Source organism: Oryctolagus cuniculus, chromosome 4, assembly GCF_964237555.1.
Source record: "Oryctolagus cuniculus chromosome 4, mOryCun1.1, whole genome shotgun sequence".
NCBI lineage: Eukaryota > Metazoa > Chordata > Mammalia > Lagomorpha > Leporidae > Oryctolagus > Oryctolagus cuniculus.
In genome coordinates, this window is record NC_091435.1 from 53,389,227 (window position 1) to 53,461,315 (window position 72,089).

Genomic DNA, 72,089 nt, shown 5'->3' on the forward strand with positions numbered 1-72,089 from the left:
CTCTTTTGAAAAATGTCTATTGAGATCCTTGGCCCATCTCTTAAGTGGGTTGTTTGTTTTGATGTTGTGGAGTTTCTTGATTTCTTTGTAGATTCTGGTTATTAATCCTTTATCTGTTGCATAGTTTGCAAATATATTTTCCCATTCTGTCGGCTGACTCTTCACTTTCCTGACTGTTTCTTTTGACGTAGAGAAACTTCTCAATTTGATGCAATCCCAAATGTTAATTTTGGCTTTGACTGCCTGTGCTTCTGGGGTGTTTTCCAAAAAGTCATTGCTGGTACCTATATCTTGCAGGGTTTTTCCAATGCTCTCTAATAATTTGATGGTGTCAGGTCGTAGATTTAAATCTTTAATCCATATTGAGTGAATTTTTGTGTAAGGTGAAAGGTAGGGGTCTTGCTTCATGCTTCTGCACGTGGAAATCCAATTTTCCCAGCACCATTTATTGAATAGACAAATGAATAGCTTCATTTGTCTATTTTTGCTTTTATTACCTGTGCTTCTGAAGTCTTTTCCAAGAAGTCTTTGCCTAGGCCAAGGTCTTCTGGTGTTTACACTCTGTTTTCCTCTAGCAATTTGATAGTTTCAGGTGATAGGTTTTGATCCTTGATCCATTGTGAATTGATTTTTTTTTGTATATGGTGTAAAGTACGGTTGGTGTTTCATACTTCTGCATGCAAAGATTGAATTTCCCCAACACTATTTGTTGACTAAACTGTCCTTTCTCCAAGGAATGATTTTACCTCATTTGTCAATATTTAGTTGGTTGTAACTGCCTGGATTAATTTCTGGAGTTTATATTCTCTTCCTTTAGTCCATATGTCTACTCTTGTGCCAGTAGCAAGCTGTTTTGATTATAACAGCCATGTAGTATGTCTTGAAATCTGGTATTGTGATGCTTCCATCCTCATTTTTATTGTTTAAGATTCATTTGGGTATTTGGGTATTTAGGGTCTTGTGTTTACCTATGAATTTTAGGATTTTTTTCCAGATCTGAGAAGAATGCCCTCAGTATTTTGATTGTGATCCCATTGAATCTGTAAATCACTTCGGGCAGTTTGGACATTTTGATGATATTAATTCTTACAATCCATGAACTTCGAAGATTTTTTCTTTCTTTGTTTTCTTCTATTTCTTTCTTTACTGTTTTGTCATTTTCATTGTAGATAACTTTTACACCCTTGGTTAAATTTACCCCTATTTATTTAGATTTTTTTATATCTATTGTGAAGGGTATTGATCTTATAAGTGTTTCTCAGCCATAGCATTGTTAGTGTAAACAGATGCTATTGATTTTTTTTAAAAGATTTTACTTATTTGAGAGGTAGAGTTACAGACAGTGAGAGGGAGAGACAGAGAGAAAGGTCTTCCATCTGCTGGTTCAGTCCCCAAATGGCCACAATAGTTGGAGATGGGCGGATCCAAAGTCAGGATCCAAGAGATTTTTCTGGGTCTCCCACAGGGGTGCAGGGGCCCAGGGACTTGGGTCATCCTCCATTGCTTTACCAGGCATGGTAGCAGGGAGCTGGATCAGAAGTGGAGAAGCCAGGACTTGAACTGGCACCCATATGGGATGCTGGTGCTGCAGATCAGAGGTATAACATATTGTGCCACAGTGTTGGCCTCTGAGTTTATGCTCTGTAACTTCTCCAAATTCTCTTATGAACTTCAATAGTCTTTCAGTGGAGTCTTTTGGTTATTCTACATCAAAGGATCATGTCATCTACAAAAAGAAAATTTGACTTCCTCCTTTCCAATTTATATCTATATGATTTAATTTTCTTTCTTAATGGCTCTGGATAAAACAAAATGAATAGTAATAGTGAGAATGGACATCCTTGTCTGGTTCCAGATCTTAGTGGAAATGCTTCCAGCCTTTTTCCATTCAATATGTTGCTGGCTGTGGGTTTGCTATATATTGCCTTGATTATGTTGAGATTTATTTCTGCTATGCCTAAGTTCTTTTTAAGGTTCTTATTATGAAAGGATGTTGCATTTTATTAAATGCTTTCTCTGTATCTATTGATAAAATCATATGGTTTTTATTCTTTATTTTTCTTAATATGGCATCATGTTTATTGATTTGTGTATGTTGTACTATTTGTGATTTTAGATGCTATGTTAAAAGCTTACAAGACAATGTAATAATATCAGCAAATTTCTTTATTCCAACCATATAAATACTGAACTTTGGCCACTGTTGAGGAATCTGTTAGGTAGTATTGGTTAGCCTAGGAAATTGATTGCCTTCCCTTTTCTTGCTGTGTGATTTTGACAAAATCAATGAATGGTTATCTACTGCTTTCCTCATCCCTGAAATGCTTAAGTCATGCAGATATTATAGGTTTGAAATTCAATGATGATGACATACATAAATTCAAATGTTTGCAATTGGAATTTACAACTTTCTCCAAATATAATTCTGCTTTCCACTCCCAGCTTCATTACCACAAGATTCCTGAACATATCCTCCTCCTCAGCAAAATGAAATAACATTTGACTTGGGAGGCTCTTGTTCAGCTTTCTTTTCTATTTCTATCCAGGACATTTTTGTAATCTCCTATTTATGCAAAACAATGAACAAGAAATCAAAGCATCTCTTCTTACTTGTTTCCTTGATTAGTCTGGCTCAAGAAGAGGTACTGCCTGCCTGTTTTTTTTTTTTTTTTTTTTCTGGAGCATTTTGTTTCAACCAAAATTCAACAGGAATCTTCCCCATAATTTGGATATATCAGAGAGATGAAGCTCTAGTAGGCTATCTTGCTTTATAGTTAGCAACTCATTTGGGGGGTTTCTGTGCTCATATTAGTACTGTATCAGAAAAAAATAGAACAAAATTTAAAAATATACAATGATTTGCAATTTTAAAAAATTATTGAGGAAACTAATGGGATATTCTCTACCAGAATTCTCAGGGCCATACCGCTCTGTTTTTGTATTTATTCTTCTATTTTTCTTATATGTCTGAAGTAGTAATGATTTTTTCAGAATATGCCTGTATCATTTTGTTTAATTGTTAATAAATGTCTAACTAACAACAAAGGTAAATAATACAGAGAATCACAATCAAGTGTCAGGGATTTTAAATGTTATCAGTATTGCTAGCCTTATTATAAATAGGTAATCAAAGTTCAGAAAGGTTAAGTAAATTAACCAGTTCTAACCATTAATATTTTTTCCCTTCAGGATTCAAATTCAGCTCTTCCTTACTCTAAAATGGAAATTCTGTAATATCCTGAGACAAATTTCAAATTATAACTATAAAATGCTACTTGCCAGGGTAAGAGGCAAACTTTCTTATCTTAAACTTACTTGTTCCAAATGAGGCCATGAGGGCAGGTAGTTGGTGTAGTAGTTAACATGCCACTGGGGTCGCAGCCTCTCATATTGGAGTCCCTGCCTTCAAGTCTCAGATCTGCTTCTGATTCCAGCACCCTGGGAAGCAGCAGGTGATGACTCAAGTCCTTAGGTCCCTGCCATCAAGACCTGGATTGAGTTCCAAGCTCTTGGCTTCAGCCTGGCCATGCTCTGTTTATGTGGACATTTGGGGATGAACCAGTGGATGGGGGATCTCTATCTTATCAAGTAAACAAAAAGTCAATAAATTTTAAAATTAAAATTGAGGGGATATTTTTTCTCCTGGGCTAGGCACATACTAGGTGCTCAATATACAAATATAGCAGGAGTGGGTCACAGTATGGGCTCCAGAACTCTACGGGGGAGTGCATTGGAGCGCATGCTCAGGTGTGGCTACTCCTGAACTTCAGTGGCTGCTCATGACCCTTCTGGGGGAGAGAGAGAAGTTTCCTGGAGGAAGAAGTCTGGGCAATACAGCCACAGAGATTTGTTGACATATTTGCTAGAGAAGACTTCTGCTAGACAAGACATTTAGGAAGATATTTCATGACTGTCAGTAAGATAGCTCCCAGCTGCATTACTGCTGCCCACTGCCATCTCTTCTGCTGTCAGACTTCCTGGTCTGCGGCAAGGCCATTATTCCCTGACCACCAACCACTAACCCTGATCTCTGAATTGCTCGACTGTAGTAATGAGCAGAGGAAATAAGTAATAGCTTCAAATCAATGTCTGGAAGGCACAGCCGAGGAGTAATTCTTTGATTCTTTAGTGTCATTGGTATGTAAGATTATCTCAGTACTCTCAGGAATAACTGTCCTACTGTTTGCAGAACTAAACATAGACAGGGTGGGTGTTTGGTGCAGTGGTTAAGGCGCCACATCTGAGTGCCTAGGTGCAAGTCCTTGCTTTGCTTCTTATTCCAATTTCTTGATATTGCACACCCTAAGAGGCAGCAGGTAATGGCTCAAGTAATTAGGTCCCTGCCACCATGCGAGAGACCCAGATTTTGAATTCCTGGTTCCTGGCTTTGGCCTGATCCAACCCCAGCTATTGATGGCATTTTGGGAATGAACCAACATATCATAAGTCTCTATTTCTCTCTGTCTTTATTTTTTCTTTATTAAAAATTATTTATGTATTTATTTCAAAGGCAGTCACAGAGAGAGGGGAGGAGAAACCATGTGCGTGACAGGGGTCCAAGTAGTTGGGCCACCTTCTGTTGCTTTCCTAGGCATATTAGCAGGGAGCTGGATCAGAAGCAGAGCAGGCAGGACACAAACCGGTGCCCATAAGGGAGGCAGGTGCTATAGATTGTAGCTTAACCCACTGTGCCACAGTGCTGGCCCTATTCTCTGCTTTTCAAACAAATTAATAAATACATTTTTAAAAATAATTAACACATGGAAGCTAAAATACTCTTCAATAAAGTAATATATTTTCTTTTCTAAACTGTTTCTTATTTTCTGATATATAAAATATAGGTACTAGAGAATAATTTTTTAAAGATTTATTTATTTATTTGAAAGGCAGAGTTACAGAAAAGCAGAGGCAGACAGAGTGAGAGAGTTTTCCATCTGCTTGTTCACTCCCCAATAGGCCACAACAGCCACAGCTGGGCCAATCCAGAACCAGGGGTCGGGAGCTTCTTCCAGGTCTCCCAGGTGGGTGCAGAGGCCCAAGCACTTGGGCTGTCTTCCACTACTTTCCCAGGCCCATTAGTAGAGAGCTGGATCAGAAGTGGAGCAGCCGGGACTTGAACAGGTGTTCATGTGGGATGCTGGCACTGCAGGCAGTGGCTTTACCTGCTATGCCACAGTACTGGCCCCCAAGAGAATGTTATTACATAGAGAAAAGTTGAAAGAAGAGAAAAAATATCCTTCATAATTCTACGACAGTAGATAAGAGAATTATTGCTAACATTTTGGTGGAATGTTTTGCTAATCTTGGCATTCTCTAGAAGTTGATATATATATATATATTATACATATGGTTTGTGAATACTTTAATAAGTTGTTAAAATGCAAATATCTTCTAATACATCTTGTATTAGATGTTATATTTTCTTTTAAAGATTTATTCATTTATTTGAAAGTCAGAGTTACACAGATAGAGAAGGAGAAGTAGAGAGAGAGGTAGAGGTCTTTGATTTACTTGTTTACTTCCCAGTTGGCCACAATGGCTGGAGCTTCGCCAATCCAAAGCCAGGAGCCAGGAGCTTCTTCCAGGTCTCCCACACAGGTGTAGGGGCCCAAGGACTTGGGCCATCTTCTACTGCTTTCCCAGGCCTCAATGTAGAGCTGGATCGGAAGTGGAGCAGCTGGGACTTGAACTGGCGCCCATATGGGATGCCGGCACTGCAGGCAACCGCTTTACCCATTATGCCACAACACCGAACCCTGTATTTTCAATATTATAAAGTCTCCTAAATATAAATGCATAATTGTTATATACTGTTCACATAGATAAGCTATAACTGCCCAAGTTAATATACTTGGCTATCCACAGAACTAGGTCTAGAAACAATTTTCTAATATTCAACGATGGGCATGATGCAAGCACATTTTGTTTTTGTTTATAATCTTTCCTGGTGAAGGGTCGTATTAGAAATAGAATGGGGATTTTGATGAAAGCTGAAATTATCCACTGTTAAGGAGCCTCACATTTTGTGTGCTTAGTCGTTTCTCATGGTTCCCATATGACCACACTGTTTAGAAGCAGTTGGATACTGCAAAAGAACAAGGCCAATCGTACACTCTGACGGGATCCATTTTGCCTTCAAAGACTACATCACCTTTGTGTCTGTATCAGATGGAAGAAAGGCAACTTTATTTCAGTCTCTACAGTAGGCTTTAGGGTGGGATTATGCTGTGGTTTATTTATAGTAATTTGATCTATAGTTTGATTAAGAACATTGAGATTCCATGTTCCAAACTTTCCTTGTCATTTTTTGCGGATGAAGAAATAGGAATGTGGACGTCCAATCATCTGTCTGAGGTCACGGAGGGAGATGATTGCACAACTGGAATGTAAGCCTCACTATTTGTCTGAATCCTTGGCTTTGTCCTTGGGCCCTGCTAGAGGGATAAAGCTTTTCTCTTCCCAAGCAATGACTTTGAGTGCCAGCTTTCTGAGATTTATTTGACACTGAATCTAAGCTTTGTGACCAGTAGTTAGCAGGAGCAGAAGGGGAGGAATTACTTATCCTTTGGCATACATTTACATGCAAATAAACCTTTTCTATGCATTGTGGAAGGGTCTGAAATTGTCACATACAAAATATATCTTGTATCAAATGTTGCTTTGAAGAATTCACATTAGAGGCCTTCCCCAAACAGCTACAGTGCTTCTTTTTCTTAGTCCCAGAACTACTATCTACTGTAATTTTAATGAAAAGATACTGAATTAATTACATTATTCATAATTTCTTTTCTATTATTTTCCCCTAATGTTTTTGAATGGCTTACATTGTATATTATGTATACAATGAAGCTTTAGGTTTAAATAGAAAATTATAATCATAGAAAAAGAATATCATAATAACCCAGGCAAGTTCAATCCACATGGTTATGTGACAGAGTTTTCCTTTAGCCCTGAGGCGTTTGCATGGAATCTCATTTAACTGATAGAAAATGAATCTCATTTGATTAACACAAACAATGTAATTTCAAGTGTGATATGCTTTTCTGTACTAATATTTTATAAAATTTATTTCAAGTGATCACTTCAGAATGGAGCAGGAGCATTGTTCAAAGACAACAGTTACTGTAGTTTGAAGGCTACAGAAAGATTCAGTGGTGCCAGATGTTTATTGGCTGAGATAATCAGCTGACAGTACTGACTGATCTGCTGTATACTGTAGACTATAACATTTAAGAATGTTGACGCAACACGCTAAGTAATGAAGAGGACCAAGAAGCAAGGGTGCAATCTAAATTTCAGAACCTTTTACCAGTGGTAAATTAATTTGGAATGTTAAAAACTGCTACAGCTTTTATGTTTCTCTTGGTAGCTGTGCATTTTTGCTGATTTGCCAGAGCTCTTTTTTATATAGTGATAGCAATCTTTCTGATATTAACCAAATAATATCAGAAACAAGTTTTTCTAAGCTTGTTTATTTACAATTTCTGAATCTGTATCAAAGAAGAAAGTGAGACTGAGGCAGTAATTCTTTTTTTTTTTTTTTTTAAACAGGCAGAGTTAGGCAGTGAGAGAGAGAGAGAGAGAGAGAGAAAGGTCTTCCTTCCGTTGGTTCACCCCCCAAATGGCCGCTATGGCCAGCGCTGCGCTGAACTGAAGCCAGGAACCAGGTGCTTCTTCCTGGTCTCCCATGTGGGTGAAAGGCCCAAGCACTTGGGCCATCCTCCACTGCCTTCCTGGGCCACAGCAGAGAGCTGGACTGGAAGAGGAGCAACCAGGACAGAATCCGGTGCCCTGACCGGGACAAGGACCCGGTGTGCCGGCGCTGCAGGCAGAGGTTTAGCCAAGTGAGCCGCGGCGCCGGCCTAGGCAGTAATTCTTAATCAGAGGTGATTTTGTACTGCTAAAAATATTTGGCAATGTCTGGAGATGCTTTTGGTTGTCACAACTGGAGTGTACTATGGGCATTTTTGTGGTTCTAGGACAGGAGTGCTGCTAAACACCGTGTCATGAACAAGGTGCTCTCCTCAACAGAGAATTATGCAATTCCAAATGTCAGTAGTGCTGAAGTTGAAAATCCTTGGTCTACACAATCATGTCCCAGTGTATTTTTTTTTCCAAATACCTCCACTATTTATTCCAAGATTTTCCAAGTTCCTGTTTATCTCCTAATCTTTTAACACTTACTTTCTAAGTACACATATATTAGTTGAGGAAAAACAGATGAAACCATTCTGATGTTTCTCTGATTGATCAAGGTCATCATTATATTTTTGGAGGCCTTGCAGAGAAAACTTGTCAAAATGTAAGATTGGGCTTTACATTAAAACACCCAAACTAGTAATAGTATCCACTCTAACTTATAAGAATATCATGTAGCATAGTAACAAGTTTTATCTCTTTGCTGGCTTTATTGTCAGTACCTTGAAGTCTTTGTTTCTCTGTGACCTTGCCCTGTGACATGAGTTGAATTACAATTATTTCTTTATCCATGTCTCATTTTATAAAGTTAATGATTTTATTCAGATTCAACTGACATGTAATAAAGTACACAAACAAAGTATAAAATTTGCTAAGTTTTTATATATGTCTGCTCTTAACAAGCCTTCACCATGATGGAGATAATGAACACACTCATCAGTTGCAAGTTTCAAGTGTTTCTCTGTAATCCCTCCCATCCACCACTCCTGGCTGCCACCCTTGGTCTTCAGGCAACAACTAGTTTCCCTTCTGCCACTACAGATTAGCTTGCATTTTCTATTTTTTTTATAACTGGAAGAGTCATATAGAATGTCTTCTTTTTAGGTCTGTTTTTCCTTACTGAGCATGATTGTTTTGAGGCCTATGTATGTTGTTGAATGAATCAATAATTAAGTCCTTTTTATGCTGAGCAGCATTCTGTTGTATGGGTAAACTAAATTGTTTATTGTTGACATTAGCATACAATAACTTTTGAACTTTTTTCTCTAATAAAACTTTCCACTATATGCTTACACTTATTTCTTTAAGTATTTGAAAATGAATTTAAAATTTATAAATTCAAAGGTTCATTTGGACCCAGATGGTAAACTATACCTATTTTTTCTGGTATACTGAGGCATATCCAAGGAAAATCTGGAAACCTAATTTCTACTTACAAAAATATGTTTGTAATATAACTAACCTTTAAAAAATTTGATATCTCATTTTGAACATAATGTTATCAGATATAAGTATATTGGACACACATTAACAACCACCACCAGCACTAAAGAAACAATAAAGCAGATGGCAGAAATAATTGTAACACTAACTGCCAACATCATCAGATGTTTTTCTCACACCTTTTAAAGCAGTTGTTCTGAGATTGCCAGCTAAAGGGAATGTAGTTCCATTGCACGTGGAGAGGAGGAAGCAGTAGGTAAGATGAGAATCACTCAGGGAGAAGAACAGACTTGTCTCATAAAATTGGGTAACTGCCCAGCTCACAATTAGAATAATGAACTGCCTTTCTTACCTGGATGAAATATTTCTCACACTTTAGATTGCAGCATGATAGCATCCTTTTGGAAGCCTTCCATCTCTTCAACCTGTTTCTAGCAAAATACACCAAAAAATCTGCTTCCCACAGGCTATTTGATTTCAGATATTGATTAACAATTGCTAGCCAGGAGATGGTAGAGATCTTTTTTGATATGAATAGTCCCCCTTCTTAACTTGATTTTAAGAGATTGCAGTCAGGCCTGGCACTGTGGTGTGGAAGGTTAAGCCTCCACTCTGTGCTGGCATCCCATATGAGCACCAGTTTGAGCTCAGCTGCTTCTCTTTTAATCCAGCTCCCTCCTGATGGCCTGGGAAAGCAGTGAAGGTGGCCCAAGTGCTTGGGCCTCAGCACCCACATGGGAGACCCGGAAGAAGTTCCTGGCTCTGGCTACTGGAGCCATTTGAGGAGTAAACCAGTGGATAGAATACCCCTCTGTCTTTCCCTCTCTCTGTCTGTAATTCTGCCTCTCAAATAAATAAATCTTTTTTTTTTTAAAGAGAGATTTTAGTCATGGTGCCCATGTGTATGACATCAAAGGATACATGTCAAAACTCCTAAAATATTAAGAAATTTCTGGTTACTGGTGAGTTGTTCAACAGAAAAAAGTCAGCATCCCTGGAAGCTTTCAGTCTGTGAACTCTTCAGTGGAAGCAAGCAGGACAGGGAACAAATATACAACAGGCAACTTCAGCCATTGATCTTTGCACAATCCTAGACATGCGTGAATATATAACTTGGGCCTTTATTGCTATCAATGGATTAGCATAAAATGCAGCTGAAAAGCATGTCATCTTTTTTTCCCTACAAATTAGGCAATTCATCTATCCATTGGTGGATTTAATTGATTTGATTCGGTAGAAGACATTCTTACAGGAGATTGATTACAACGAGAATTTCTGTTCTATTATCTCTTTATGGAAAATTAGTACAGGCATTTTTAAAAGGCTCAATTCATATCTTTTATTATTGGAAAAAGAAAAACATATTTTTCTGGTATTATTGAGAAATGCCAAAGAACCCACCCAATCCCTAGGCTACTGACTGTTCTTTGCCCTAATTGCTTTTATGTCATGCCCTAGTCTGAGCATTTGCACTTAACACTTGATTGATAAACTCTGCCAGGCTGAAGGATGCTTGTCTGTTTCACATTCCTCAGACTGTGAAGGATTTCTTTTCTGCTTCACATGCCTAAAGGGGCAAAGGTCAACCCTCCTCAGCTGCAGATGAAGTCATGCTTGCTGATCATCTGCAGCTGATCACAATAAAAACAGGGTCTCCCATGTGACCAGTCCTCCCCATTTAGGAGCAGTGATGTCATCTCTGGTGAGACTGGATGAGACATGAAACATTTTAAATTGAACTATATACATTTTTCTTCTGACTTCTCTGCAAGCTTTTATTTATGTTAGCAGAAGGACAAGTTTGGTCATCATTTCAAACTAAAGAAGAATAAATGAAGCAGAGGAAGCTTACATCTTATGAGTAGTTATTCATATCTATTAAGTTGAGCCATATGAAATTGCCTTTTTTTCTAGGTCAAAATGATTAAATTTTGGCAATCTCAAATGGTTTGTCCTAATACCTCCAGAAAACCTTACGTCCAAGAGTATTAAATGTTCTTTCATTAGTTCTAGAGTCAGGCACACCTTAGTTTGAATTCCAACTCTGCCATTTACTAGCTGGGTAACCTTAAAAATTTACAGCTAACTTTTTCAAAACTTACCTTCTAGATTTTTTTAAAATGAAGAAAGTAGTATGTTCCTATCAGGATTATGTGTAGCATGTGAAATGTCCTTAGAAGAGCATTTGCCTAAGGGAGGCATTCAGCATATGGTGTTGGTAGCAATAGCTGTAATATTTGTAGTATCACAGTACAGGTGCTTTATCCCAAATCTTTAGGATCAGATATGTTTCACAACCTGTAAATGCTGATTTTATATTTTTAAAAGATTTTTTAAATTTATGTGAAAGAGTTACAGAAATAGAGAAGGAGAGAGAGAGCATTCACCTGTTCATTCACTCCTTAGATGGCTACAACAGCCAAGGCTGGGCCAGGCTGAAGCCTGGAGCCAAGAGTATCTTCTGGGTCTCCCATGTTGGTGGGAGGGTCCGAAACTCTTGGCCCATCTTCCACTTCTTTCCCAAGTCATTAACAGGGAGCTGGAGCAGAAGGGACAGGAACCAGTGCCCATATGAGATGCTAGTATCACAGGCAGTAGCCTTACCTGATACACCCCAAAACCAGACCCTACATTCTGATTTTGGAAAGGCACTACAGTGCTTATACTCAGGACTAGCTACATAACCTGTAGTGCCTTGTGTAAAAATGAAAAACCATGTACAAAGTGAAAAATATAAGCTCTCTTCAAAATTTTTTAAGAATTTAAAATGTGCATAGTACTGAAAGCAATTTACAGATAATATGTGATACCAATCAAAATACCAACAATATTCTCAGATGTAGAAAAAATGATGCTAAAATTAATGTGGAAACATGAAAGACCCTGAATAGCTAAAGCAATCTTAAACAACAAAAACAAAGCTGGAGGCATCACAATAACAGATTTCAAGAATACAACAGGGCAGTTATAATCAAAACAGTCTGGTACTGGCCAAAAAAAAACCAGACATGAAATAGACCAATGGGACAGAACAGAAACTCCAGAAATAAATCCATGCATCTACAACCAACTCATTTTTGACAAAGGAGATAAAATCATCCCTGGAGCATGGACAATCTCTTCAACAAATGGTGCTAGAAAAACTGGATTTCTACATGCAGAAGTATGAAGCAAGATCCCTATCTTACACCTTATGCAAAAATTCACTCAAAATGGATCAAAGACCTAAATCTACAACCTGATCCTGTAAAATTATTAGAACATTGGGGAAACTCTGCAAGCCATTGGCATAGGGAAAGACTTCTTGGAAAAGACTTTTGAAGCACAGGCAATCAAAGCCAAAATTGACAAATGGGATTGCACCAAGCTGAGAAGCTTCTGCACTGGGAAAGAAACATTCTTCGAAGTGAAGAGGCAACTGACAGAATGGAGAAATTATCTGCAAACTATGCAATTGATAAAGGTTAATATCCAGAATCTATAAAGAGCTCAGGAATCTCAACAACAAAACAAACAATCCAGTTAAGAGATGGGCAAAGGACTTAAAAAGGCAGTTTTCAAGAGAGGAAATTCAGAAGACCAACAACTTGAAAAAATGCTCGGGATCACTAGCCATCAATGAATTGTAAATCAAAACCACAATGAGGTTTCACCTAATTCTAGTTAGAATGGCTCTCATACAGAAATCAACAAATAATGAATGCTGGTGAGGATGTGGGGAAAAAGGTACCTTAATTCACCATTGGTGGGAATGTAAACTGGTGCAGCCACTGTGGAAGACATTACAGAGATACTTCAGAAATCTGAATATAGACCTACCATATAACCCAGCCATCCCACTCCTGGGAATTTACCCAAACCAAAAGAAATCAGCATATGAAAGAGTTACCTGTGTCCCCATGTTTACTGCAGCTAAGACATGGAATCAACCCAGATTCATCAACTGAAGACTGGATGAAGAAATTATGGTATATATACATTATGGAATACTACACAGTGCTTAAAAAATGAAATCCAGCTGCAACAAATTGGATGCAACTGGAAAACATTATACTTAGCGAAATAAGCCAGTCCCCAAAAGACAAATACCACATATTCTCCCTGATCTGGGGTAACTAATAGAGTACCTAAACGGTAATCTATAGGAGTCAAATTGATGCTTTGAGATGTGATGATCTTTAATAGCCCTTGTCTCGACTGTTGAGGAATAGTTTTTTTTTTAATATTATTTGTTGAACTCTACTTAATGTAGGGTTAATCTGACGAGCATAAAGTTAACTGAAAATAGATCTTTGTAAAACATAAGAATGGGATGAGCAGTGGGAGGAGGAGGAAGGGTGAGAGCATAGATGGGAGGGAGAGTAGGGTAGAAAGTATCACTCTATTCCTGAATCTATATAAAATACTTGAAATTTGTATAACTTAAATAAAATTTAAAAAAAAGAATTTTAGGGATAAAACAGTAGAGCTTTAAGCCAAGCACAACCTCTCTCTAAGTGCAGGAACCCGTGTGTTTACTCTATTTATGTAGTATCTCAGTGTCTACCTTCAGCACAGTGTGAGAACAGTAATCAAACATATGAACATTTGCCTAGTGAAGTGTGTAAATATTCACATCAAGTAGGATAAGAAAAGACAGCAAATATCCTTCTATCAGTTCAGGTCAGATTCACCCCAAAATGAGTTTACCATGCCTTTGGGAAAAGTTAATATTTTTAGAACTTTCAAATTCCTGAAAATGAATTATAGTGGGATTTGCATTGGATTTTCCAGGCAAGCCACACATTGAAAATTTATTTGAAAGACTTAAAGGCCAGTCAGAAAATACGGAAGACAAGGGGGAATTGGGTTCCAATCCTGTTTTGACAGAGACCGGATCTGAGACTTCAGGCAGGACAGATTGGATAGAAGTATGGTGTGTTTCTCTAGGGGCCTGGGTAGAGGAGGGAATGGATGGGAGGGGAGTCAAATCCTTTATTGGTGAATCGATGAGTAGCAAGCTTCTAACATCTACAAAATTTGTTGTTGTAGATTTGTCTTCCTTCCTTACTTCTTGTGAGTCCTGCTTTCACACACTTTCCTATGAGTTTTATTTTCACTATGGTGTCAAGAACTGTGATGCTAACATATTTTCTTCATAACCTTTTCTGCTGTATATCTACTCTAGCTCTATTTTGGCTAGAGTTTGAGTATGTGGAATAATAATGAGCACCATTTTTTTTTTTTTGCAATTTATCATTTGGTGAACAAAAGACAGTTGTATCCATGAATAGTACAGGCTCGGGTTTGTCTTATTAGTCTCTATGATGTATTTATCAAGGGTTAAGTATCTAGATGTCATTATAGATATACAAATATATATGTAGTATATACAAGAGGCAGAGGGAGAGAGACAGTGTCTACTAGTTGACTAGCTAAATGCCCACAATAGTACTAGTTGGGCCAAGCCAAAGCCATGGGCTAGGAACTCAGTTCAGGTCTCCCACATGGGTGGCAGGAACCCAGTTACCTGAGCCATCACTGTTGCTTTCCAGGGTCTGCATTAGCAGGAAGCTGGAGTTGGAAGTGGAGCAAGGAAATTAAACTAGGCACTCCAATATGGGACACAAGCATTTTAAACATTTGGCCAAATGCCTGCCCTCAAGTAATACTTTTAATTATTCAATAGAATGGTCTTTGATAAGCAGTCTTAATGAAATAAAATTGATATTCTTCATAATGCAGAAAAAAGATTATTTTAATATATAAAATATGTATTATTTACTAAATATATATGTTAATATATTAAATATGTATTATGTTACTAATATGTACTATGTTGCATACTTTTATTAGCATATACAATAAGTGGGAAGAATTTTAAGTTTAGGAGGGATGAATTATAATGGAAAAGTGAAAAATACAAATGAACAAAAATAGATGCACAGTTATACATTAGAAAAAATACTGTCTTTTATTATTATCCTTACAGAATAAGGAATAAGACAGTTGATGAAATTGTCCTAGCAGAACATGAGACTATGCAATCATTTCAAGCATGTGGGATTGAAAAATTAAGGGCAAGACCCATATTCCACTTATTTGCTTTCTAGAAAATGAAGCTGCCTAAGAAAGAAAACTTGACAACTCCAATTATTTTTTTGTAAGCAGCATGTCCAATTGTGTTATCATTCAATAGAATTTCAGAGTAGGCGAGTATCTTATTGTGCTTGCAGATGCACCAAGAAATTTTTAGTTGAAATAAGTCCATTGTTAGAGTGAATGTACTCAGAAATGGGTTTGTTTAGCTTAATATATCTAAATTTCAGTTGCAAAGTAATTGAACATAAGTCACCTGAAACCATATGATCATAGAAATTGAGATAGGGGCAGATTTATTTTAAGAACTGCACAAGACTAACTTGCCTTTGAGAGAGCAGTTTGAATGAATTGCAAACTAAAGGCAACAATATAAGCCACAATAATAAGCTTTTATAATGAATATATAATGAATAAAAATAACAATAGCAGAAGGAATTTAGAAATTCTCAATAGTACTCATGCAATAATAATATTTCAAAGGGCCTGAACTGTGGCTTAGCAGGTAAAGCTAAAGTAATGCTGGTAAAGCCTGTAGTGCCGGCATCACATATTGGTGCTGGTTGGAGTCCCAGCTGCTCCACTTCTGACCCAGCTCTCTGCTATGGCCTGGGAAAGCAGTGGAAGATGCCCAAGTGCTTGGGCCCTTGCATCCACATGGGAGACTCAGAAGAAGCTGCTGGCTCCTAGCTTTGGATTGGCCCAGCTCTGGCCACTGCAGCAATTTGGGGAGTGAATCAATGGATGGAAGACTTCTCTCTTTATTTCTCTCCCCTCCCCAAACTATGTTTCTCTATAACTCTGGCTTTCAAACAAATAAATAAATCTTCAAAAAAATATTTCATTATGAAATGCCCTTAGGGCCACAGGAGACTCTGACTCCACTAGATGCCCATTAAATTTCACTCACTTTCAAGGCTGGGAGGAGCAGGTTGATAATTTCCTGCACTTCCTTCCAGCCTTAGTCTGTACCTGTTCACCGTCCTGAAAAAATCTTTTTCCATTTGTCATTAATAAGTTTACAGCTTTTCAAAAGTCGTTAGAAGTCAAAAGAGTATAGCAAACCAAGCAAGCAACCAAATAACATTCCTCTCCCCAATAAGATGAAATTTGTGTTGTAAAGTTTCTTATCCAGACTTGACTGCCCCCTTCCATGTGGCTACACCCATCAGCAGGCTCCTACTACCCACTTCTCCTCTTATTGCAAGGACATGGAATTCTCACAACGGTTGAAGTCCTTTCTTATTTTGAGGGTGGTGAGGGATGCCGAGACTCCCTTCAAAGTTCAGTACTTGTATTTTATTGGAAAAGGGTCAGACTTCAAAATATCTAGAGGTATAGAATTTCTAAACATATTTTTTCATTTTTGTCACAGTCTTCCTTTTTCAGTTTCTTATATTTTTAGTTCTAACTCCTCAAAATTCTTCCCTTGACTATTTCTGATATTTTTGCCAAGTAAGTGATAAGAACAACCACACTTAATGTAGCAGGGACTCTATGCCCATCACTGCTATGAACATTCCAAGTATATCTCCTCATTTAACCTCATAACATCTCAAAGAGAGATGCCTTGACGATTGTCATCTCCATCTTAAAATTGAGGAAACTGGGTCAGAGAGAAGTTAAATGCCTTGCTCAAGGCAGCATCTTTAAGAAACGTCGAAGCCCTGATTTTCAACCCAAGCATCTTGGTTCTAAGGCCTTGCTCCTAACCATGCACAACACTGCTCTCGCCTGACCAGACATATGCTTGGTAGTTTATTTTATTGTTGCCATTAGCCCTGGATCACTTTATACCCTCATGTTTAGAGTCTTTAATTCTTATAACAAACCAGAATAAGATGCTAAAAGTGTTTTTGAAACTTTTTAAATATCTTTTTGGTGAAGCATTTTCTAGCCCTGTATTATCATGGAAGTTAGCTTTGCTCTGAATCTCAATAGATTTCTTTACATGGAAGGTGGGAATTTTCATAATTGTATCATAGTGTTGTTATGACATCAGATTTACAAAAGCATAATGGAGATCACTCATTTAATTTGTGTAATGAGCTTCTTACTTGGCACTGTAGACTCTAGAGATTTAGTTTTAGTGGTCAGGAGGGTTGAGCAGTCCAAGAGTCTAGCCATACCTGGAAGCATTCTTGATTTTATATCTTCAGGAACAAAATGCTGTCTTTTTGAGAATCACATTACATATTTAATTACATGCAGCTTCTTATTCACATGTGCCAGCTATCAATTTATTGCCTCTGAAGTCCAAATTTACTCTCCAGTACCTGTTTCATGATAAAGCCTGGAATCCCTGTGTTTCCCATGTCCAGTGAGGATGACAGTCAGCATTCTTGATAGAGAGCACTAGAAGGATATAGACGGAGGAAGGGGATCTCCTACTGTTCCCAGGGATATTCAGTAGTGTGGGGATGAAGACAGACTTATGCCTTGCGCCAGACAAGAGCTCAGAATATATGGCTCTTGCACAACCTCGTACTACAGCCTGGCTTAAAAACAATTGGTTTCCTGCAACCTTCTTTCTGAGCAGTGATCTTCCGCAGCCCATTGGAGATGCCTGGGTACACGGTGGTGCCCCTGGACAGCACAGTATTGGTGTATAGGTCCTTTCATGTTGACGTCACACTTCATGATGGAGTTGAAGGTAGTTTTATGGATGCCACATGACTCCATGCCCAGGAAGGAAGGCTGGAAGAGCACCTGGAGACAGCAGAACCACCAGTGCCAGTGGGGATCACTTTGTCATTGGGCAGTTTATAGTTCTTCTCCAGGGAGCAGGAGGATGCCATGGTTACTATCTCCTGCTTGAAGTCCAGGTCAAGTAGCAGAACTCCTTTAAGTTGTGCACCATTTCCAATGCTGCCATAATGGTGACAGTGAAGCCACTCTCCCTGAGGATGTTTCTAAGGTTGTCAGTCAGGTCCCTGTCAGTCACATCTGGATGCAGGATGACTGGGGAAGGGCATACCCCTTCAAGGATGTGCACTATGTGGGTGACCTATTGCCGGAGTTCATCACAATGTCGCTCGTGCAGTGAGAGGCGTATGGGGACAGCACCGTCTGGATGGCCACAGACATGGCTGTGGTTTTGAAGGTCTCAGACATGATCTTCTCTCTGTTGGTGTTCAGGGGCTTCTCAGGCAGCAGCCTGGAGTGCTCCTCAGGGGCCACACACAGCTCGTTGTAGAAGGTTTGGTGCCAGATCTTCTCCACGTTGGCCCAGTTGTTGACAATGCTGTGCTGCATAGGGTACTTCAGGGTCATGATGCCTCTCTTGCTCTGGGTTTTATTGCCTATGTAGGAGTCCTTCTAGCCCATGCCCCTCATCACACCTTGGTGATGGGGGTGCCTTTCAGGAGAGGGGAAGATGGCTCAGGGGTATAGTCATCTGTGAAGATGGCTTTGCACTTGCTGGAGCCATTGTGGGCAGCAATACTGCACCCACGGTGAGCTGGGTGTTGATTGTGAAGTGGTGAATGGGTGGAAGGGTGAAGTACTGTGCTAGTGGGCCCTGTGTAGCCTTGGCCAGCATATTCAATTTAAAAAATATCTTTCAGTTACTCTTTGATCATAGTTCAGTAAACCTTTATATTTAATCTATCCTGTTTAAATCACTACCTGGTATTTTAACTCCTATTGGACCTGAACTTCCAAATAACATGAGTACTTATACTTAGATGCAAGACAACAAAAAAGATATACACTGGAGTCTGGTGGTAAACTGCTTCATCTTGACTAAGAGTTTATTCTTTTTTTTCTTAATGCTTATTTGTTTGTCTTTATCTACTTGACAGGCAGAGCACCAGAGAGAGAAAGAGAGACAAAGGATCTTCCCTCTGCTGGTTCATTCACTAGAGCCACAACAGCCACAACAGCCCACAACAGCCAGGGACAGAGGGCAACCAGGAGTCTGAAACTCCACCTGGGTCTTTCATTAGGTAAAATGGGATTATGAACTTGAGCTATCACCTGCAGTCTCCCAGGGTGCATCAGCATGAAGCTAGGTCTGAAATGGAGCAGCTGGGATGTGGATATCTCAAGTGGTGGCCTAACTAGCTGCACCACAATGCCTGTCCCAAGAGTTTCTAATCCGGTAGCTCTTCGATGTTCTTTCTTGCTTGCTTCTTTGTTTCCTTTCTTCCTTTATTCCCCTCTCTGTCTTTCCTTAGTATACTTTATTATTATTTTTAATAGGTTTGCAAGAAAATAAACAGAAAGTACAAATGGTTTCCATTATTGTTGCTTCCTCCTTCCACTTTTCCCTATTATTAATATCTCACATTAGTGTGGCACGTTTGTTATAATTGATAAGCCAACAGTAATACATCATAGTGGATATCTATAGCTTATATTTGGTTTGCTTGTTGAGTTGTACATTCTATGTGTTTTGACAAATATACGATGACAGGAACCCACCATTATGGTATCATAAATTAGTTCCACTGCCCTGAAAATCCTCTGTGCATCCCTTCCTCTGACCTCCCTATTTTCTGTACCATCTCCATAGTTTTGCTGTTTCCACAATGATATATTGCTGGATTGACAGAAAATATAGACTTTAGATTTGTGTCTTTTGCTTAGCAATATGCACTTATGTTTCTCCCGTGTATTTTCATGTCTTCATGCCTCATTGCTTTTTATCTCAGAAAAATGCATCATTTCATTTTTTTCATCTATTCATCAACTAAAGAATATTTTGGTTGCTTCCAAGTTTTTATAATAATGAATAAAATTGCTATAAACATTGAGGTGAATTTTTGTGTGGATGAAAGTTTCAACTCAGTTGTGTAAATGCCAAGGAGTTTGATTTCTGCATTACAGGGTAAGATTATGTTTAGTTTTGTAAGAAATTGTCAAAGTGTCTTACAAAGTAGCTATATCACTTTGCCTTTCCTTCTCCTCCCACCCTTCCTTCCTTTCTTCCTTTGTCTTCTTCCCCCTTTCTTTTTTTTTTTTTCGACAGGCAGAGTGGACAGTGAGAGAGAGAGACAGAGAGAAAGGTCTTCCTTTGCCATTGGTTCACCCTCCAATGGCCGCCGCGGCTGGTGCACCGCACTGATCCAACGGCAGGAGCCAGGTACTTATCCTGGTCTCCCATGGGGTGCAGGGCCCAAGCACTTGGGCCATCCTCCACTGCACTCCCTGGCCACAGCAGAGAGCTGGCCTGGAAGAGGGGCAACCGGGACAGAATCCAGCGCCCCGACTGGGACTAGAACCCGGTGTGCCGGCACCGCAAGGCAGAGGATTAGCCTAGTGAGCCATGGTGCTGGCCCTTCCCCCTTTCTTTCTCTCTCTATTCTGTCATCTCTGGAGGTGGCTGTATAATGGGGGAATTTCACCATCTCTTTCTAGCCCCAGGGTGCTATCCTATTGTGCAGCTGTGCCACTTTCTTTTCCTGTGACAAAGGCACCTCTGTTTACTGTGACCACAGGAAGGTCTTTTTTTTTTTTTATCTTTTTTTTTTTTTTTTTTTTGACAGGCAGAGTGGACAGTGAGAGAGAGAGACAGAGAGAAAGGTCTTCCTTTTTGCCGTTGGTTCACCCTCCAATGGCCGCCGCGGCCGGCGCACCGCGCTGATCCGAAGGCAGGAGCCAGGTGCTTCTCCTGGTCTCCCATGGGGTGCAGGGCCCAAGCACTTGGGCCATCCTCCACTGCACTCCTGGGCCACAGCAGAGAGCTGGCCTGGAAGAGGGGCAACCGGGACAGAATCCGGCGCCCCGACCGGGACTAGAACACGGTGTGCCAGCGCCGCAAGGTGGAGGATTAGCCTATTGAGCAGTGGCGCCGGCCCACAGGAAGGTCTTTAAAGCTGATTTGGCAAGCAGATTCTTCAGGCATGATGTCTCACTAGAAATTGGGTCCTCAGCGTCATTCAGCACCAGGATACTTACTGTGTAATTCTGCAGGATACAGCTTCCCCCCATTAAATCAATTTATCTATCTTTGGCTGTATTCGGAATACTAGGAAAAGGTCATAAGGTTATGAAGTAGAAAATGGGACGACATTTTGAAATCTATAGTTCCTGAAGGCCAAATGGTGAATGTTCCGACATTCCAGGTATCTGTTGATTGACAATGGCCAAGCGTCAGGGAAATGCCAAGGTTCAAGAAGAAGCTTTGGCTTTGGAGATTTGAGGATGGAGTGAGACATGGATATTTAATGAAAGCTCCTATTTCCTTTGAATGTGGAACTGTTCTCAGCCTCAAATCTCTGAATTCTCTGTTGTTGCAATTCTCTGCAATCTCCTTTATGCTCCTTCTAAACAATTATGCTCTAGGCATAGCATAACAGATTCCCTGCTGTTAAATGCAGATCTAAATGAGAAAAATAAGGAAGAGACATTTGTCTCTTGCTTACACTGCAGAAGAATCATAGAATGGGCATGAGAGTCCATGTTTTTCCCTGGGACGGTATTTCCCTCTGCTGGTGAAAGCTTGTAACATTTTTTCTCCGCTTAAGACAGCATTCAAAAGAAGCAATCAACCAAGAAACCAAGATTGTTGTTTCTGTACTCTGGGGAAACATTTGGTGTTTTCTTGCACATAGTTCATTGTTTTTAGAACCTGAAGAAACCATCAAGGAAATTATGTTTTAGCTCCTCTTTTATTTTCTCACAAACTCAATTCTAAAATTTCCTTCCCCAAACAATGTGCTGGTGTCTGGGGAGAGATTGCAATCATTTTACCAAATGAGCAGATCTCTCTCAGCTTGTGGTTTATTTCCCACAGAACCCAACCAATTAGAATTTAAAAGGAGGCACTTTCAATGTTTGTACCTGGAGACTCTCCTCTGTCTCTCCAGAGAATTAATGGTACAGCCATGTTCTACAGAGTTTGGAAATGATGGGTTTCTTGCATCAAATTCATTTCACTGTATTGACACTTAATGACCCAAACCAGAGGATATCTTACAAACTGTAGTCTTTAGGAGGAAGTGGGTTGTTGTAATGACTCCCTTGGGAGAAACCCACAGGAGATATCATATTAGACTCAAAGAGAAGAACTAAACCCCATTATAGCAATGTACACATTTAACACTAGTATGGGTTGTGCATTGATATTTAACAGAGAGGAGGAAATAAATGAAAAGAGAGGGAAAAAAATGAAACTGACTTTTGGATTAAAATCATTTTCCACATTTTGATGAAAGCAATGAGGTAAATTATTAGAACAATTTATTTACAGTCAGGTTTACTGTTGCTACTTCAGTTGGCTAGCATCATGATGTGCAAAATGTTTGTCTATTTTTGTAACACACTGCTAATTATTTCAAACTCAGCTCCCAATTTGAGAGTTTGAGTGTCCCCTTTTCACGCTGCTGCTTTTCCTCTTGTGTTGTGAATCAAATATTTACTTTCTCCCAAAACTAGTCCTATTTTGGAGAATGTTAATTTTCCAAAAAGTTTAAAATTATGACTCCTGAAGAGATAAAGTAAACAAGTGCTACAGATTTTGTTCTACTCCTTGGCCAGTGAAGGAACCAACAGATGGTGTGACTGGTACAAAAGGATATCTGAAGAAAAGACACACTTATAAATCATAACTATTGAAATAAATGTTCAAGTGAAAGTAAAATTGGTTTTTCCACAGAAGGGGAAGGGAAATGTACTCTATAGAATACTATACAGCAGTCAAAAACATTGAAATCCGGTCATTTGCAACAAGATGGAGGAATCTGGAAAACATTATGCTGAGTGAAATAAGCCAGTCCCAAAGGGACAAATATCATATGTTCTCCCTGATTGGCGACAACTAACTGAGCAACAGGGGAAACCTGTTGAAGTGAAATGGACACTATGAGAAACAGTGACTTGATCAGCTCTTGTCCTGACTGTTGATGTACAATGTAATACTTTATCCATTTTAGTATTTTTTTTTTTTGTTCTAGTACTATTGGTTGAACTCTGTGATTAACACACAATTATTCTTAGGTGTTGAAATTTTAACTGAAAAGTGATCCCTGTTAAATATAAGAGTGGGAATAAGAGAAGGAGGAGGTATACAATTTGTGACATGCTCAGTCGGACTTGCCCCAAATGGTGGAGTTCGAAATGAGCCAGGGGATTCCAATACAATCCCATCAAGGTGGCATGTACCAATACCATCTCACTAGTCCAAGTGATCAATTTCAGTTCACAGTTGATAACACTGATAGGTCTAAGAGTCAAAGGGATCACACAAACAAGACTAGTGTCTGCTAATACTAACTGATAGAATTAAAAAGGGAGAGAACGATCCATCATGGGAAGCGGGATACACAGCAGACTCTTAGAATGGCAGATGTCCTTAAGGCATGCAGATCTGGCTGAAGAGCCCATGAGAGTATTTTAGACATGGAAAGCCAAGACACTCTGTCAAAAAAAAAATGACCTAAATGAAAGATCTCCACGAGTGAGATCCCAGTGGAAAGGACAGGGCCATCCAAGAAGGAGGTACCTTTCTCTGAAGGGGGGAGAGAACTTCCACTTGAACTATGACCTTGTTGGAATAAGATCGAAGTTGGCGAACTCAAAAGGCTTCCATAGCCTTGGCAACTCATGACTAGAGCCTAGGGAGATTACTGATGCCATAAACAAGAGTGTCAATTTGTTAAGTCAACAACAGGAGTCACTGTGTACTTACTTCTCATGTGGGATCTGTCCTTAATGTGTTGTCCAATGTGAAGTAATGCTATAACTAGTACTGAAACAGTATTTTACACTTTGTGTTTCTGTGTGGGTGCAAACTGATGAAATCTTTACTTAATATATACTAAATCGATCTTCTGTATATAAAGAGAATTGAACATGAATCTTGATGTGAATGGAATGGGAGAGGGAGCGGGAGATGGGAGGGGTGCGAGGGGGAGGGAAGTTATGGGGGAGGGGAAGCCATTGTAATCCATAAACTGTACTTTGGAAATTTATATCTACTAAATAAAAAAAAGGAAAAAAAAAAAACCAAACACACACACACACAAGAACAAAAACAAACAAACAAAAAAACCATTGCATTTACAAAAATAGGTCCCAGCATGAGAGCAGTACATGGCCAAATCCTGACATATATTAAGGTGGCTGGGCAGTAACTACCCTTGGTAATCTCTGTGAGAAGTGGGCACTTGCCATTTATATATGTATCTTCTGTTTCCCTAGACAGCCCTCAAAAGACCCTTGGTTTGTTTCTTGCTATATTTTAATATATCTCCATCATTATGTTTAGTTTTTTTGAAAATTATGGACAGGAGGGAAATTGTTAGGAAACTTTTCTTTAATCCCATAATGGCCCTGAATCAAAGAACAGGAGACTGGCTACCTTGGTGGAAAGTGAAAGGAAAAATATAGTGAGATCTAAGCACTACTTAATATCTCAATAAACTATCCTGTCACAGAGATGAACCTACTGTTTTTATAATTATTAGTTTAATTATTTTATTACTCTTGTGAAATGCTTCATATTTTTCCAAAGCACTTTTCAAAATATATACAGAAGTAGAAAACAAAGCAGGAAAAGTTAAGTCAATGGTCTTCTGGTTGATGCACAATAACTGCTAAAGACTCAAGCGTGGTCTTGAAGACAGTATCACACTTGCCTGGTGCCTTTGAGACGCTTTCTTTGAAGGAAATCAGCTGCTATGCAATAAATCTGGCCATCTGGAGTGTATCATGCTTAAAGAAGACCCACACAGGTTCTCTGGTAGAGAGCCATCACCAACTGCTATCCACATCAGTGAGCTGTCATAGATGTCCTGGTTTGTTAATCAGGCACCAGCTGATGTTTGATTGCAACTGAATGATGAACCCTAAGCGATACAAACCTAGCAGAGCACGTTTTGTGATTCCTGACCCACGTACTTAAAACAAAGAGAAAGGTTTTACACTACTTGTTTTTTGGATAATTAGTCATACAACAGTAAGAACTGTATGGGGAAGGAAACAACAGATCTTGTGACTATGACAAGAGTCATTGTGCACAGAAATGAGGAGAAGTGTCAAAGAAGATTCTAATTCTGGGAACGGAATCATTTGGAAAGTATTTTGCCATCTTTTGTGAGTAGGAATAAAGCAAAGGAGATAAGATAATACAGGTGATCTTGAGTATGTTAAATTTGGAATGTTTTAAAGACAGTACATAAGAGTGCATTCACAAAAAGATTTGGACAAGAATATTCACAGAACTTTAATCAGGTTAGTCTCAAATTGGAAATAATTCAGATGTCCATTAACAGGAATGTTTCTGAGTAGCTATATCATCAAAATAAACAGTTTTCTTTAATGATTAAAGGAACCATGTAGGTGAGATATCCTCTCTTTGTTAAATGTTAACTCTCTTTTCCTTTTTTGTTTTTAGAAAAAAAGAATATATGAACAAAAATAGAACAGTTGGGAGTCAACAAGCTTTCAAAACATTTGAAAGTCATGTTTATTTGTATTGAGCTGATTTTTAAAAATAAAAGATTGCCCTTGGGGAATACAGAGATTAGAAGATGAGAAAATAACCTACAAGAGATGATCTTTTGCTTAAATACTTAGATTTTTTGCATGTACACAGTGGACCAGTCTTCAAATACAAACTTCTGATTAGTTGAATATAGATTTTGACTCATTTCATTTATAATCACATGTAACTATTAAAACATCACTAGACTTCACATATTTTACTTCTGCTAAAATTTCCGGCAGTTAGACATTTGCTTTTACTGAAGTTCACACACACACACACACAAACATACATTATTAAAAGGTCAAATAGTTCATGAGGGTATTGTTGACAAAAGTACACTGTCTTTTCATTTTGGGTCCTTTTCTGAATTTCCAGAAACAGCCACTGTAAAGTTTTTTTTTATGGATCTTTCTATGAGCATTCTATGTTTATGCACCCAGATGGAGCTATATTTAGACATATATATGCAATTTTTACCTAAATATATGCTTTATTTTGATGTATCTAGGAGACAGCCTCTTTTTAGATTGGCTGTCATGTTTTCATAATGTCATAGCATTCTAATGTGCCAGTATCCAAGAGTACTTCAAAAATGCTTGTGGAAAAATACATTTTTCTATGATCTTTTTGAGATTCTTCATATATTTATATACTGTCAGTATATATGTCTCTATATTATAGTTAATATATTTATTAATACTAAACTTTTAGGTTGCTTTCAATTTTTTAAAAAATTACAATGGCATTTAGCATGTGTACGTACATATGTAAATACATCTACATGTATTTATCAGTGTATATATCTGAGAGTTTGTAACCTAAATTTCTGAAAACAGAAGGACTAGGTCAGAGGATGTACCGTGCTATACTTTAAACCATCATGCCAAATTGCCCTCTGAAGAGATTTTACAACACTCACTCCCACAGCCTATAGTCTCATTTTTATACCAGTGTATATTATTGCGGAAAAGTCTGTTTTTTAAAAAAAAAGATTTTATTTATTTGACAGGCAGAGAGAGAGAGAGAGAGAGAAAGGTCTTCCTTTCGTTGGCTCACTCCCTAAGTGGCCACAAAGGTTGGAGCTGCACCCATCCAAAGACAGGAGCCAGGTGCTTCCTCCAGATCTCCCATGTGGGTGCAGGGGCCCAAGAACTTGGGTCATCTTCCACTGCTTTCCCAGGCCACAGCAGAGAGCTGGACTGGAAGAGGAGCAACTGGGACTAGAACTCAGCACCCATAGGGGATGCTGGTGCTGCAGGTGGAGGATTAACCTAGTGCGCCACAGCGCCGGCCCCCTGAAAAGCCCTTTTGAAAAATGTATTTAAGAGATCAGATGCTAAGGGGGAGAGAGAGAGAGAGAGTGTGAGAGAGAGTGAGCGAGCTAGCTGCCATGTGCTGGTTCACTCCCCAAAGGCCACAATGACCAGAACTGGGCTGGGTGGAAGCCAGGAGCAAGAACTCAACATCATTCTCCCATGTGGGTGGCAGGGACTCATCTACTTGAATAGTCACTGCTGCCTCTCAGGGTCCACATTAGTAGAAAAGTGGAAATGGGAGCCAGAACTGGAAACTGAATCTCAGTATTCTAATATGGCATGCAGGTATCTTAATGGTGTCTTAACTGCTAGATCAAATGCCTACCTCAAATAAATTTTTTTGACATTGGATCATTTCTTTAATTTCCATTTCCTTAATTATTAGTTAGGTTTAGCACTTTTAATATGTTTTTGTCCAGTTACATTTTCCTTTCTCCAGAACTTACCAATTTTCATATTTTTAATAGATTTCCAAGGCTATTGCTATATTAGGGACTTTCAACTATGATGCATTCAATTACATTATCTGCTGCCTCCCAGCACATTAGCAAGAAATTGGATTGGCAGTAGAGGTGGAACTTGATCCCAGGAACTCTGGAATTTGGGAATCCCAAGCAGTGGGTTAAACATGCTATGCCACAATCCAGCCCCTCATCAATTTTTTTTTTTTACTTTTTTCCCCTTTTATTTAATGAATATAAATTTCCAAAGTACAGCTTATGGATTACAGTGCCCCCCCCCCCCATAACTTCCCTCCCACCCACAACCCTCCCCTTTCCCAATCCCTCTCCCCTTCCATTCACATCAAGAATCATTTTCAATTCTTTTTATATACAGAAGATCAGTTTAGCATATATTAAGTAAAGATTTCAACAGTTTGCACCCACATGGAAACATAAAGTGAAAAATACTGTTTGAGCATTAGTTATAGCATTAAATCACAATGTACAGCACATTAAGGACAGAGATCCTACATGAGGAGTAAGTGCACAGTGACTCCTGTTGTTGACTTCACAAATTGACACTCTTGTTTATGGCATCAGTAATCACCCTAGGCTCTTGTCATGAGTTGCCAAGGCTATGGAAGACTTTTGAGTTCACCAACTCTGATCATATTTAAACAAGGTCGTAGTCACAGTGGAAGTTCTCTCCTCCCTACAGAGAAAGGTACCTCCTTCTTTGATGACCTGTTCTTTCCACTGGGATCTCATTCGTGGAGATCTTTCATTTAGGTGTTGTTTTTTTTTTTTTTTTTTTTTTTTTTTTTTTTTTTTTGCCAGAGAGTCTTGGCTTTCCATACCTGAAATACTCTCATGGGCTCTTCAGCTGGATCTGCATGCCTTAAGGGCTGATTCTGAGGCCAGAGTGCTGTTTAGGACATCTGCCATTCTATGGGTCTGCTATGTATCTTGCTTCCCATGTTGGATCGTTCTCTCCCTTTTTATTCTATCGGGAGGGAATTTGCAGACTCTAGTCTTCTTTATGTGATTCCTTTGACTCTTAGACCTATCATTATGGTCAGTTGTGAACAGAAATTGATCACTGGGACTAGTGAGATGGCATTGGTGCATGCCACCTTGATGGGATTGAATTGAAATCCCCTGGTATATTTCTAATTCTACCGTTTGGGGCAAGTCAGCTTGAGCCTGTCCCAAATTGTACATCTCTTCCCTCTCTTATTCCCACTCTTATATTTAACAGGGATCATTTTTTCAGTTAAGCATCAACACTTAAGAATAACTGTGTATTAATTACAGAATTCAGCCAAGAGTATTAAGTAGAACAAACAAAAAAATGCTAGGAGGGATAACGTATTAAGTTGTTCATCAACAGTCAGGGCAAGGGCTGATTAAGTCACTGTTTATCATAGTGTCCATTTCATTTCAACAGGTTTCCTTTTTGGTGTTCAGTCAGTTGTCACCAATCAGGGAGAACATATGATATTTGTCCCTTTGGGACTGGCTTATTTCACTCAGCATAATGTTTTCCAGATTCCTCCATCTTGTTGCAAATGACCGGATTTCAATGTTTTTGACTGCTGTATAGTAATCTATAGAGTACATATCCCATAATTTCTTTATCCAGTCTACTGTTGATGGGCATTTATGTTGGTTCCAGGTCTTAGCTATCGTGAATTGAGCTGCAATAAACATTAAGGTGCAGACCGCTTTTTTGCTTGCCAATTTCATTTCCTTTGGGTAAATTTCAAGGAGTGAGATGGCTGGGTTGAATGGTAGGGTTATATTCAGGTTTCTGAGGAATCTCCAGACTGACTTCCATAGTGGCTTGACCAGTTTGCATTCCCACCAACAGTGGGTTAGTGTCCCTTTTTCCCTACGTCCTCACCAGCATCTATTGTTGGTAGATTTCTGAATGTAAGCCATTCTCACTGTGGTGAGGTGGAATCTCATTGTGGTTTTGATTTGCATTTCCCTGATTGCTAGTGATCTTGAACATTTTTTCATGTGCCTGTTGGCCATTTTATTTCCTCTTTTGTAAAATGTCTATTGAGGTCCTTGGCCCATGTCTTTAGTGGGTTGTTTGTTTTGATGTTGTGGAGTTTCTCGATCTCTTCGTAGATTCTGGTTATTAATTGTTTATCTGTAGCATAGTTTGCGAATATTTTTTCCCATTCTGTCGGTTGTCTCTTCACTTTCCTGACTATTTCTTTTACAGTAAGAAACTTCTCAATTTGATGCAATCCCAATAGTTAATTTTGGCTTTGACTGCACCTCCAGGTTCTTTTCCAGGAAGTCTTTGCCAGTGCCAATATCTTTTTTTTTTTTTTGACAGGCAGAGTGGACAGTGAGAGAGAGAGACAGAGAGAAAGGTCCTCCTTTGCCGTTGGTTCACTCTCCAATGGCCGCCGCAGCCGGTGCGCTGCAGCCGGCGCACCGCACTGATCTGATGGCAGGAGCCAGGTGGTTCTCCTGGTCTCCCATGGGGTGCAGGGCCCAAGTACTTGGGCCATCCTCCACTGCACTCCCTGGCCACAGCAGAGAGCTGGCCTGGAAGAGGGGCAACCGGGACAGAATCTGGTGTCCTGACTGGGACTAGAACCCGGTGTGCCAGCGGCGCAAGGTGGAGGATTAGCCTAGTGAGCCAAGGTGCCGGCCACCAGTGCCAATATCTTGTAGGGTTTCTCCAATGTTCTCTTATAATTTGATGGTGTTGGGTCATAGATTTAGGTCTTTAATCCACGTTGAGTGGATTTTTGTGTAAGGTGAAAGGTAGGGGTCTTGCTTCATGATTCTGCTCGTGGAAATCCAGTTGTCCCAGCAGCATTTATTGAATAGACTGTCCTTACTCCAGGGATTGGTTTTAGATCCTTGATCAAATATAAGTTGACTGTAGATGTTTGGATTGATTTCAGGTGTTTCTATTCTGTTCCATTGGTCTATCCATCTGTTTCTGTACCAGTTCCATGCTGTTTTGATTACAACTGCCCTGTAGTATGTCCTGAAATCTGGTATTGTAATGCTTCCAGCTTTGTTTTTGTTGTACAAGATTGCTTTAGCTATTGGAGGTCTCCTGCATCTCCATATGAATTTCAGCATCATTTTTTCTAGATCTGAGAAGAATATCTTTGGTATCTTGATTGGGATTGCATTGAATCTATAAATTGCTTTTGGGAGAATGGACATTTTGATGATGTTGATTCTTCCAATCCATGAGCATGGAAGATTTTTCCATTTTTTGGTATCCTCTTCTATTTCTTTCTTTAAGGTTTTGTAATTCTCATTGTAGAGATCTTTAACGTCCTTGGTTAAGTTTATTCCAAGGTATTTGATTGTTTTTGTGGCTATTGTGAATGGGATTGATCTTAGCAGTTCTTTCTCAGCCATGGCATTGCCTGTGTATACAAAGGCTGTAGATTTTTGTGCATTGATTTTATATCCTGCCACATTGCCAAACTCTTCTATGAGTTCCAATAGTCTCTTAGCAGAGTTCTTTGGATCCCCTAAATAAAGACCCATATCATCTGCAAAGAGGGATAATTTGAGTTCTTCCTTCCCAATTTGTATCCCTTTAATTTCTTTTTCTTGCCTGAAGGCTCTGGCTAAAACTTCCAGAACTATGTTGAATAGCAGTGGTGAGAGCGGGCATCCCTGTCTGGTACCAGATCTCAGTGGAAATGCTTCCAACTTTTCCCTATTCAATAGGATGCTGGCCGTGGGTTTTTCATAAATTGCTTTGATTATTTTGAGGAATGTTCCTTCTATACCCAGTTTGCTTAGAGTTTTCATCATGAAAGGGTGTTGAATTTTATCGAATGCTTTCTCTGTATTTATTGAGATAATCACATGGTTTTTCTTCTGCAGTCTGTTAATGTGGTATATCATATTGTTTGATTTGTGAACACTGAACCATCCCTGCATTCCAGGAATAAATCCCACTTGGTCTGGGTGGATGATTTTTCTGATGTGTTGTTGTATTCTATTGGAGATAATTTCATTGAGGATTTTTGCGTCTATGTTCATCAGGGATATTGGTCTGTAACTTTCTTTCAGTGCTGCATCTTTTTCTGGTTTAGGGATTAAGGTGATGCTGGCTTCATAGAAAGAATTTGGGAGGATTCCATCTTTTTCGATTGTTCTGAATAGTTTGAGATAATTGGAATTAGTTCTTCTTTAAGTGTCTGGTATAATTCAGCAGTGAATCCATCTGGTCCTGGACTTTTCTTTGTTGGGAGGGCCTTTATTACTGTTTCAATTTCTGTTTCAGTTATGGGTCTGTTTAGGTTTTCTATGTTTTCCTGGTTCAATTTAGGTAGGTTGCACGTGTCCAGGAATCTATCTTTTTCTGATAGATTTCCCTGTTTGCTGGCATATAAATCCTTATAGTAATTTCTGATGATTCTTTTTATTTCTGTGGTGTCTGTTGTTAGGTTTCCTTTTCCATCTCTGATTTCATTGATTTGGGTCTTTTCTCTTCTTTTTTAGTTAGTTGGGCCAATGGGGTGTCAATTTTGTTTATTTTTTCAAAAAACCAGCTCTTCGCTTGGCTGATTTTTTGCAATTTTTTTTGATTCAATCCTGTTGATTTCTTCTCTGATTTTAATTATTTCTCTTCTCCTACTAGATTTGGGTCTGGTTTGCTGCAGTTTTTCTAGATCCTGGAGACGCATTGAAAGCTCATTTATTTTGTGCCTTTCCAATTTCTTGATGTAGGCACATATTGCTACAAACTTTCCTCTCAGCCCTGCTTTTGCTGCATCCCATAAGTTTTGGAATGTTGTGTTGTTATCCTCATTTACTTCCAGAAAGTTTTTGATTTCTCTTTTGATTTCTTCTATGACCCATTGTTCATTCAGGAGCATGTTGTTCAATCTCCATGTGTTTGCGTATGCTCTAGGGATTCCTGAGTTGCTAATTTCCAACTTTATCCCACTGTGGTCTGAGAAGCTGCATGGTATGATTCTAATTCTTTTGAATTTGCTGAGACTTGCTTTATGGCCTAGTATGTGGTCAATCCTAGAGAAGGTTCCATGCACTGCTGAGAAGAATGTAAAATCTTTAAATGTAGGATTGAAAGTTCTGTAGATATCTGTTAGATCCATTAGGGCAATAGTGTCGATTAAATCTGCTGTTTCCTTGTTGATCTTCTGTCCGGTTAATCTGTCTATTTCTGAGAGTGGAGTATTGAAGTCCCCCCAGTACTATTGTATTGGAATCTAAGTCTCCCTTTAAGTCCCTTAACATACCTTTTAAATAAGGTGCCCTGTAATTAGATGCATATACATTTAGAATAGTTACATCTTTCTGTTAAATTGAACCCTTAATCATTCATTATATAGTGTCCCTCTTTGTCTCTCTTAACAGTTTTTATGTTAAAGTTTATTTTGTCTGATATTACTATGGCTACACCTGCTTTTTTTCATTTCTGTTGGCATGGAATATTTTTTTCTAACCTGTTACTTTCAGTCTGCATGCATCTTTGTTGGAAAGATGTGTTTCTTGTAGGCAGCAAATAGATGGGTTTTCTTCATTAATCCATTCAGGCAGTCTGTGCCTCAACTGGAGAATTAAGTCCATTAACTTTCAATGTGACTATTGATAAGTAGTGACTTTGCCCTGCCATTTTCCCAAAGATATTTTCTATTATATGCTTTGAGCTTCCTATGATCTTTTACTGGTAGGTTTCTTTCCTTTACCTTCTTTCATACTGATGGCTGTGTTTCTGTGTTTCTGTGTGTAGCACATCTTTAAGCATTTTTTGCAGGGCTGGACGAGTGGCGACAAATTCTTTCAATTTCTGTTTGCTATGAAAGGTCTTTATTTCACCTTCATTCACAAATGAGAACTTTGCAGGACATAATATTCTGGGCTGGCAGTTGTTCTCTCTTAGTACCTGGGCTATATCTTGCCATTCCCTCCTAGCCTGTAGGGTTTCTGATGAGAAGTCTGCTGTGAGTCTAATTGGAGATCCTCTGAGAATAATCTGACGTTGCTCTCTTACACATTTTGGAATCTTTTATTTATGTTTAATGGTGGTGAGTTTGATTACAACGTGTTATGGTGAGGATCTCTTTTTGTCACGTTTATTGGGGGTTCTATGAGCTTCCTGTACTTGGATGTCTCTGTCCTTCTCCAAACCCGGGAAGTTTTCTGCTAGTATCTCACTAAAAAGGCCTTCTAATCCTTTCTCTCTCCATGCCTTCAGGAACTCCTAGAACCTGAATGTTGGGTTTTTTTAATAGTATCCTGAAGATTCCCGACAATATTTTTTAGATTTCTAATTTCCTCTTCTTTGGTTTGTATATTTCTCCTGTTCTCTGTCTTCAAAGTCTGATATTCTCTCTTCTGCTTCACCCATTCTGTTTTTAAGGCTCTCTAATGTGTTTTTCATTTGATCCATTGAATTCTTCATTTCATTATGATTTCTCATCACTATCACAGTTTCATGTTCTACTAGTTGTTTCATTTCATTTTGATTCCTCCTTAATATTTCATTTTCTTGAGAGATTTTCTATCTTGTCCATTAAGGATTTCCGTAGTTCAGGAATTTGTTTTTGAGAACTTCTTAATGTTCTTATAAATTTTTTGAGATCTGCTTCTTGCATTTCTTTTATCTCATTATCTTCATAATGTTGAATTAGGGTGTCTTTTTCATTTGGGGGCATCATAGTGTCTTCCTTGTTCTTGTTACCTTGGTTTCTGCATTTGTTTGACATTGTGGAGATATTCTTTGGTTTCTTCGCTGTGGTGCTTTTTCTCCTTATACTATGACTCTAGATTAAGTGGACTGTCTCCTTTTGATGGATCCTTAGAGGCTGTGATGGGTGTGGCCAGAGAGCTCTGTTTGGTTCTTCAGGGTTAAGGGTGTGCCAAAGGTGACTCACACAGATTGTTATCTTGCTTGCTCACTCACTCACTCTTTTTTTTTTTTTTTTTTTTGACTCAGTTGGGATGTAATTCTGCACAGCTGAGTGGAATTGAGGGTAGTTGATGTATGAAATCTGGCCCCTGTGGTTATCATCTGCTCTACTCCTGGGACCACACAAAGAGTTTATGAAGCCCTCAGTGTGGTCTCAAATTTCTCCACAGTCTCTCACCGGGTTGCCAAGGTTACCGAGTTTGTGTACTCGGTGAGTTCTCTCGCGCCCCCTCAGATTTTCACAGTCTCAGTTCGTTAGCTCCACACTTTCACTAGGTTTTAACTTCCTGTTATTTCTCCACACCACAGTCAGGTTTTTCTGCTTGGCTAATGGTGGGTGCCACTTTACGTATGTCCAAAATGGTGCCTGCTCTTTGTCTTGCTTGGCTTTGTAAGGTGAGTGGAGAGAGAGGCTAGTGTCTGCACCGGTTCCCCTTATTTATTCGTTTTTTTCTCTCTTCCAGTCAGCCTGGTGAACTTTCCCCAGCGGGGCTTCAAGCCTCGTTCCCTCTAGGCTCTTTCTGCCTTTCCCCACCAATGTCTCGGGTTACTGAGGTTTTTGTCTCACTTCCCCTTCCAGCGCTGGCGCGCAGACTCTGTGGCTGGGCTTCCATGCGGTGGGTGACTTTGTTCTCCCTGTAGGTCCTCCATGTCACATCCACTAGATCCGGAAGAGTTTCCTCTGTAATTTTTTCCTGAGCCTTTTCCTGAGACTACAGTAACTCCACTTTTATTAAACTATCTTTTCCCAGACTATCAGTGCTCACCCTCACTATTCAGCCATCCAGCCCCTCATCATTTTATCATATAGTGAAATGATACCTGGTGGCATGGAGAAACAAACTACTGATAAATACAATAACATGAATAAATCTTACTAACATTAAACTGAGCAAAGAATGTGACACATATTAGTTTGTGAATTTCGTTATAAAATTTCATGAGACAAAATCAGCATATGGTGATTTAAGTCATATGAGGGTCTCCCTGGACTGGAGTTGAGGAGAATGGCCTTAGGAGCTTTCTGGGGATGATAGAAGTATTGTAGCTTGATTGGGGAGGTAGTAACAAGGTTGTTTGTATTTGTCAAAATTCATTTAACTACATAAATAAAATGGGAGTATTTTATGATATGTAAGCTATATGTCAATAAAATTAATTTTAAAAATATGGAGATGGACCCTATGAAGGTAAAGGATCTGCAAACAGCAACACTAAAAAGTGATGAACAGAACTCATTGTATCCAGATCACAGTATTTCAATATAATTCTCTATTAAAGGCAACCAGGGATGCTTGGCAAAATGGCTGATTTTAGTATTAGGAAACAGAAAACCCAAAACGAACCTAGAATATCTTGTTGTTATAGAAACTCAGGAAGTACTCAAAGAATAATGGGCCATATTCACAGGATCCAGTAGGCAGTTTGAAGGGACTCCCACTGGCTAACTTTGGGAGAAATAAAAAAATTTATAGCAATATGTTATTACTCATTAAACTAAATAGGAAAACTAAATACAAGAGTACTTCAACAGGCTCATGGAAAGACAGAATTAAAAGATAAATTCATATTGTTTCAAAAAGATTTTGAAATTTCATGTGTCGTTTTTCCCTATTATGCATTTTTCATGGACTTTTTGAAGACCTGCTCATAGGCTATAAACAAATCGAAAGGGAGGAAGAAAGAGATATTTACATAGTTTAACTCTGCACAAAATAATTTTTAATGACAAAGTGCAAAAGTGTAATGCTGAAGTGGAGAGGCTTACCACATGTAAGTTTAATGAAGTGCTCAAAGCAAACATCACTAGTACTACAATAAATTGAAGTTGAGTGGCATCTGACAGAATGTGTGACAACACTGTACCATTTTTGTCATTTTCCTGCTAAAGATGCACAGTCTGGTTGTACTCCTAGGAGTGCAACCATAGATGTAGTGTCAACTTCAATTCATAAAAATACAGCAGAAGTCTCTGGTGTCTGCTCCTAGGTTAGCAGACACCCAGTAGCCAAAACCCAGCACAGGATAAGTCCTGTCATTGAACCACTCACTTCTGCCTGACTTGGGAACCTCTCTGATACCTCATAGCATTTACTGATGAGTTTTATATTTTTTAAGTTCGGAAAAATTAGAGCACATTTTCTAATTAGAGCGTTTCCCACTTCCTCAGCAGATGGATAAAAACAACCATACAAATATTATCAAAAGATTGTATTTGAAGACTAATCTCAGATCTTTTGAAAGTATTAGGCCTCAGTCAAAAACCAAGCCTCCATCAGACAGTGGATTATAAACATCTGGCAACGAGAGGCAAGTGACTCAGCTTCTGGCTGACATGTTAACCCCTGAAGTCATTTAGCAAATGGCTTCTAAATTATAATGCTTGGGAAGTCTCTGGGGTCAGTAGATAGCAGGCAGCACCTGCAGACGGAGAGCGTGACCTGGGGTTCTTGGTCATGTCTGCTACATGAGAGAAGCTTTGTAGGAAACTCAGCCACTTGGGGGCCTAGGCAAATTGACAGTGGCAGCTGCAGTCACTCAAATGTTTCCTTCCACACTGGACTGCGTGGCCCGCTCGGCACTGGCCATTAGTGATGAGAGGAGAGCTTGGTTCATAACCTCACTGTGTTCCTTGGGCAGCACATGCATACTTGCTGACTTCTGTAAAGGGGCTAGCATACAGCTTTTCAGCTTGTTGTCCTTATTTGAGCATGAGAGTAGAACACTAAATCCAGCTTTTAGCACCCTGCACAGAGAAACTTAAATCTCTATCACTAGGGTTTTTCCTAGGCCTGGGAATGGTGATTGTAACCCAGGAAAGAATAGTTCTCACCTGATGGCACAAATGCTGTGGCAGAAACATATATACCACTTGATTTTTAAGCTCCAAAATGAGCTTAAAAGTGGGAACATCCCTTCTCTGGGAATCTATTTTAGAAATAAAGCACTGGTAGCAGCTCAATAGGCTAATCCTCTGCCTGCGGCGCCGGTACAACAGGTTCTAGTCCCGGTCGGGGTGCCAGATTCTGTCCCGGTTGCTCCTCTTCCAGTCCAGCTCTCTGCTGTGGCCCAGGAAGGCAGTGGAGGATGGCCCAAGTGCTTGGGCCCTGTACCCGCTTGGGAGACCAGGAGAAGCACCTGGCTCCTGGCCTCTGATCAGTGCGGTGCGCCCGCCGCAGCGCGCTGGTCACAGCAGTCATTGGGGGGTGGATCAACGGAAAAAGAAGACCTTTCTTTCCGTCTCTCTCTCCCACTGTCCACACTGCCTGTTAAAAAAGAAAAAAAAAAAAAAAAAGGAATGAAGCATTGGAAGTAAATCTCTAAGACTAAGTTAAATCTTAGTCCCCAGAGCCCAGCTAACTCACTACTTTGGGAGCCAGGGCTAATGCTTTATTGTAAATGGAAGCACACTTTGCATCATTGTTCCATTGCTCATTAAATGAAATATATACCATCTTTTTAATCCATGAATACACATACAAGTGTGTTTGAAAATGCATATTTTCATTTTTCTTGAGCGGTGTTCATATAGTAATTATGGCTAACTTTTTGAGAAAGTGTCAAACTCTTTTCCAAATTGGCTAAACCGTTTTATACCTCTTCTAACAGTGTATGAATGTCAACTGCTTCACACTCACTGGTACTTGGTAATGTTAATCTTCTTAATTATAGAAAATCCAATGGGTGTGTAGTGGTATCTCATTTTCATTTTGTTGATAACTAATGATGTTGGGAATGTTTTATGTGTATGTTGATTATTAATGTATCTTCTTTTTTTTGTATATTCTGGATGCAAGTACTTGCATATATGTATCAAAAATATTTTACCAATGTGAAGTGTCTCACCTTTTATCTTAATTAACTACTTCATAAAGAAAAAAAAAAACTTTTTTGGCTGGCGTTGTGGCCTAGTGCATTAAGCCACCACCTGCAACACTGGCATCCATATGGGCAGCAGGTTTGAGTCATGGCTGCTCCACTTCCAATCCAGCTCCCTGCTAATGGTCTGGGAAAGCAGCAGAAGATGACCCAAGTGCTTGGGCCCCTGGCACCATGCAGAAGACCCAAAAAAAGCTCCTGGCTTTTGGCTTTGTCCTGTCCCAGTTCTGGCCACTGTGGCCATTTCGTAACCAGCAGATGGAAGATTCTCTCCCCCCCCCTTTCCTTCTGCAACTCTGCTTTGCAAATAAAGAAATAAATCTTTAAAAAAAGAAACTAAAGAAATATTCTGAAGTTAATCTTTTTTTCTTATATACTTGGTGCTTTTTGTGTGTCCTGATTAAGAAATCTTTGCCCAACTAATGAGTTCAAAGAACTTTCTCCTATGTATTTTTCTAGTCATTTTATAGTTTTAGCTTTTAAATGTATCATTACAATCTATTTAGGATTTCATGCCAACAAAGAGGACAATTAGAATGCATAACAAATTAGGACTTCCTTGGAAACTCTGAAAATATACAGGATCCGGAATGTTTTCCTCCCTTGTAAACCAAAGCAAAGTGACTTTGGGATTAAGCCATGGTTGAGCTTCTTTAGTCTGTTGGTTGAAATATTTCTGGAGGGGAAATGATTTAGGGATCAAATCTTTGGATGCTCCAAATTCCTCTTTATAGGAAAAAAAGTAACAAAAAATAAACATAAGGAGTCATACATGTAAAAATCTATTTTACCCCAAATCAAAAGGATTTTATTTTAAATTGCCTTTTCTATAAGTTTACAGCCTGGAAGAATGCTAACTGCCTCAGACCATTAGCATAGAAAAGTCCTAGGGCAATAGTTTGTCTCAATAACTTTTTTCTATCTTTTATGGGGACACAAACCTATTTTCCTTGTTTCCTTCTGTTCATTATTTTAATCATGGATATTAGCCAGGTTGTCTTTCCCACAAAAGAATGTTCTTTCCAGGATTGTTTTGATTGTTTTGGTTTATAATAAACCAGTGTTTCTCAACCTTGGCACTATTGGCATTTTGGGCTGAGTAACTGCATTCGATTGCTAGGGCTGCTATAACAAAACACTACAACGTGGGTGGCTTAAACAACAGAAATTGATTTTCTTACAGTGCTAGTAGTTGGAAGTACAAGATCAAGGCGTCAGCAAATTTGATTTCTTCTTAGGTCTCTCTTTTGACTTGCACATGGCTGCCTTCTCACTCTGTCCTTACGTGGTCTTTCTTCTCAACAAGCACATCCTATGTGTCTCCAACTTTCCTTTTAGAAGGACACTAGCCATATTGCATGAGGACCAACTCTAACAACTTCATTTTCACTTAATCACATCTTCAATGGCCCTGTCTACAAATATATACTGAGATACTGAGGGTTTGGGCTTCAACATAAGAATTTTGGGAGGGGCTGGTCTTGTGGCATAGTCAGTAAAGCCGCTGGCATTGCATATGGGCGCTGGTTCCTGTTCCGGCTGCTCCACTTCCAATCCAGCTCCCTGCTAATGGCCTGGGAAAAGCAGCGGAGGATGATCCAAGTACTTGGGCCTCTATTACCCATGTGGGAGACCTGGATGAAGCTCTTGGTTCCTTGATTCAGCCTGGCTCAACTGTGGGTGTTGTGGTCATCTAGGGAGTGAACCAGCATATGGAAGATCTCTCTCTCTCTCTCTTTCTCTCTCTCAAATGAATAAATAAATCTTATAAAAAATAGAATTTTGGGGAGTCACGATTCAATCCCTGACATTAATTCCTTATTGTACATGGTGTCTTGTGTATTGTAGGATGTTTAGTGAAATAGTGAAATAGAAAGCCTTGATGTGCTCCAGTTGTAACAACAAAAATGTCTCTAGACACTGTTAAATGTACCCCAGGGGCTGGGCAGAGATATAAAATCATCCTTGGCCGAGAACTACTGCCTCCAAAACACTTAAATGGCATGCTATTGTTAACTTTGTCACACAGATTTATTATGATTATATTGCTGTTGCTCCTCCCAACATGTGCCTGTCTTTTTCACCCTGCTGGGTTCCCATTTTCCTGGGCTACTCCCTTGCATGGACACCTTTCTTACTCTGCCCAAGTTTTATACCCCATGCTGAAAAACCTGTGCATAAAAGACCCTGTGTGGTGTAACATGATTAGCATGGTCCTTGCACCAGGATGAGTTCCTCATGCTTCTTGGGCTCTGATGCCTCATGCTGGGTCACCCTCACATAGATACCCATTTTCCTGTTCCCTCTGAATAATCGGCCCTATTTATTCCTACTTGGCCTCTGACTCCCTATTGCTCTCCACTCCCCATGGATGTTCTCTTTACTCCTCTCAGGCTCTGATGGGCTAACTCCAGTATGGAAGCCCATGTTCTCCATCCATTCTGGGCCATTCTGCTCCTCACCCTCTGGCATGGATACTTACCTTGCTTGGCCCACCTACTGACTTTGGACTAATTATTTTCAGGAAGAGAAATGAAGGGGATGAAGGTAAAGGGATTTTTTTTTTTTTGGACAAGCAGAGTTAGACAGTGAGAGAGAGAGAGAGAGAAAGAGAGAGAGAGAAAGAGAAAGGTCTTTCTTTTTCCATTGGTTCACCCCCCAAATGGCTGCTACAGACGGCGCGCTGCGCTGATTTGAAGCCAGGGGCCAGGTGCTTCCTCCTGGTCTCCCATGCAGGTGCAGGGCCCAAACACTTGGGCCATCCTCCACTGCCTTCCTGGGCCACAGCAGAGAGCTGGACTGGAAGAGGAGCAACCCGGACAGAATCCGGTGCCCTGACCAGGACTAGAACCCGGAGTGCTGGTGCCGCAGGTGGAGGATTAGCCTAGTGAGCTGCAGCGCCGGCTGGTAAAAAGATTTTTAAAGAGGTAGAATGACATGGAGAGTAGTTAGGAGCAACCTTATGCAAATCAAGATTCATCATCTTTTTTTCTTCCAAAGTGAGCCCTTCATTCTATCTCTGTCTGAGGTAACATTCTTCCCATGTTACGCTGTTTGGTGAAAACAAAAAATTGTCATCAATCGGCATCTGCTACACATAGGTTAGAAAAGAAGTGATGTGAAAATTACTCTGAAGCTGTGGGAGTTTCTTCATTATCGGAAATATCTTAAAACCATTTTGTTTGGCATCATAAAGGCGTGGGAACATAGTATGAAAAAAAGAAAGTTTCTAAAATGTCATAAGAATGCAAACTTTTCCAGTGTCTCTGGCCCCTGAAGTAGAAAGGCTACCTTTCATGTTGGACAAGGATTATATCCTGGCATCAAAAATCTGTTTAAGTCTTGGAAATCAAACATACTGATTCGTCTTCCAAGATATGTAACTAATTCATTGTTTCATTAGACAGGTCTTGAACTTTGCATTCTCTTTTGGTAAAGTGAGAATAGTGTTACCCATTGGCCAAAACAAGCAGAGATCAGTAAAATAAAATAAAAAAATTAAAATCAAGATATGCTGCACTTCTCAGGTGAAAAGTTTAATTTAAGTTCCAAGTATTGATTTATTTCTAAAATACCATTATCTTTATTAGAAGCACTCCGAAGAGCAAAATACTTTCATAGCTTTTGAAACTAAACAAAAGAACCAGCAGATATTGGCTTAAAAATATAACTAATAGGCCATTTTAAAGACAATCATTCATATTGCTGACATTTGAAATAAAATAATCATACAAAAATGAATGTTTTGATTATTTGTGATGGGAAAGAACAGAGGTTGGCTTTTTGGTATGAGTTTAATAAAGTTAATAGGAATTTGTGGAAGCTTGGATAAAGATTGATCAAATTATCTCTGGAATACATTTACTTCATTCCTCCCCCCACCACATCAAATAAAATATTAGGATATTTAAATTTAAAGTTTATGACCTGTAGCTTCTATCATAAGCTGTTAGCTCTGCCCCTAACAAGTTACTTGGCCCAAGTCATTTTGTATTTTATTAACTTGAATGACTTTGGCTGAATAACACTGAGATGAAGTTATCAATTGTTATAGTTGGCCTGGAAGGGACAAGTGATCAAGTGGAAAGCAGACTGGACAAGGTGTCCTGAGAATTGGGTTCACACTCCAGCTGTGTGGAATCTGAGCTAAGTTATTTGCCTCTTTGGGCCTTAGTTTCACTTGTCACATCAGAGATAAGTGTGCTGAATGCGTCTACCTCAGCTTGCTTTGAGTAACACTAAATACACTCATCCCTTGGTAGCCATGGGGAATTCTCTGGGCACTCTCGGGATATTCAAATGCCCTATATAAAATGTGTAGTATCTGCATACAACCTGTGAACATCAAAGCATTTCTAGGGGCCAGCGCCATGGCTCACTTGGCTAATACTCTGCCTGCAGAACCGGCATCCCATATGGGCACCGGGTTCTAGTCTCTGTTGCTCCTCTTCCAGTCCAGCTCTCTGCTGTGGCCCGGGAAGGCAGTGGAGGATGGCCCAAGTGATTGGGCCCCTGCACCCGCATGGGAAACCAGGAAGAAGCACCTGGCTCCTGGCTTCGGATCGGCACAGTGCCGGCCATGGCGGCCATTTGGGGAGTGAACCAATGGAGGGAAGACCTTTCTCTCTGTCTCTCTCTTACTGTCTAACTCTGTCAAATAAAAACAAAACAAAAAAACCAAAGCATTTCTAGATCACTTAGAAAGCCAGATACAATGGTAATGCTAAGTAAATTGTTGTTATACTTCATTGTTAGGGAAACAACGACAAGAAAAAGTCTGCACATGTCCAGTACAGATGCAATTTGTTTTTCCAAATATTTTTGGTCTGTGATTAGTTGAATCCACGGACATGAAATTCAAACACATGGAGGCTGGCTATAAATGTGGAAGCAATTTTGGAAATTCTTCAGCCCTATAAGACAGAAGACAGTAATATTTTATATTTAAGTTCTCTGGTGATCTACTCTTTCTTTCTTTCTTTCTTTCTTTCTTTCTTTCTTTCTTTCTTTCTTTCTCTCTCTCTCTTTCTCTCTTTCTCTCTCTCTTTCTCTCTCTCTCTCTCTTTCTCTCTCTCTCTCTCTCTCTCTTTCTCTCTCTCTCTCTCTTTCTCTCTTCTTCTTTTTTTTTTTTTTTTTTGACAGGTAGAGTTATAGCCAGTGAGAGAGAGACAGAGAGAAAAGTCTTCCTTCCATTGGTTCACTCCCCAAATGGTAGCGGCCGGCATTGCGCCGATCTGAAGCCAAGAGCCAGGTGCTTCTTCCTGGTCTCCCATGCGGATGCAGGGCCCAAGCACTTGGACCATCCTCCACTGCCTTCCTGGGCCACAGCAGAGAGCTGAACTGGAAGAGGAGCAACTGGGACTAAAACCTGGCGCTCATATGGGATGCCGGTGCTGCAGGTGGAGGATTAACCAAGTGAGCCACGGTGTCGGCCCTAGTGATCTACACTTTTCAAGTGCATTTCTCTTCACTCCTAAATCTACCCCAATTTTTCCCTTTCTCTTGGCTGTGGCACCATTGTTCTTCTAGTCATGTGGGCTGGTGATATTGTAGATCTATTTTTTTTTCTGTTTTTTTTTTTCTTGGCTTCCTCTAATGTTTCACTAAGCCATATTATTTCTCCATCCATGTTACAGTTTAGTATTATTGTTTAACTTACTGTCATGGTTATTTATTTAGCAGTAAGACAGGAAAAATGCATCAAGAATCATTTTCAATTTTATTCCTACTTGAGAGTCTTTCCTCATGAAAGAATGTCTAATGAGCCCCATTTCAGCTAAAACTAATCAGAGTTTTATGCCCTTTTATGCTCTATATCCCAAGTCCTGTTTTAGTGCAGGCACTTTGGAGACATTTGAACTTGGGCAAATGAAGAACATTGTATCTAAATGATATGGCTACAGAATGCACATAGAAAAAATACAAGGAAAGAGTTGGCACTTATAAGAAGGGGAGAGGTTGTCCAAATCACTGAGATTACTCCACTCATGAACACAGAACAAGGTTTGGAAATCTGGAGTGGGAAGCAGCACCTGGTACAACTGTTATCAGAGAGGAGAGGATCAACCAAATTGGTAGAAATATAGACCCTGGGAGATGGATTGTTAAGAGCTGGCAGTTTCTCCAGTCAAAGATGAGGAACTGAGCATATAAGAGCTTAGTGGTTGTTCACAATCAACTATATCAGAGGTGAGAATCAGGTTGTTAAACTAAATATCTTTAGTGCAAAGTGAATGATGCAGATCTCTACACGTTTCCCATCAAAGCTCATTAAAGCTTTTCCACTTGAAGTCAATGTTCTACTAGAGTTTGAGATGTTGCTAAAGATCTCATATTGCAGCACCGGTTTGAGTCCTAGCTGCTCCACTTCCAGTCCCACCCTGGGCTTATGTGCCTGGGAAAGTAGTGGGAGATGGCCCCAGTACTTGGGCCACTGCCACCCATGTAGGAGACCCAGATTGATTTCTAGGCTCCTGGCTTCAGCCTGGTCCACCTCTTCCCATTGTAGCCACTCGAGGAGTGAATCAGCTGATGGAAGATCTCTTTCTCTCTTTCTTTGAAAGGTCACTCTACCTTTCAAGTAAATAAAATAAATATTTCTTTAAAAAATAACAGTATTGAATCATTGCAAAGCAACGCATAGTCACAACAGCCAAGATATGGAAACAACCTGGATGTCTTTTGGTAGATGAATGGATAAAGAAATTGTGGTATATATACTCATACATGGGAATATTATTCTGCCTAAATAAAGAAGGAAATTGTGCAACATGGGTGAAACTAGAGGACATTACAGTAAGTAAAATAAGTCAGACAGAGAAAGAAAAATACCGCATGATCTCATTTATAAATGAAATCTAATTAAGTCAGGTTCAAAGACAGATAGAATTATGGTTACTAGAAAGGGGTGGGAAAATAGGAAGATGTTAGCCAAAAGGCACAAAATTTCATAAGGTAGAATGAATAAGTTTAAAGATTTAATATACAGTGTGGGGACATATAATGAATAAAGATATATTGTGTGTTTGAAATTTGCTGAGAGAGTATATCTTTGAGTTATTACCATAAAGTAAAAGTTACTATGTGAAGATGTGGATATCTTAGTCAGTGTGTTGGCATTAATTGGTTTATTGTGCATATGTGTATCAAAACCTATCTTAAAAAGTATACCAACCTCACATTGTACACCTTAAATATTTGTAATTTTTATTAAAGAAATATTTTTTATTTTTAAGACATACATGTATATTTTTTACAATAAAAAACAGAGTGCAAAATCCTAAAACAAATCCAATATTACTATTGATACTAATTCCTTACAAGTTTACTGTGCTATCACGCACAAGTTAAGAAATTAAAGAAACCATTAAGCATTTATGAACACTCAACATTAGAAGCTTTAAAATCTGCCATTATGTAGTAGCCCCTCAAAAAGCTATAACTTGCATTTAAAATATTTATTCATTTTAAAGGCAGTGTCACAGAGAGAGAGAAGGAGAGAGAAGGAGAAAGTAGAGAGAGTGAGAGAGGAGAGAGAGTGAGAGAGACCCTTCAATCTGCTGGTTCACTCCCCAAATGATCACAAGAGCTGGGGTTGGCCCAGGCTGAAGCCAGGAGCCTGGAACTCCATCCTGGTCTCCCACATAGGTTACAGGAATCCAGGTAATTGGCTATCCTCTGCTTTTCCAAGCGCATTAGCAGGGAGCAGGATCAAAAGTGGAGCAGCTGGGACTCAAACCTGGGTCCCTATGGGATGCCAGTATTGCAGGTGGCAGCTTAACACACTTTGCAACATAGTAGGTTCCAACACAACCTACACTTTTTAAAAAAGTATCTTCTCAAAGAATCTTGTCAGGTCTACAAAAATCTTTACAGTTTTTTTTTAATACTGAAGCTAATATTGAATACTGAAAGGAAACCCAAGACCTTCAATGCCTAAACTAGTTTCTGTCTTTAAAAACCGCAAAAAAAAAAAAAAAAAAAAAAAAGTTTGCTGACCCCTATCCTTGAAGCCGGTGCTGGAATAAATTCAAATGTAATAATTCTTACTTTTTATTTTTTGTGTGAGAAGATTTTTTAAAATTTAGTTATTGTTTTTCTTTATGATAGAATTTCCTTGTCACTTTTGCGTAGACTAGAAAAGAATATTGTTAATATACAGATCCATTCTCTCAACTGCAAAAGCAAGGGGCTTAACTGCCTTCTACCATCTTTTAAAAAACAGTGGCATTCATGCTTTTATTTTTTATATTTGCTCATAAAAATAATATGCCTAGTCTTTCCCCATTCAAAGAATACATAAAAACAAATGGGAATAGAGTGTGATACCAGACCAAGTCCAACAGGTGGCTGTATTTCTCAAAGTTTCAAAACTAACCCTATTGCTTGCTGCATGCAAATTTCCATCTCCGTTTGCTGCTACCACACATTAATCCCAGGTTTTAAGAGAGAGCTAAGCAATAGGAGATAAAACAAGAGAGGTCATCATGTAACCAGAGATTATTTCATCGATTTTATCCAGATCAGAGCTTCTATTGCCCATTCCAAAAATCCATAACCAATGTTTGTTTGTATCCTCAGTGTGGTTAGGCACTCTTTGTCATTTCAGAGGGTAAACTCCAAGAAGCTGCAGTGAAAGACAGTGAGTGGAGTCCTGGGTCCTGAGTAAATCTAGTTAATCAGTTAAAAAAAGAAGTTAATAATTTGTCATTCATAGCATTATAGGAGATTTTACATAAGATGTTGGTAAAAAGTCTTTATATTAACAGGTTTTATAATAAATATTAGTACTCTTCATTCTTATTTCTTCCTCTCTCACATTGTTCACATTTTACTCCATTCTATCAGAAAATGTGCACGCATAGATGTGATGCTGTCAGCTGTGAATCACCTCCACATGGTTGTGTTGGCCGTATTGCTTAAAAGATTTTCAGTTCATTCTTAATTCCTCAACACTGGCCATGTGAATGTTTGAAGTCATATTATTCCCCAATTTTTTCCACATTTTCCCTCAAATGTTCTGGTACTTGTATCTGTCTCCTACAATGTCATCATCCAACTTAGAACCCAGTTTTACTTCAAATTACTGTGTTAAAATATTTTGTTAAGGTCTATGTGATTTTTTTTTGGTCAGATATAATTTGTCCAGTCCTCAAAAAAAAGTTATTCCTGATCCATTTTGATATTATAAGTTAATGTGTAAAAAATTGAATTCAGCATTTAATATACTATGTGTAAGACACTGTGCTAAGATTTTTAGTATATAAAATTCTAACTTGATAAAATGACAAATGTGAGAAATAACAAAGGGAGACACATTTGTATGATGCAAATAGGAATACTCTATTTTTCTTTTACCCTCTTGGTCATCTGTTATCCACTTCTCACATCATTCTCAGCTGAAAAATAAGGAACAGTTGGTAGACTTGAGAAGTATTGGCAGGCTCTTCCTCTACTTCACAGTCATGCCTTATTTCTGGATTCACCCTATGTATTGCCCCTATGTCCCTTCATACCCCTGTACCCTAAAGATCTAGTGAATTAGAATCCTATTCACCGTACTATGGGGATGAAAAACTTATACATTTTTTAGCCTTTGGAAAAAGTAACAGACTCGTGGTCAGTTCTGATTATTTAAACAATGTAGAACTTAAAAAAAAAGGACAAAGAGCTAAAAGGGATAAGAAGCTGCATCAATTAGATAAAATTAGAAAAAAAGAGTAGAACATCTTCTCAGTGGTAAAAGACACTATTTGAGTTGCACTGTAAGTTTCTATATCCATAGGAAATGCTAACAGCACAGAGGACCTCAATTACCCATTAATAATGTACTCCCTGAAGCCAGGAAAAGGTAGAGCCATTCATGAATTCTTTCCTGCATTTACTAATAAAGCATCTGTTTAATACGTCTTACGTGTCAGACCTCGTGGCAGATGTTGAGGCTACAGTGGTAAGCAGGACAGTCCCTGCCTTCAGGGAGTGTATTCATTTGCGATATCTGTGGTAACAAATTGCCACACAAGCTTAGCGGCTTAAAGCCACACCAATTTATTATTTTATGGTTATGTAAGTCAGAATTCCAACGTAAATCTCCCTTGACTAAAATTAGGGTGCTGGGAGGACTGAATTCCTTTCTGAATGCTGGGGAAGAAGACTTTTTTGTTTCCTTTTCTTTGTTCAGAGACTTGGCTGTGGCCCTTTCAAAGGCAGCAATGTGGCATTTCTTCAACTTTTTGTCCATCGTATCTGTCTGTGACAATAGTGGGGAAGAATTCTCCACTTTTAGGAACACAGTCGACTAGATTGGGCACATCTTGGTAATTCAAGATAATCTTCCTATCTCAAGGTCTTACCCTTAATCTCATTTACTTAGTAAAGTAATATATGCATGGGTTCTGAGGATTAGGGCATGGACATCATTAAGGTAATTTTTCTGGCCACATGAAGCCTTCAGATTAGTTACATAAGTAACAAACTCAGACCAATAAGGTAGGCAGGTTAGGCAAATGAGACAGGTGAGGTGAAGGCAGTGAATTGGAGCCCTTATACTGATAGTTGGTACCTGAGAATACTGGTGCCATGTAGCCAGTTCTGACCACATTTCAAAAAAAGCTAGAAATCTGGATTATATGAAATGTATCAATTTTAAAAAAATATGAGCAACTGCCTTAGGTCAGTTTCTGGAAGCAGACTCTGAATTGAAATTTGCAAGTGGCTTATTCAGGAAGTCCTCTAGGGATACTGGGAAAGGAGTCGGAGAACCAGGACCAGGAGAAGATTCCCTGAGGGTTTTGTGTGTGTGTGTGTGTGTGTGTGCAATCTCAGGCAACTGTCCTACAGTCTGACCCCACAGGGGAACTCTGGAGCATAAGCTATATTTGTAGTTATCCTAACGTGAATCTCAGAATCTGGTCAGGACTGACTAAGTGATCCTAGGGATATATATAAACTTCCTGATATTACTTGCATGATCACAAATATCAGTGCCCATGTTATCCTCTAAACTGGCCTGGTCTTTATATGCTCCTAACTCTCAGAGTAACAACAATTGCTTAAGAGATCTATGTGGCTAACAATCCTAATTTTTGTCTTTTAATTGAAAATAGATATTTATGGCATACAAGATGATATTTTCATAAATGCGTGCCTTGTGGGATGACTACATAAACTAATTAACATATCCATCACCTGAAATACTTACTTTTTTTTTTTGTAGTGAGAGCAGTTATCCTATACATTCAGCAACTTTGAAATACACACTAGAGATGGTGCCATGGCATAGCGGGTAAAGCTGCTGCCTGCCGCACTGGCATCCCATATGGGTGCCGGTTTGAGTGCCAGCTGCTCCACTTCCGATCCAGCTCCCTGCTATGGCTGGGGAAAGTAGTAGAAGATGGCCCAAACCCTTGTGTACCTGCACCCATGTGGGAGACTTAGAGGAAGCTCCTGGCTCCTGACTTCAGATCAGCGCAGCTCCTGCAGTTGCGGCCAATTGGAAGTGAACCAGTGAAGGGAAGACCTCTCTCTCTCTGCCTCTCCTTCTCTCTGTGTAACCCTGACTTTCAAATAAATAAATAAATAAATATTTAAAAAAAAAGAAATGCACACTACATTATTAATTGGCCACCAACCTATTTAATGGAACTCAAAAATTGATTCCTCTTGTCTGCTGAAACTTTGTTCTTTTTGACCAACACCTATATATTCATTTCCTCTGGCCTCTGACAATCAACATTCCACTCTCTGGTTCTGTAAGTTCAATTTATTTTTTTAGATTATACATATAAATGAAATAATTCAGTATTTGTCTTTTCATGCCTGGGTTTTTCAACTTAGCATATAAATGTCCTCCAAATTCATCTATGTTATTGCAAATGACAAGTTTTCTTTGTAAAGGCTGAATGGTTTTCCATGGTGTGCCCATGTACTATGTTTTCCTTATCCATTAATCACTGATGAACTCATGTCAATTCAATAACTGGGCTATTGTAAATCGTGATGCAATGAACATGGGAGTGCAGATATCTCTTCAACATATCGATGTAAATTCTTTTGGATAGTTATATACCCAGAAATGGGATTGTTGTCCAAATGGTAATTTTATTTTTAGCTTTTTGAGGAACTTAAATACTATTCTCCATAATGATTTACTAATTTGCATTCTTATTAACATGTATAAGGGTGGCTGGTGCCGTGGCTCACTAGGCTAATCCTCCGCCTTGCAGCGCCGGCACACCAGGTTCTAGTCCCGGTTGGAGCACTGGATTCTGTCCCGGTTGCCCCTCTTCCAGGTCAGCCCTCTGCTGTGGCCCGGGAGTGCAGTGGAGGATGGCCCAAGTACTTGGGCCCTGCACCCCAGGGGAGACCAGGAGAAGCACCTGGCTCCTCCCTTCGGATCAGCACGGTGCGCTGGCCGCAGTGCGCCAGCCGTGGCAGCCATTGGAGGGTGAACCAACGGCAAAGGAAGACCTTTCTCTCTGTCTCTCTCTCTCTCTCACTGTCCACTCTGCCTGTCAAAAACCAAAAAACAAAAAACAAAAAAAAAAAAAACAGTGTATAAGGGTTTCCTTTTCTACAGCTCCTTACCAACTGCCAGGAAATTTTGGCACTCTTTGATCCTTTCTTAGAAAACACCATCCAGTGCCCAAGAATATCTAACACTTGATCTTTGCTACTTCAGATCAATATAATCAGCATATTTTTCTTAGTTTCACAAAGTCATCTGTCTTTCAAATGACATATATTTTTCCGTGCCCTTTGGGACACATGACAGAGGTCCTAGAATTGTTCCTGTACTTCTAAAGCACCAGAAGCACCCAGATTTATTTAAAAATTGTTTATTAAGACACCCAGGTAAATTGATCACTTTTCAGAGCAGAAATAAGGCAGTTTGTATTAAAAATAGTAAGAATAGTTTGACTCTTTTGTCACTCCTTCCTGTAAGTTGTCCTTTCTGCAGGAATTTTTACTTAGAACAAATTTGGGAAACACATTAATTTATAAGTTAGTCTTCTCATTTTTGACTGCCTGAAAGGGATTGGAAATGTCACTATAAAATATCAATAGGACAGCTGAAAATTTGGGAAGCCAAGATTTCGATTTTATTTTTGTTGTTTATAGAGCTGAATAAAGTTGGAAAAAGAGAACAGTCAACTTTTTATCATGCCCCAGAGAACAGTTGGTGTTAGTCTGGGATAATCTCATGAGTCTTATAAAGAAAGATTATATGACTGTACATTGAAGCCTTTTGGCTCAATTCTGATCATCTGTCCTTAGCAGAATCATAATTATATCATCACAATGTTTTGCATGTTGCAACCAGTCTCAGTTGCCCAATTCAACAATAGATTCCATGTGGACATATTCCTCTTGTACAGGTCACATCACAGCTTCTAATTTTTTCCAATCTCTTAATTGTTTTAAATCCTGAAAACCATGTAACTGAAGGCTATTAGCATACTAATTGGATGTCTAGCTCATACAGTTAGAAATATCTGTATGTTAAATTCCCAGAGGCTTCCCAGAAGATCAATGACTTTGATTTGTTTAAAAATTGCATATGTAATTTGCTGTATCTCTTACTTTATGTTTCATATTTACACTCTTATATGTTAAGTCTCAAATTCTGTCAACTCCACCAAACATCCATACCAGGGTTAGAGGAGGTGACTTAGAGCATATGGAGTATAGGTTATTTGTCCAAAAGAGGCTGGTGGGGTCAAAAGGACACCAGTTTGGGAGACTTGGTTAGGGCTTTTACTAGCGTGCAGTAACACATGAGTGTCTTAGCCCCTGGATATCTATTTCCTCATCTCCAAAATGAGGAACTTAGATTTCAACAACTTTTGAAGTCTTTTCCAACTCTGACATTTGCTTCATTCTCTGTTCCTTCATTCAGACAGGCTGGAGACAGGTCAGGATAACGTCATTGTCTCCTCTCTTGCTCAACCGATTTATCTCACACTTGTCTGGCCATTTCTCTTCTAATCTTGAGGCCAAGCTTAAGAAATTCTAGCTGGTATTCTGGAGTAGCTGGACCCTGTAAAAGAAGGCATTGGACTTTCTCTTAGTCAGTCAAGCTGTTTGTTTCCTCCACCAATGCCATAAAATCATCTTTCCGTTTCCACTCCTGGAGTTTTTCTTTGAACCCTGGGCAGTGAAGAACATTGCTCCCAAGGTACTAGCAGTTTCTTTTCTCTGGCCACTTTCATCTGGTGTGGTCCTGGTTAGGACCAGGAAGAAACTGACAAGTTGTTCTCTGGAGGACATGGGTGTGTATGACTCTCTACCTCCATCAGCCAGACTCTACTAAACAGACTGTTGAAGGGTCTCCACTGGGCTCAGGGATCAGTGCCCACTCTTGCCTCTGGGAATAGTGACATTTTTGTTTTCTAATTAAGTAACTCGTTCCTTCTTGGAATTTAGGGCTTGTTTAAAGAGTTCAACATTGTGTTCACTGTAATTACATGCTTCATTTGTTTTTTTTTTTTTTTCTTCTCCCTCTTATCGCTTTGGTTCTGTGTTTTTGCTAGAACAACCTGTAAGCTCTTTTAGAGCCTGATATTTCTTTTAATGAAATGGATTATGTAGTTTGGAGAGGAAAGCAAGAGAAGGCAGAAGAGAGGTGAGAAAAAAGTGCATCGTGCATTTCCCTGGTCCTCTTCCTATTTTGGAGGTATATGTAGATAAATGAAACACCTGTGAACAAGGGACACAGAAAGAGAAATAAGGTTGCCTCTCAAAATCTAAAAAAATACATACTTGTGTCCCAAGAGCCACAAGGCATCAGAGGGACCTGGGAATTTATCCCAGAGAACCCTAGCTATTACAGCCCTGTATGTGCCTCCAGGTGGGATGCCTTACCGCCAGGTGTTTGAAAGCTGGTTAAGACTATCAATCCCAGTGCAGGACACAGTTGTTCAGCACCCATTGCTTGTTCATTACCTAGTTCCCACTAAGTTCAAAAAACAGTTCACTTAGATAAAACAATTTTATTTTAGGATTGTGTGGTGGGGACACCCACACCAATGTGATTTACAGAGAAGTAGGAGAAATTTAGAGGGAGATCTCTTTCATGTCTCAGGGTTTCTCAGTTTATGCACTACTGACATTTTTGTTTTGGTTGATTCTTGGATGGATTAAGTGTGTGAGCCCTGTATATTTCAGGATGTTTAGTAGAATCCCTGGCTTTATCCAGTAAATGTGAATATAACTTGCTACCTTTCAAGCCATGACAACCAAAAAATGTCTCTAGCCATTGCCAAATGTCCTAGAGGGGGCATAGCCTCCTTGGTTAAAATTACTATTAAATAAATGTTTATTTTACACTAGCACATTTGACAGAATGGTTTCTGCTTTATAGAAGCAAATTGATCCACTCAAAATTAATTTGAGAGTCAATTTCACCAAAAAACCCATTTGCCAAAAGATCAAATGTCAAATGATGAATTCATCAAGTTTATAGCATTTATTAAACTCATAAAAATTGTTTTAGGGAATTGTCTTCCTGAACATATTGAATTATGAAACTTAGATTAAAATTTTTAAAATATATTTAATAAGAATGCTCTTAACATGGCTTTGGAACTCAGTTAAGCTGGTAAGCAAGGCAAATTATTTTCCAGTAAACTGGTTTTCAGAGCAATGATGTCAGGGAACTGACTTAGGGTCTTACAATATCTGTCCCCATAGTATCCAGAGTGATGTCTGTCCATGGAAGGGACCCCAGGGACTATGACCGTAGCTCAGTAGACATATGTTTGTTCTACTTAATACTATTGGTTGAACTCTTTAATCTCTTTTTTTAAACTTTTACTTAATAAATATAAATTTCCAAAGTACAACTTTTGGATTACAGTGGCTCCCCCCGCCCATAACTTCCCCACCCGCAACCCTCCCATCTCCCACTCCCTTTCCCATTCCATTCACATCAAGATTCATTTTCAATTATCTTTATATACAGAAGATCAAGTTATTATATATTAAATAAAGATTTAAACAGTTTGCACCCTCACAGAAAGACAAAGTGTAAAGTACTGTTTCAGTACTAGTTATAGCATTACTTCACATTGGACAACACATTAAGGACAGAGATCTTACATGGGGAGTAAGTGTGCAGTGACTCCTGATGTTGACTTAACAATTGACACTCTTGTTTATGGCATCAGTAATCACCTGAGGCTCTTGTCATGAGTTGCCAAGGCTATGGAAGCCTCTTAAGTTTGCCAACTCTGATCTTATTTAGAGAAGGTCATAGGCAAAGTGGAAGTTCTCTCCTCCCTTTAGAGAAAGGTACCTTCTTCTTTGATGGCCCGTTCTTTCCACTGGCATCTCACTCGCAGAGATCTTTCATTTAGGTCTTTTTTTGTTTTGTTTTTTTGCCAGAGTGTTTTTTTTTTTTTTTTTTGACAGGCAGAGTGGACATTGAGAGAGAGAGACAGAGAGAAAGGTCTACCTTTGCTGTTGGTTCACCCTCCAATGGCCGCCGCGGCCGGCACACTGCAGCCGGGCGCACCGCGCTGATCTGATGGCAGGAGCCAGGTACTTATCATGGTCTCCCATGGGGTGCAGGGCCCAAGTACTTGGGCCATCCTCCACTGCACTCCCTGGCCACAGCAGAGAGCTGGCCTGGAAGAGGGGCAACCGGGACAGAATCTAGCGCCCCGACCGGGACTAGAACCCTGTGTGCCGGCGCTGCAAGGCGGAGGATTAGCCTAGTGAGCCGCGGCGCCGGACTAGAGTGTCTTGGCTGCGCCGGACTAGAGTGTCTTGGCTTTCCATGCCTAAAATACTCTCATGGGCTCTTCAGCCATATCTGAATGTCTTAAGGGCTGATTCTGAGGCCTGAGTGCTATTTAGGACATCTGCCATTCTATGAGCCTTCTGTGTATCACGCTTCCCATGTTGGATTTTTCTCCTTTTTTAATTCTATCAGTTAGTATTAGCAAACACTAGTTTTGTTTATGTGATCCCTTTGACTCTTAGACCTATCATTATGGTCAGTTGTGAACTGAAATTGATCACTTGGACTAGTGAGATGGCATTGGTTCATGCCACCTTGATGGGATTGTATTGGAATCCCCTGGCACGTTTCTAACTCTACCATTTAGGGCAAGTCTGATTGAGCAAGTCCCAAACTGTACATCTCCTCCTTCTCTTATTCCCACTCTTATATTTAACAGGGATCACTTTTCAGTTAAAATTTAAACACCTAAGAATAATTGTGTGTTAATTAAAAAGTTCAATCAATGGTTTTAAGTAAAACAAAAAAATACTAAAAGGGATAAAGTATTAAGTTGTTCCTCGATAGTCAGGACAAGGGCTGATCAAGTCACTGTTTCTCATAGTGTCCATTTCACTTTAACAAGTTTCCTTTTTGGTGCTCAGTTGTCACCGATCAGGGAGCACATATGATATTTGTCCCTTTGGGACTGGCTTATTTTGCTCAGCATGATGTTTTCCAGATTCCTCCATTTTGTTGCAAATGACCGGATTTCATTGCTTTTTAACTGCTGTATGGTATTCTAGAACTCTTTAATTAAGAAGTATAGCTGAAAAGATATAGGAAGAAAAATAGATGTATTAAGGATCTTCAGAGAGTTCATGGAAAGCACCTTTTATAAAAACTATGGAAAAAACTGCAAAAAAAACACTTAAACATATGCATGGATTTTAAAAAATTTGCCTCAAAATAAATGTATCTATTAATTTCAGTTTTCTATGAGCATTTTGAAGTACCCCCCATATTCTAAGATATTCTTGCCCTGAAATACTCCTTAAGTCCCAGTACTAGAATGATTCCTTTTGGTTAAGTACTTATATAGGGAAATCATAGTTTCTGAAAAGGCAGAAGCATTATTTAGAGGTAAAGTGTTCTAAGTATGTCACTAAGATGTAAGTATAAATGAAATAAGGTATAAATTGATCAGACCATGTAGCTGTCTTCTCAACACTTGCACAGGGTTGATCGCATGTGCAGGATAGGTCTGTTTGAGTTAAAGTTAATGGGAAACCCTAAGAGCATAAAGTCCAATCCTAAAAATTTCTGGATGATTACTAGAAGTCAGAGATGGGGTATAGAGTGGAAGGAAGAAAATGTTTGGTGAACTCAAAAGGCTTCCATAGCCTTGGCGACTCATGACAAGAGCCTAGGGTGATTACTGATGCCATAAACAAGAGTGTCAATTTGTTAAGTCAACAACAGGAGTCACTTTGCACTTACTCCTCATGTAGGATCTCTGTCCTTAATGTGCTGTACATTGTGATTTAATGCTATAACTAGTACTCAAACAGTATTTTTCACTTTGTGTTTCTATGTGGGTGCAAACTGTTGAAATCTTTACTTAATATATGCTAAACTGATCTTCTGTATATAAAGAGAAATGAAAATGAATCTTGATGTGAATGGAAGGGGGGAGGGAGAGGGAAAGGGGAGGGTTGCGGATGGGAGGGAAGTTATGGGGGGGGGAAGCCATTGTAATCCATAAGCTGTACTTTGGAAATTTATATTCATTAAATAAAAGTTAAAAAAAAGAAGATGTTTCAAGAAAAGTATGATAAATAGATGCAAGTAAAATCTTTCCTCATGCTTTTAATTTATATTTTCATTAGAATATTTTTTAAATAAAATTATGCATATTTATCCGGTACAGTGTGGAATATTTTTCTGTGTTTCTAGAAGCATTTTTAAAATTCATTTTAAGATTTAACAGTTTTTAACATTTTGTGATATTCACTTCTTATGAAGATATAATATACATATACAGATATATATATCTTTTTACTTGAAAACAAGGATATTGATATCACATAATGTGGGATTTATGGAAAAATCATAAAGTAAGGAAGGGAGGATATATTGTCATGTAAATAGCATAATTCGGTGAAGACAATATTTGTATGTTTATACGAAATGATATGACATCCCTACTAGTTTGACACTCTATATATGAACTCCTACATTTGAGAGAAGACATATGCTATTTGTCTTTCTGTGTCATGCTTACTATCACAGTGATCTCTAGTTCTATCCATTTTGTTGCAAATGTCAGGATTTCATTCTTTTTTATGGTTCAGTAGTGTTCCATTGTACACACACACACACACACCCCACATTTTCTTTTCCACTCATCAGTTTATGAAATCAAACTTGATGTTTCTAATGATTTTTAATTCTCATTTTTTATACTAGGATTAGCCTGGCTAGCCAGACTTAGGGGAGATGTGTTCAGATGTTTGGGAATCTTTTTTAAATTATTCTTTCATTACAGCTCACCAACATGTTGCAGGGTTAGAGCTCTTATGACAAATATGTTGTTGATTTACTATCAGTACTGGACATGATTAATTGATCATGGCATTGTTTTCTGAAAACTTTATACTTGGCTTCAGAATGGGCCTCATCATAGTACCATTAGTAGCTGCTACTAAGTATCTAGGGTACACTCTTGATTTAAAAAGTCTACCTATTATCTCTCATGATTGGGGGCAAAGTTGACTCCTAAGAAATCTCTGTTTTATAGTACACACAAAATTTCTGGCAAACTCAGACCATTTTCTTTATCAGTAAAACTTTTTAGTATATACTTTGGAGCACACTTGGCTGGAGATGAACTAGCTTGGAATCATTTCCTTGATATAGTTGATGCATTGTCTCATTTTTTCACAGAACTTTGAAAATCTCAAACCTTTTTCTTTTAAGGAAGAGAAGTTAGGCACTTGATAAATACTTGTTCATTTCATCTGCTTTAACTTTTCACATCATCACTGATGATAAATGGTATTGAGAGTACAGTTCTGTAAAACTCGGTCTTTATTTTAATGAGAGATTCTACTGTTTTTTCTTTGGAAGGAAGTCAGGAAGTTCACCTTTAGTTGAATGATGCAGAATTCAATGCCACATAATTATTTTTCTCTAGATGTGGAGTTGTTCTACTATGACAGACTACTGCATTATAATTTATAAGTGTTCTGGACACTTAGAACACCATCTCTTATCAGTTTCAATTACACTGAAGTCTCTCAAAATAAAATTTGTAACTTTGGCAAAAATAGATAACTTTTGCCTTGTTCATTCCTATATTCCATAGTTCCTTGATTGCTTTGGAAAATTTTCCCTAAATATGTCAATTGTACTTGCCTAAGTCTATAATATTTTGAAAGAAGACCAATGTCTTGTTTATTATGGACACACATTACACATACACATACACGAAATATTTAAATAATTACAACTGGGGGCGGCACTGTGGAGTAGCAGGTAAAGCCGCTGCCTGCAGTGCTGGCATCCCATACGGGTGCTGGTTTGAGTCCCAGCTGCTCCATTTCTGATCCAGCTCTCTGGTATGGTCTGGAAAAGCAGTGGATGGTGGCCCAAGTCCTTCGGCCCCTGCACCCATGTGGGAGGGGCCGAAGAATCTCCTGGCTCCTGGCTTCGGATAGGTGCAGCTCCAGCCATTGTGGACCTCTGGAGAGAGAACCAGCGAATGGAAGACCTCTCTCTTTCTCTCTGTTTCTGCCTCTGCCTCTGCCTCTTTGTAATTCTGCCTTTCAAATAAATAAATAAAATAAATCTTAAAAAAATTTACAACTTCTGTGCCAATAGGGTCATCAGGCTTATTTCTGTGAATATATCACCAACTGTCCATTTACTTATTTTTCAAGCAATATGATTGAATTTCTAGTGAGATCCAGGAACTGGGATAGGGATATCAGGAAAGATGATACTGGAAGACTGGCATTTTTCCTTTGTTGGCAAATGGACAACCAATCTTAGCACTCTTTCATTAGAGTAACCACAGGCTAGATCTTATCTCATAATTTAGGGACTATCAACTCAGTTTTGTGTCTTGTCTGGTAAGATATTCCATTATTTAGGTCATGTTATTGGTTTATATATAATTAAGCTTATTGGAAATAAATCTTTTATGTTCTGATAAGAACTGCTCTTAAGCCACATTCCATCTTGCATAAACATGTAGAATTGATTTTGTTTCTTCTTATTCCATCATCATAAAGTTTCATGTCATAATTTCAAGTCCAGATAGAATATTTTAAATTCCTATCCTGTTGATATAGATCTTCAAACTATTGGTCTTCTAAAGAATTTTTAAGCATGGTTTTGTCTTCATAGGAATCACAATAAACAGAGGAAAAGGATAAGGTCAAACTCAAGCCCTGAAGCACATTATCTCTTCAGTCAGAAACAAATTCCCCTAACTCTGCCAACACCTAGTTTAAATTTCTTCACTTTATCTATAAGTCTCTTTTGAAAGCTTTTTTCAAGTGTTTTATGACATTCTTATTTATCTAAAAATGTTTCTCAAAATTATAAATGAAATTGCTTTGGAGTACCTTCAGTTTAGAGCTGGAGATGGGCCATTTACGTTTCCCAAGATGGAGCAAACCTGGGCAAGCATCTCTGTCAAATGTTTATAGTAGTCTGTGGATCTAAGGCTGAGTGGGAGACCGAGAGCCAGGAAAAGGAGACACAATAGAGGAAGCCATTGAAACAATCAAACCATCAGGCAATGAAAGCCCAAAATAAGGTGTGGGGAGTAAAAGGAGAATCGTGGAAGAAATATACCCCTTGGAAGTAAAAATCAATGAAGAACTTTAGAGGGACATCTAACATTCTAACATGTACAGGTTTTGAAAAGAAAAAAACAATGTGAGTAGTGTCCACTGAGATTTTTCTGTCATGTAGCACTTAATGGAACCAAAAGCATTGTTATCAATGTCAATTCCATTTGAAATAACAAGTACAAAGACAAAGACTACATGATAAATAATTTTATACTACTTCCCTTAGAGTCTTTCCATTCTCCTCCTCTCTAACTCTCCAAATGTCTAAATCAAGAGTGTACAACTCAAAATATATCATAATTGAAGGCTGAGGTGACATTGGGTTAGAGACATACAGTATGTCAGCTATCATGAAGGAAGAACATCAGAGGATTGGAGATCATCTTTTCAGTAAGAAAGTAGAAGAAAAAGAGGCCTCCAACAAAGATTAGTTAGTGACAAACAAGAAACAAAAACACAGGGAAATACAAGGGAAAATACAAGGAAAACAAAAACACAAAGAAGCCAACACAATGAATTTGTTTGGAATAATATTATTGGCAACTTTACAGGTTGTTATTTGGATTTAGGAGAAAAATAACATATTACAGGGAATGGTTTGTAAGAATATAGTAGGTTAAGGATATGGATTGATTAACTGGATTCACAGCTGCATTGAATTGTTCACATTTCTAGATGAGAGAGATCTGAGAATGATAGAAGGAAAGAGGAGACTCAAATACAAAAGAATTTTCCTGCAATTTCAGTTACAGGAAAAAAGCACTTGTGGAGATGAAGAGTAGGGATTTAAAGTACAAGAGGAAATCTCCTCTTTAGGACAGAAGAAAGAGATTGAATAAGAAGAAAACAATCTGAAATCAAGGGGAACTGAGCAAGACAATGTCAAAGAATTGAGAGTCCTTACAAAGCCAGACCTTCTCAAGAGTAGCCCTCCTGTCTGGAAGTCTGAATTTCCAATATTTACTTGCTCATTTACTTGTTACCTTTATTTGGTCTTTGCTAATTCATCCTCTTTGTGGTGGTCAACACCTTTAACCTCTCTTCCAAACACCTGAATACTCTATGGCAAACGTGTCTCATGTAATTAGGTTCATTTACTTTAATTTCCTAAATATGGAGTGATTGAAAGGATTTGAAAGGATTCTTTTTTTTTTTCCTGATTTTGAAAATTTATTCTACTAGTGTAATTGTGAACCTGAAATTTCAACATTAAGTGTTTATCTTTTGGGGCAGATGCTATGGTATGGTAGGTAAAAGCTGCCACCTGTAGTGCTGGCATCCAATATAGGCGTCAGTTCAAGTCCCACTGCCCCATTTCTGATCCAGCTCCCTGCTAGTGTGCTTTGGAAAACAACAGAAAATGGCCCAAGTGCTTGGGCCCCTACACACACAGGAGAGACCTGGAAGAAGCTCCTGGCTCCTGGCTTTGGGTGGGCCCAGCTCCAGCCACTGTGGCCATTTAGGGAGTGAATCAGTGGATGGAAGCTCTCTCTCTCTCTCTGTCTCTCCCTCTCTCTATAGTGAATCTTTTCTATAATGAATCTTTTTTAAAAATGAATTTATCTTTTGTTTTACTAAGTGTCTTTTAAAAATACAAAAATTCCTTGAGTTTTGGACCTTTTAGTTTGGCTGCATTTTTAAAAAAATATTCTTTTATGTACTTATTTATTTAAAAGGCAGAGTGGTAAAGAGAGAGAGAGAGAGAATATTGGTATTCTGGTCTTCCATCTTCCGGTTCACTCTCCAAATGCCTGCAATAGCCATGGCTGGGCCAGGACAAAGCCAGGAGCCCAGAACTCCAACTAGGTCTCCTATATGGATGGCAGGGACCCAAGGTCTTGGGCTATCAACTAGTGCTTCTTCAGATGCAGTAGCAGGAAGCCATATTTGAAACAGTGCATCAGGGACTCAAATCTGGACTTTTATATGGGATGCCAGGGTCACAAGTTACAGCTTAAATTGTTGTGCCACACTGTTGACCCCTACAAATTGGTTTATTATAATAAATAGTTATGTGTGCCGGTGCCGCGGTTCACTAGGCTAATCCTCCGCCTTGCGGCGCTGCCACACCGGGTTCTAGTCCGGTCGGGGCGCCGGATTTTGTCCCGGTTGCCCCTCTTCCAGGCCAGCTCTCTGCTGTGGCCAGGGAGTGCAGTGGAGGATGGCCCAAGTACTTGGGCCCTGCACCCCATGGGAGACCAGGATAAGTACCTGGCTCCTGCCATCGGATCAGCGCGGTGTGCTGGCCGCGGCGGCCATTGGAGGGTGAACCAATGGCAAAGGAAGACCTTTCTCTGTCTCTCTCTCTCTCACTGTCCACTCTGCCTGTCAAAAAAGAAAAATAAATTAAAAAAATTATAAAAAAATAGTTATGTGTGATTGCATTTATCTTAGAATATTTTCTTCCCTTATTGCTCCCTTAGTTTTCTATGCTTCCTTAATCTTCTGTTTCCTTTCTTTCCTCCTCCATTTCCCCTTATTTCCTTCCTTATCTTCTTCTTTTTTTTTCCACACATCGTGAACCTTTATGATGTGCCAAGTAATATGTGAAGCTGTTGATACAAGGAAGAATATGATCTCTCAAATACTTCATAGTCTAAAAGGGCACTTGCACAGCAATCAAATGATCATATGGGTGAAGTAGTAACTCTAACACAAAGGTGTGCTGGTCAGCATACTCAAACTCAGGAATTTAACTAGATGTCAAGAAAAAAGGGTTGATAACGCTTGGAACATGCACTACTAGTTAGAAAGAGGGATACTGGGAGGAGGATCCAGCAGGGAAGCTCATGGGGGTCACTGCCAGGAGAAAGGTAACTCGAGCCACAGATGATGCCTCAGACTGTCCTGAACAAAGGAACTCTGTCTGGGTAACAGGAAGGCAAGCCATAAGCCACAGTGCACAATTTTTGAGCTTCAATGTTTTTGTTGCCTACCAATGAACAATTAGCACATAACACCCTATGAATCCAACCCAGGATTAGAATGAAATATTTCTGTAAATTATATCTCTAGTTTCAAACAATAGTATCATAAACTTGCCAAGCTGATTTTGGAAGCCAGAATAGCTCACATAAATCAGTTTTTACTGGGAAGGTTTAGATCTAATCACAATTAATAATGGACTTCAAATGAGATGTTGTCTTTCCTCCAGCAGTTACCCAAATAAATATAGATCATTTATATTTTGACTTATTCCCAAGGCAGCTCTCATTGTTAAGACATTGGAATTATTGTCAATGGCAAAACACAAAAGGGGATAGGGAAGAAGGGGACTGGGAAAATGAGTTTCAATCCAACTTTTTCTTACCAAACACTTCCCTTCTGCTCAACTTTATTATTATTTTCACAGAGCTATTAAATGTTGTGTTTGGAGTAAATGCCATTAAAAATCCAGAGGCAAATTAGAAAAATAACATCTGAGTTTAATAAAAAAAAAACTGCTTAGAACTGTACACGCTGGCGTAAAGAGAATTCTCTGCACCCTCACCCCCTTCACATACTCCTACTTGTACCTCCAAACCATTCCTCTTATTTCTCTAAGAAATCTAATGACAATGCACTTAACCAATGAAAGACACTGGCCTAGAATTTTATTAGCTGCTCTTGTTATGAGGAAAGAATGCTTTATTTTTCCAAAAATGTCCTCATTAGGACATCATGCACACCATCCCCCAAATTGGTGATTTGAGAAATTGCACATGATATTTAGCTGTAGCATTCTTTTTAAATGTCAGCAATACTTAGCTTACAGAACTGGAGTACTCTAATTTCAGAGACTTCTTAAGGGAAAAATTGCTGTCCCAGACCCATGTGAACCTATGGTGAGAAATAATTTTATGTTGGTTTAAGGAGGTTAGTACAATGCTCAGATGATCTGCTTGGTGATAAAAATCAGGTCACCACATTATGGATGACTTCTTGTAAACACTGATCTGATTGTGTCCCATATTATCACGGTTCCAGAAATATCTAAGGTATTTATTTTCTGTTGCATCATAGCTTGATCTAAGATTTTATTTGAATAAAATGTCCTTTTAATTGTTTTAATTCATTTTTCAGATCAAGGATTGCCATGAACCAAACTTTGGATAAGTAGGAAAAGGGGACAAATATTTTTGAGTAGTATCACACATTAGACTACAGCCAATAGCATTTAAAATCCAGAGGCAAATTAGAAAAGCAATACCTGAGTGTATTAAGAAGTTATATGTTTAAAACTATATAAGGCTATGGAAAGAGAATCATCTATAGCATTATCCTTCCTCGTGCTCCCTACTCACTCCTCCTCCACTTCCACCAACAACTCTTCCTCTTAATTCTCCAATAGAATATGGAGTGACAATGCACTTAACTGAGGAAAGTGACTTCGTGGTGAACCTGCTAATCATGAGGACATACATATAGCTGGGGACTTCACCCTCTGTCACCCTCTGTCACCAGCTGCCCCCATTAAGCTGAGAATCCCTGCTATATAGATATATGAACAGCATTGTGATCTTTTCATTAACCACGGGTCCATGTATAAAAGGGTCACATGAGATATGTTTATGCATCTCCATTAAATTACTACTGAAAACAGTTTTGCACTGTAACTTAAAGTTTCCTAAGAATCATTTGGATACATCCTTCTGAAATTTCAGTTCCAGGAAAATTTGCCTTTTCCAGTAATACACAAAAAGTTAAGAATATTAACAACAAAACAACTCTGAAGAAACAGCATGAAGAGTGATAGAAAGCTTATCAAAGATGAGGACCAATCATGTTTATGTTTTGCTTTGTTTCTTGGCTCTCAGAAAGCTCAGGTTTATATTTCATATTAAATTACAGCACTTATTTCTCTTTGATTGCTGGTAAGAGTGATCTATCTTTTGATTGCTCCAATTACTGGATGCTTAGTCTTTTGTTCTTAATTTTGTTTCATATGTTTTTGATTTTAGCCTGCCTCATTTTTTTTGTATATAAAAAGACCATAAACAATGCAATTTAAAAAAACCAGCTTCTATTTGATTCACTTAAGACTGCTGAAGTCTCTAGGATTTTGTTGACACTACTGTTTCATTACTCATACCTAATTATTCATAAATTTTTTTTGTTTTTTTTTTTTTCTTAAAATCACTTTTTCCTTCCTCTTTGCCTCATTATTTCCACTTATAGTGTTCTAGTCTAAACTTTCCTCATTATGAACTTGTTGAAAGTTCTCCAAGTGATACTTCTCTCCTCAACCTTTTCTTATTCTTTCCTCTCTCCTGTCCCAAATGGACATCGGTCATCACTGTATGCAGTTATTGTACACCCATTATCTAATGATGAACTAGATACACATGAGAAGCCAACATTGAATTTAATACCGTAAACATGATGGATACTGCAACGGAAAAATACAGGACAATGCTCTAACCTAATGAATGATGCTTCAACCTCAGCACTACTGACACCTTGTGCTGGATAATTCTGTGTTGTGGGAAGCTGTACAATGTTCATTGTAGGATATTTAGCAGCATCTCTGGCCTCTGTTCACTGCATATTGGTAGACTTCCCATTTATAGCAAATAAAAGTGTGTCTAGTCATTGTTAAATGTTCCTTGTGGTGCAAAATTGTCCCCAAGTTGAGAATTACTGTTCAACTGTAGTCCAGGTGGTTGGAAGTGAGTTTAGTGTGGAAGCATTTACCTGTGATTAGATAATTTGCATTGGGAGCTTAAGGATGAGTCTCAAAAAGTATGAATTAGTGTTGTGAAAGAAGGGGGTAGGAGGCTTTTAGAGATAGAAAGGGGTACCAGCATTCTAGGAAGTTTGGTATCTGCAAAATCCTGAGGAGGAAATGAACTTGGAATATTCCAATAACTGAAAGAAGAAATCTAGTATGGGCTGGTATATAGAGTATGCTCAGAGTGTGGATACTGCCACATTTCAGAGGTTTACCTCTCCTGTTAGACTGTGTAGACCTTGCTCAAAACCAAGAGCAGTGGGAAACACTGAATGATTTTAAGCAGGAAAATGACAAGATACTGAATTCAAACAGGACAATGGTAGAAATTGGCATGAAGGAGAAGGTTGAGACAATAACAGTATCTTTAGCAAATGAGTGGGGCCTGGCCATTCTGTTGGTGATGGCAGTGAGGTGTGTAGCAAGGTGTATGAATCTATGTAGGCATGAATTATCTATCTGATTATTTCATCAAGAGGATCAGATTTTTTCTAATGAGTCAACATTTTTATTTATTTTTTTAAAAAACTTTTACTTAATAAATATAAATTTCCAAAGTACAACTTTTGGATTTTAGCTGCTTTTCCCCCTATAACCTCCCTCCCACCCGCAACCATCCCATCTCCCACTCCCTCTACCATCCCATTCTTCATCAAAATTCATTTTCAATTATCTTTATATATAGAAGATCAACTTAGTATTTACTAAGTTAAGATTTCAACAGACTGTACCCACACAGACACGCAAAGTATAGCGTACTGTTTGAGTAGTAGTTTCACCATTAACTCACATAGTACAACACATTAAGGACAGAGATTCTACATGGGGAGTAGGTGCACAGTGACCCCGTTGTTGATTTAACAATTGACACTCTTATTTATGACTTCAGTAATCACCCGAGGCTCTTGTCATGAGCTGCCAAGGCTATGGAAGCCTCTTGAGTTTGCCAACTCCAATCTTATTTAGACAAGGCCATAGTCAAAGTGGGAGTTCTTTCCTCCCTTCAGAGAAAGATACCTCCTTCTTTGATGGCCAGTTATTTCCACTGGGATCTCACTCACAGAGATCTTTCATTTAGATTTTTTTTTTTTGCCACAGTGTCTTGGCTTTCCATGCCTAAAATACTCTCATGGGCATTTCAGCCAGATCTGAATGCCTTAAGGTCTGATTCTGAGGCCAGAGTGCTGTTTAGGACATTTGCCATTCTAGGAGTCTGCTGTGTATCCTGCTTTCCATGTTGGATTGTTCTCTCCTTTTTAATTCTATCAGTTAGTATTAGCAGACACTAGTCTTGTTCATGTGATCCCTATCATTATGGAATCCTATCATTATGATCAATTATGAAATTAAACTGATCACTTTAACAAGTAAGATGGCATTGGTACATGCCACCTTGATGGGATTGAATTGAAATCCCCTGGCACATTTCTAGCTCTACCATTAGGGGTAAGTCCAAAGAGGATCAGTTTTGAAAGAGTCTTGGAAGTTCTTTGCAGGATGATGCCAGCCACTGGTCTCAACCTTGAAACCCTAGGGAATCAGAGGTAGAAATGGTCCCAGAAATGGAGCCTCCCATAAGAATGTCATATGGAAATAAGGAAAGAAGAAGGAAATCTGTTAGAGAGTGTGAGGGTGGAATGGAATTTTTCTCCTTGTGAAAAATGACACTGTTGATGACAAGCAACAGAGAATTAGAGTCCAGGCCTAGAGATTTTAGATGTCTGGGGATCCCTTCCTGGTGGGCAATGGACAGGGAGAGAAGGCTAGGAATGTAGTTCATGGTGGATTAATTCCATCCTTTATGGGTGGGGGTGTACACTTAGATCTAACAGGAACTTCATAACAGTTTTTGTTATGAAATAAATCTTCCCAGATCTTCACTTTAATAGTGTCCTTCCCTTCCCTAACCACTTTCTTCCACTCCTATTTATAAACCTGACAAATGAGTAAGACCCTCTATGACCTCCCTCTGACCTGGTCTCATTCTTCTCATGCCTTGTTCTATTCTCTACCTCCATGCCCCCAGTCTGGCTTTTCTTCTTAAAATCTTACCCATTTTTCAAGGGCAGGCTCATACTGTGCCTCCTTCGTTGCACCTTCCCAGACCACTGTGTCCAAAATGTTAGCTGCACTTACTAAAAATTTCCATGGGCTTCTTTTGTACTGATGTCTTCACTTATATATTGCTAACTTTTCTTGGGTAAAAATTTGTTGTTTCTCAAATTAAATTGTAAAATTCTTGCAAGCAGATATCAGTTCTGTGCTTCTTGATATAGTTAAAAAGACCTAAAATGAAACTTGTCCAAAAAGTCACTTAACCACATGCATAATTAACACACAGATTAAGAAACATCTTTGCTGTTCCAAGAGAGATGCAGAGGAGTATTGGAGTCAGTGGGATGTGGTATGTGAACTCCAGATATGACTCTGCCTGCGTAGTTTTCTACTCTTCATTTTACAGAGAATACCCTATCCTTGGCAGATGACTCTGGGATAGACACAAGTTGGCCACATTGAGTCTCCAGCTTTAGTTGGAGTAGCTCTGTACATGGATGACGTGGACAGGAATGCAGGATGATCATGAGCCTCCAGGACCTCCAAGGGGAGGGTGGCGTAGAAGTACCGAGAAAAGAATGTAAAAAAAAAAGAAAAAAAAAGAAAAAGTATGAGAGGTCAGGGAATATAAAAAGGAGGACTAACACTCAAACATTTGTCCAGATTTCTGAGGCAGAAGTTTAAATTGTGAACTGTGGTCTGATGTTTAAATTATGAGCTGCTGCAAGGAACATTTCAGGGCATGTTGAGCAAACATTCAGCTATCAATGAACAGATTTCACTCCTGTGGTCACAATGAGGAAATACACCTTCTGCCCAAGCTACCTAATATTTCTAGTCCCTTAGGTGAAAGCAATGGATAGGAGGAAAAGGGAGTTTATTCTCAGAAAAGATGGGAAGAATGATGGTCAGTGACTATTTGATGACTTAAAATATCCTCAAACACAAATTGGTTTAAGTTTGTTTTGTGACGTAACAACAGTTTTGCCAACTATCTTATTCCCCATTCGTACAGGTGGCAGTAGATTAACTTTTCTGGCCTGTCTTTTGGTCACCTTTGGCAATCAGATTTTCTGCCTCCCTCAGGGTTGAGTGAAGGGAGAAATAGAGCTATAAACCAGGCAGGAGCAGCACTCTAAGGAGGGTCTCCCTAATGCCAAGCATGGTGGTAGGTTTTTCACCAATTTTCCATGTCCTCTCTCTATTGTTCCAGTTCACATTCATTTTCTTTTTTCTTTTTTCTTTTTTTGACAGGCAGAGTGGACAGTGAGAGAGACAGAGAGAAAGGTCTTCCTTTGCCGTTGGTTCACCCTCCAATGGCCGCCGCGGCCGGCGCGCTGCGGCCAGCGCACCGCGCTGATCCGATGGCAGGAGCCAGGAGCCAGGTGCTTTTCCTGGTCTCCCATGGGGTGCAGGGCCCAAGCAGCTGGGGCATCCTCCACTGCACTCCCTGGCCACAGCAGAGGGCTGGCCTGGAAGAGGGGCAACCGGGACAGAATCCGGCGCCCCAACCGGGACTAGAACCCGGTGTGCCGGCGCCGCTAGGCGGAGGATTAGCCTAGTGAGCCGCGGCGCCGGCCTCACATTCATTTTCACCTTTAGAAACTTCACTGATGTGTACTGAACCCTTCAGCAAGCCTGAAATTGACACTTTCAGACTTAGTTTGCCAGGTGTCACTGCTTTACTTTCATTTTGGAGTCATAATCCAAAATAAAGCCCATGACCAGTTAATAAATCTCTTTGAATTTGGAACAGCATAACACAGTATATTAACCATGCCTTTTATTTTCTGAAGCTTTGATATTTTGAGGTCTTGCTGGCTTGGGGGAAAGCTTCTCCCAGGGCTAACAAATTCCTGTGGACAACAAACCACTCTCCTCAGAACACATCTTTCATATGGAAACAAACAATCCAGAGGCCAAACCCCAGCTACCTCCTTTATTGGATTGTCATATTCCAGGTCACCATTCACCAGCCCTAATTACCCCAGGGTCAGGTACCAGACAACTCAGTGCAGCTCCTCTGCCTATCCTTAGACCAATCCTAAGGCTGTCTACTTTGCCTCCCACAAAAAAGGCCTTCACCCATGTTCCCCTGCCTCCTGAGTGAGGCAGGGGCTTCCTTGGATGCCCGCCCTCCCTTCCCCCTCTTCTATGTCCCATGGTGCAGCATGCCCCCTTCTCTTGGCATCTGTAATGACCTTTTCAATGGCCTTTATCATGACTCTTGGCCTAACCACACATGAATAATAAAAAAAATTATTTTAAAACACATAGCTGTAATATTGATCCAGGTTTTGTCTTAACCATATAAACAAGGTGGACATCAATATTAGTCCATGTTATTACCTGTGGATTGTGTTCATCTTTCCTAGGTCACAAACATACATATTCCAAAATCTTCACTGTGCAAGCCAGTCTCAGACACCCTGCTTGAAGGTTTTATTACAATTTACATGAAGTTTAGCTTGCTATATTGATCACTTTAATGAGTTCTTTACAACTAGATTATGAAGACTCTGAAAGAAGGGACAATGGCAATACTCTTTTTGTGCGTTTGTTTTTGGTACCAAAGGAGTGAAGGAGTATAACAACTTCCTTGGCATTCCTGTCAGGGAAATGAAGTTAGTATAGACTTTTGATCAAACTGAAAAGCTGAAAGTAAGCAACTTTGAGGCATCCATATATAATGGTTACAGGAGTTAGAGATACTTGTTTAGTCCATGAGACAAACCAGTTTAGTTCCATAGGTACCTATATTACCTTTAAAATCATGTCCTTCCCCTCTTTTTGCAAGTCTTAGTGGTAGGAACCTGTGGGTCCCTATGTAAAGCCTTTTAAATGTATTCCCTGTGCTGGATATTCTGATCTTTTCTGTTTGTGACTAAAAATGAAATAACATTAATTTGAATTTCTGTTCCTTCAGTAAGACCTCATACCAACCCTCAAGTATATCCTCATTACTTTTAGGACTTCCAGAGATTATTTTTCATCAAAGCAGGAGGTCAGCAATAGTGAACAGTGGTAAATTGTTGTTCTCTTCCTGCTGGCTTTCCTGTAAGCCCATGTCTGTTGTCTACAAAAATCTACCAAACTGAAAGCTTCACAAATGCTCAGCTGATGGTGCCCATGGACAGAACTCCTGTGAGGATGTCAAAGGTGCTATCTCAGGATGTTACCTCATGCTATCTCATGGCTGCTAGCCTCATGTGCCAGAGGGTTCCACTGCAAGATAAAGTCTGCAACTCCTGCTTCTCTATCACATTTCTGAAGGGTCCAGAATTTCACAGAGTCTTCTGTAAATAGTTTAGGCTGTGGGGCTTCATCTCTCTAAGCACAGTGGTCCATATCTAGTTCATACAGCTAGATAGTAATTTTTTTAAAGCCACCTACTCATTCAAACTTCTGTTTTCCAGCTTTAAACCATCTCTCTCCTTATCAAGCATTCTAATTTACTCCAGATAGAACCTATCTCACACAGAGCAGTTTTAAAAATATCAGAGTCATTATCTTTCCACGCTTTTTTTTTTAACTTTTATTTAATGAATATAAATTTCCAAAGTACAGCTTATGGATTACAATGGCTTCCCCCCCATAACCTCCCTCCCACCCGCAACCCTCCCCTTTCCCACTCCCTCTACCCTTCCATTCACATCAAGATTCATTTTCAATTCTCTTTATATACAGAAGATCAGTTTAGCACACATTAAGTAAAGATTTCAACAGTTTGCTCCCACACAGAAACATAAAGAGAAAAATACTGTTTGAGTACTAGTTATAGCATTAAATCACAATGTACAGCACACTAAGGACAGAGATCCTACATGAGGAGTAAGTGCACAGTGACTCCTGTTGTTGACTTCACAAATTGACACTCTTGTTTATGGCATCAGTAATCACCTTAGGCTCTTGTCATGAGCTTCCAAGGTTATGGAAGCCCCCTGAGTTCACCGACTCTGATCATATTTAAACAAGGCCATGGTCAAAGTGGAAGTTCTCTCTTCCCTTCAGAGAAAGGTACCTCCTTCTTTGATGACCCATTCTTTCCACTGGGATCTCACTCACGGAGATCTTTCATTTAGTTTTTTTTTTTTTTCCCAGAGTCTTGGCTTTCCATGCCTGAAATGCTCTCATGGGCTTTTCAGCCAGATCTGCATGCCTTAAGGGCTGATTCTGAGGCCAGAGTGCTGTTTAGGACATCTGCCATTCTATGGGTCTGCTGTGTATCTCACTTCCCATGTTGGATCGTTCTCTCCCTTTTATATTCTATCAGCTAGTATTTGCAGATGCTATTCTTGTTTATATGATCCCTTTGGTTCTTGCTCCTATCATTATGATCAATTGTGAACTGAAATTGATCACTGGGACTAGTGAGATGGCATTGGTACATGCCACCTTGATGGGATTGAATTGGAATCCCCGGTATAACTGAAGAGTCTTTGCTTTCCCTTTGAGTGAGTTCCTTTGGGATGGTTTTCCCTAAATAAAAGATGGCCTACTCCAAAGGTTAAGTTGCAAT

General features: G+C 39.1%; 1 pseudogene; it reads right to left on the bottom strand.

Annotated features, from left to right (window-relative positions):
- Positions 1 to 17,675: 17,675 nt before the first annotated feature.
- On the bottom strand, positions 17,676 to 53,152 carry LOC100354548 (actin, cytoplasmic 1-like; annotated as a pseudogene).
- Between the last annotated feature and the right edge of the window lie 18,937 nt (positions 53,153 to 72,089).